Genomic DNA, 62,599 nt, shown 5'->3' with positions numbered 1-62,599 from the left:
CAAACATGATATTTTTGCAAAACCATAGTGACGGATGGCTTGAAGTTTTCCCCAAATGCCTTGTTACAAAGCCTTCAATTGTTTTTTAGCATTTTCTATATGGCATAAGTTAACTAGTGTCTAATTTTATGCAGTTTACCTCTTGGAATAAAGTTCACATTGGTTATTTCAGTAAAATGGGACTTTCCCTATTTGACCGACTACTGGAAATTTTTCAATTAAAGAGATCATCTCAAATTCCATCTCCATTTTAAAACCAAGTTGCATCCTGTATAATCCATCAAAACAAATGAAGAACCACTTATGACGAGACAAAATAATGTTTAAATGTTAGTTGTAGGAAGAATGTTGGTCACTTAATGCAAGTGGATTCTTGATGCTCATTTAAAGACCTCAGCTTTCACACTTGATGAATGCTACTTTCAACCAAGCACGGTGCATCACGTTATGGCAGCAATGATGGGTGGATTGAATAGAGTAGAAATTATATTCCTAGTTTGATATTTGTGTAAACCCTTGGAATGTAGACAGTACCGATTTTACTAACAGCAGAATTTACTCACCCAGTAGGTGGCCTTCAAAAGATTGAAGAACAATTTCACAATAGATTTGATCGGATCAGAAGAGCATGAAAGTTTTAAAAATAGGCAGCACTAAAGCACACGTTGAAAAGTATGAGATACACGGTTACCGTAACAGTTAGGGGAACACTCTTAAAGCATCAGGCACTGTCTTTTGTAAGTTTTCCTTGAGATCTGCATGGGTTTCTTCCCACGAAGGTTAATTTGGAGGCACAGGCTCATGGGCCAGAAGGGTGCTGTATGACTAAATTAAGTTTTAAATCAAACCAATATTTGTAACAGGAATTGAAGAAATGCCAACAATTGCCTCCAATTAACAGGTGCACTAATATGTCAGTGAACAACCTATTACTGACTGACAGCAACAATAAAAGACATTGCTATTTAGCCTCTCCAGACCATGCCGGCCAAGAGCAAGTGCAATCCAGCCACTCATACTCTCACCATAGCCTGCAATTTCCCCCTTTTAAGAGCTTCCCAATTTCTTTGTGAACATCATCATTGAATCTGCCTTAAATTCCATGGCAGTGCATTCCCGATGAAATTATTTACTGTATGATTTAGTCTTCATTCTTTCGATTTTATATCCTCTGGTTCTTGGCTCTTTTGCTGACAAGGAAGAGTCTTTCTTCATCTCCTGTGTAGGTCAAGGATGAAGAGCCTGGTTTTGATGGCAATAATATTAGCTTGGATTAAGAGTTTATTAAGATAGAAGACAGAAGGAACATGCAGGTAGTGTGTAGCATCTGTGGAAAGAATTTGTATCTTGGGTCTAAATGAGAAAAGATGGTGGAGGGCAAAGGTGTCAATCAAGGTGCAGGATTATTGCTCAACTGGATTCAGAAAACTGATGTCCTTGGAAAGTGACGGCAACGTAAAACTGGAATTGGGAAACAAGAAATATGCTGGGAGTCTGTCACCCACATTGACTATTCCTCTACAGATGACATGGCAGTAAGCAAAGAAATTTTAAAAAGTGCTGAAAGAACTCACCAGGTCAAAAAAGGTGCAAATTAAAATTTTAGTTCAAGACCCAGGAAAGATTATCAATATATTGCAGTATAAAGGAGAATGGGATAGACACTAGTAAGCAATGGGTTTTACTTTTGTCATTTACAGCTCTTTTTTATCTATAAAGGACTCATTTAATCATCCCTCCACCTTTTTAAAGACTTTTTCCCCCTCCATCCTCAACTTCCCAACCTCCGAACTTGTCTAAAATCTAACACAGCTGCAACTTTGCCAGTTGCAATCAAAATGAGCTTCAACAATTGGGTCTCTGTTTCTGCCTGTGTTTACAAGTTAACCAACATCTGGAACAAAACAGGTTTTATAATTTGGCATCCTTGCTCAAGTGATGGATGCCTATTATAGTGCAAGAGGCAAGGGAAACATTTAATATTTTTATATTCCCAGTGTAAATTTGACACATTACCTAGTTTGTGATCAGGCATTTATACCCTGCTGCTTTTGCACTATTGCTGAGTTCTGAAAGATGAATCACCAGGGCAGGTACAGATTATGTTCAAATATTTCATAATCTACAAAATATTAAATGAACAGAATAATTCTTTCTTCCAATAATCACATTATGCCAGTGAGTCTTCTACACTCAATTAAAAGTTGTCATCAAATAATGCTTTTATTTACTTCTGTCTTTAAGAAACTGTTTTATGTGTACCATACTTTTTTGCACACTTGCTTTTACAATAAGCTTTCTTAAATTAATTTGCAATAGCACAATTCCATGGATAGAGAAACAATTTCCAGTTTGGCAAACTGGAAAAACATACATATGCTGAAACTAACGTAAACTGAACCGTTGGTCTTCTGAATTAAATACTGGGTTTAATGCTCCCTGGAATCAAAGCATTCATTTACAAACCATAAACAAGCAAGAAAATAATGCTTTTAACGTATCATACCATGAAACAATAATCATATATACCAGAATTACTCATTCCTCTGATCGCTGCATTTTCTGTAACTGGTCAAGAGGTAGTTTAATTAAGAGGCAGTGGGCAAACATTTTGAAACTGCTTTAAAGAGTTCATTCATGAGGAAGCTTTACCAAATAGTGTAGCATTATCAAAACTCCAGCCCACATCAGGAAACGAACAAATGCACCAATATGATGGATAAAAGGGTGATACATGGTACAAGAAATTACGTGGGCAGCAGTCTCGCATCTAGAAGGGAAATTATTTAGTATTATCAAAAGAATCTAAACAAATTAGTAACAAAAGTAATAAATGAGGGTGCCTGCAGTTCATGAGCAGTTAGAGGCAGAGCAAGATTATTTTAAATATTCTCGGTGACGACATGGATACATGGATTAAAGGTGCATCAGGGCACTAACGTTGCAAAGAGTGATAAACATTTTCAGATACTTCCAGGCAGAGAGATGGAGTATCCAGTTTGAGCAGAGTGCACGAGGACCACACTGACTGACTATAATTTAAACTTTCCTTTTGCAGGTGGTAGAGTTATAACTTTCTGGTCGCATGCCTCTTGCATCAAAAATGCTATTATGCAGAAGAGAACGAAGAGAAAATATTGGCAACTTCATAATTGCTGTAATTTTGTAAGGTTAACCATTTGTAAGTCTAACTCCTTTGCAATGTGTAAATCAACTATAATTAATCTATTATAATATTGTTAATGAATGAAAAATATGAAAATTTCAAACTAAAATCCAATAAGCGGTTTGATTTTTATAGGCAGAAAGGTCAGAGATAATGTGGCATCCCTGGTATGCACTACATGTGTGTAAGTATTGATATCATTTTAATCAGTGATTCAAAATTAAAGTGGAAAAATACTGTCCCCATAAGTAAAAACCACCAAACCTAACCATTCAAAAGCTTTCTAGTACACAATAGTCTATAAGAAATTATCCTGTGCTGTCTGATATTAAGCCATAATGTCACAGGTTCGTGAGGTAAAGTTGATATGGTTTAAAACCTAAAGCCAACATTTTTTTTACTTAAACCTAGTTTAATTCTGTTCATGCAAATGCGATATTTATATTTTTATAAAGTTTCTTCTCAAAATTTGTAGTGGAATATCCACATTAGGCACAGAAGTACACCAGGTACATTACATACAAAAACATATGTTAAAGAACATATCAGTCTGCTAAAAAGACTGTTTATGGAAGCATCGTAATACAGGTAGAGAAGGAATTGGAGTCTAGATCCAAACAAGTAATTAAATTAAACATTGATCACAATTATCTGTGTTGCCATAACTTGGAATGCACATAATTTATATTCAATTTCAAAGCTTTGTTAAAGAATTTAATGATTTAGCAAACTTTACTACCACCAACTGGAAATAGTTTTTAAACTTTCCTCTTATTTACAGTTTGTTTAGTTAGACCATTACTTACTTCCGTATCGTTTAAGGGAACAATAGCATTGCTAGGCTTTTAGAACTGTAACAAAAATCACCCAAAATTTCACTGGGTTTACAAATTCTGACATCCATTTTCATAATCCACAAGTTCTCAAGCACATCGTGCAGGACCATTTCCTGAGAGTGCAGAAAAAGGCAAGATACTTCTCTTCCATAAAATAATATTCCTATGAGTTGTTACTGGCAAGCAGTTTCTTGCAGCTTGGAGATATTTTTCACTGGAATGGAGGAATATCCGTATTTGCACAAGCTTCTTGGACTTCCCTTATCATAAGGATTCTGGTTAACATTTGTTCCATGGCTTCATGACTGACAGGTTGGGTTGAATACCAAATTGGACTATTTGGTGCAACCACTGGTTCAGCACTCAAGTAAAAGGCATCATTGCGTCCTTTTGCACTCTGTGGACTACAATAAAAGGGGCAATCATATTGTGCAATTAACTTGAGGCATGAGAAAAATTAAAACCGATTTTCAGTGAAAGAGTTCCAATAGTGATTTGAAGAGAATTGGAAATGCAACATTACATCATGGAAAATTAAACATTAAGCTTGTGAATTAAAACAATTAATATACTGAACCAACAATAAACATCTGGAGAAGATCCAATTTTGGACCATGGTACATAGTTGGAGCAACCAAGTTCAAAATAGTGGAATGTGGAGAGAAATTGTGCATCATGGGTTGTTTTCTAACACAACTCACTTTTAAAAGAGGTTTAAATAAAAACACTTGGATTCTTGTGTTCATAAAGAGCAAGTAGGTCAAATCCAAAATCAGGCGAATTGTCACCTAATCTACTGTTCTAGATGGCAACTCCAATCAACAGTTGGTTACCCTTAAGCCGAAGCCCAGCCACAATCACATATCTGGAGACAAACATGGACTAAATAACTCATTTCCAGTAAGTCGGCAAGAGACACTGCACATGATATCAAGAAAGGATTTAATTATGGGGCTCAGGAACCCAAAAAAACTATAAAGAGGGAAACATACTCATAGCTGGAATCATTTCTCGAGCAAAGGAACATGTTGTGGCTGTTGAAGGTCAACCATTTCCATTCTCTGGATACTGCTTCGGGAATTCCATGGGAGTGTCAGCTCTTGACATTCCAAAGGCTTCCTAAGAATTAGGAGCATGACATTTTTTCATCTGCTTGGTGTTATAGTGCAAGAGCATTCGAAGCTCCACAGCCTGACAAAATAGCCCGTTTGACTGATATGGATCCCACAATTTAAATGCTCAATCTTTCCACCCATCGTCGCTACTGTTTACTACATACAAAATGTATTGCAATAACCAGCCTTCGATATTCTGACAGCAGGTCCCAAACCTGTCATCAAGAATAGGGGCAGCAGGTCCATGGAGCCACCATCTTATCTGTAACTTCCCTTTCCACTGACACACACCATCTGACTTAAAAATATATTCCTATTCCTTTATTGACCATGCATCCAAATCATCAGGAGAGATGTGTAAACTCCTCAAAGACAGCAACCGATCAAAAGTGGGATAATGAAGCTGTGACATGTTAGCATCAAACCCAATAACCCACCTTCTTGACAAGACAAAACCAACAAGTTCAAAAATGTTATTTCGCTGCATTATTCACATCCAGCATTGAGTAATTAGAACTATAGTCTCCAACACTGACACTTTAATAATCTTAAAGGCTAAGGATTTCATTCATGGTCAGTATGGACTTACGAGACATGAACAAAAATAAATCCTTCAAGTTCATATGACGAAAATCCAAGCCTCAACAGTGAACAATGCAAATTAAAACAAAAATCACAATTTCCAGTTAACTGGGCACAAAAGGAATCTGCCTTACCATTTAAAGAGGTAGAAGTCATAAAGTTTAATGGGGCACCTCAAGGGATTCTCAGAATTTTCAAGTTGCTCAACATACATATCTTCAGTAACTAAAAGAAAAATATCAAGTTCATTATTTGCTTTAATCTCAAGAAGACTTTAAGAGAACTATCAATCCCTGTAAATTTTAAAAAAATGTATTTGAATACAGGCTTGAAAAAGTTTTATCAGCAAGCCTCAAAACAAATCAATTCTGCACATGGTAAAAAGGTTCCATATCGAAGAGTGTCTGGTGTAATCAGTCTGAACTAAGCACACTTCAAGTTTCCATCAGAGCGGGTATGAATTTAAGTTATTAAGGTCACTAAACACTACAGCTGAAGAGATTCATCAGGAACAGGAGTGTTTAATCCATTGAATTACATAGTTAAGACCACAGAGGTAAAAAAAAATCTCGTGAAATGGTCCAAGAGTAACAACACAAGTCTCAATGTGAACAAAACGAAGGAGATGATCGTGGACTTCAGGAGGACTAGGAATGACCATCCTCCACTACACATCAACAACTCTAGTAGAGAGCATGGAGAGCACCAAGTTTCTTGAGTTCACTTAACTACTATTGTGGACACTCAACATCTCACTTGTCAGGAAGGTGCAACAGCACCTGCACTTCCTAAGACTGAAGTGGACAAAGCTACTGGCCACCATTATAGGAGCATCCAGGCCGGTTACGTCACAATGTGGTTGCTGCAGAGAAATGGATCATACATCAATCCACGGGACCATGAAAGTGGCAGAGAGGATCACTGGAGTCTCCCTCCACCCTATCAACGTGATCTACCTTGATTATTGTCTGAAGACAATGCGCAAAATCATTATAGATTCCTTCTCCCCTGTACACAGCATCTTTCAGCTACTCCCATTGGGAAACAGATACAGGTGTATCAGAGCCAGTACCACCAGGCAGTGAGTATGCTGAATGACCAAAGGAACTGCTCACACTAACCATCTGAGACTCTGAATGTACAAAACAATATTTACTTATTTGTTTGTTTTCATAGATGTAAAACTTGTCCTGCATACGTATTATTTGTGTGCATGTGTGTTATGATTGGTTGTGTCTGCATGTTTTTGCACTGAGGATTGGAGGACGCTGTTTCATTGGGTTGTTCTTGTACAAGGACTGCTTAAAGAAATCTCTTGGTGCCTGCCACATTGACCATCGCCAGTGGGCTGATCTCGCCTCCAACCGTGCATCTTGGCGCCTCACAGTTCGGCGGGCAGCAACCTCCTTTGAAGAAGACCGCAGAGCCCACCTCACTGACAAAAGACAAAGGAGGAAAAACCCAACACCCAACCCCAACCAACCAATTTTCCCTTGCAACCGCTGCCTGCCTGTCCCGCATTGGACTTGTCAGTCACCAACGAGCCTGCAGCAGACGTGGACCTAGCCCTCCATAAATCTTCATCCGCGAAGCCAAGCCAAAGAAGAAACTTGTACAATCAGATGACAATGAACTTGAAGCAAAAGGTGCAGAAATAGGCTATTCAGCCCATTCAAGTCTGAGCTGATCCATTTTCCCACTCAGCCCCACTGCCTGGCATTCTCCCCATAACCTTTGATGCACTGGCTAATTAAGAACCTATCAATCTCTGCCCAATGACTTGGCCTCCACAATCGCCTGTGGCAACAAATTCCACAGATTCACCACCCTCTTGCTAAAAAAAAATTCCTCTACACTTTGGTGCAGCAAGTATTCAGAATTGAGTCAAGATATAATCATACATATAAAGTAATACAAATATTTAACTTGTATTCGTAACAAAATACAAACTGAACACACTTGTGACAAGCAATAATAGATGCTTTGAATTCCTACTCGTGGAAAAGAAAGAAGGATTGAACATTTTTCAACCATGCTTCAATCAAGTACTCTAAGAGAGGGCTTGAGTTACAAGACGCTGGATGAAATAGAACTTTTCTCCTTTGAGCTCAAGAGGCTAAGGAGTGAATGCCCTGCATAAAGTAAATGGCCTTTTTCTCTAGGTAGGGGAATCCAAAATTAGAGGTATATATTTAACATGAGAAGGAAAAGATTTAAAAGAGATCCGAGACACAATGTTTTCCACACAAGATGGTGAGAATGTTCAGCAAGTTGCATGAGGAAATAGTAGTTGGGTACAAATGGAACATTCAGACATGTACATGAACAGAAAAGGTTTAGAGGATGTGAGCCAAAGGTCAAAGATACATTTGCTTATTGGACCATTACTCACAGCCACAAAGCCATTTATTAGTACATCTACATTCTGGCCTTCAAGTCACAATTATCAACTGCATACAAAATACGCAGTAGTTTAAAATGTACATCACCTTTCTGTCCAGCTTGGAGTTGCCCATATAATCGTAGATATCGTATACTGGAGCACTTATCCTTTGAATTACCCAAATTCTTCTTCATCTGCTTTAATACTTTGGAGAAAGCCAATTTGGAATGTTGCTCAACTGTCTTCAACATAAAATACCTGTCAAAACATTTCACAAAACACAAGTTTAAATGTAGGATTCACTGAACCAAAAGTCTTGCTCCTTTAAAAATAACATGCCTGGGTAAAAAAAGGCCCAAGTGTAGCACTCTGAAGAAATAAGAAAATTAGCATAATACCGGTTTCATTGCAACACCCAAAAGAGTAAGCTGCTATTTGAAAAAGGTAATATAATTTCTACAATAGATCAAATCTTTCAAATATACAATAATATCTGTGGTGTCTAGAATTTAAGCAGCCAAATAAATGAATTTGAATCGTTAATAGTTAAAAATTTAAATAAAAGTTTAAAATTGTAAAACTACGTTCTCCGAAGCACCACACAACCAGTTGGTGATGGAGCAAACATTCAGCCAGTGGAGTGCCCAGTCATGCCCCGTCCACAGCAGCTGTAAGAATAAAGTTTGAACAAAATTGTGTTTGAATAAATTGGCAGTGCCCAGGACAAAGCCAGTCGATGCCATTCACTGCTGTGGCAACTTCCAAAGTGTCACCCTATCCCTGCCTAGTAAGAGTCTTGATCTTTATTAGTATTAAATATACTAATATAAAGTAAGACTTTATCTGTAAATTTCGGGGGTGGGGGGTGTTGATTATGACACTGGCATGGTTAATGTAGTAGTTACCACAACACTGTTACAGCACAAGCAACTGGGGTTCAAATTTAAATTTTGTATGTTACAGGAATTACTGATTATATAAAGTAAACTTTATCTAATGATGGATTACAATAATGATTGTTTTTACAAATAATTACATTTTTCACTTTTTTTGTCTTTTAAACTGTTTATTCTTAATGCAGGTTATTAGAACATAGAACCCTACAGTGCAGTACAGGCCCTTTGGCCCTCCATGTTGTGCTAACCCATATATTCCTTAAAAAAAGTACTAAACTCTCCCGACCCATAACCCTCTATTTTTCTTCCATCCATGTACCTGTCCAAGAGTCTCTTAAATGCCCCTAATGTGTCAGCCTCCACCACCATCCCTGGCAAAGCATTCCAGGCACCCATAACTCGAAGTTAAAAAAAATCTTACCATTGATGTCTCCCCTAAACTTCCCTCACTTCACTTGTACATGTTCTCTGGTGTGTGCTATTCCTGCCCTTGGAAACAGGTATTGGCTGTCCACCCTATCTATGCTTCTCGATCTTGTAGCCTCTCATCCTTCTACACTCCAAAGAAAAAAGTCTCAATTCTGCTTTCCTTGCTTCATAAGGCTCATTTTCCAATACAGGAACCATCCTGGTAAATATCTTCTGCACCCTCTCCATAGCTTCCACATCCTTCCTATAATGAGGTGATCAAACTGAACAATACTACAAGTATGGTCTCATTAGAGTTTTGTAGAGTTGCAACATGATCTCTCTACTCTTGAACTCAATCCCCCTATTAATGAAGGCCAGTATGCCATAGGCCTTCTTAACTATCCTATCAAACTGTGCTATGACCTTGAGGGATGGATGGATTTGGACCCCTCTGTTCATCCACACTCTTAAGTAACTGACCATTAACCCTTTATTCATCCTTCTGGTTTGTCCCTCCAAAATGCATCATCTCACACTTATCTGGATTGAACTCCATCTGTCACTTCTCCACTGCATTGCATTGTCTATATCCTCTTATAACCTTTGACAACCTTCAGCTCGAATCACAACTCCTCCAACCTTCATATCATCTGCTAAATTACTGACCCATCCTTCCACCTCTTCATCCAGGTCATTTACAGAAATCACAAGGAGCAGGGGTCCCAGAACAGATCCTTGCAGTACTCCACTAGTCACTGACCTCCAGGAAAAATACTTTCATTCCACTACTACTCTCTGCTTTCTGCCTGCAGGCCAACTTCTTATCCACATAGCTAAGGTTCCATGGATCCCATGCCTCTTGACTTTCTGAACATCACTGCCTCACATCTACCGCCCTACCCTCATCAATTTATTTTTGTTACCTTCCCAAAAGACTCATGAGGCATGACCTTCCCTTCACAAAGCCTTGCTGACATCCGTGAGTAGACTACTTCTCCAAATGCTCATAGATCCTATCCTTAAGAATCTTCTCCAATAGTTTCCACGGCCCTGACGTAAGACTCACTAGTCTTTAATTCCCAGGATTCTCCCCACTACCTTTTTTTTTAATCAAGAGAACTACATTTGCCATTCTCCAATCCCCCCTGTGTGGTCTCAAAAATCATAGCTACTGCCCCAGCTATCTCTTCCCTCACTTCCCGCAGCCACTTGGGGTATAACGTGTCTGGCCCTCTTCCTTAATCTCAATATCGTCCAACACACAAGCCTGTTCTATTCCAACCTCACCCTGATCAAGGTCCTTTTCTCTTGAGAACACTGAAGTACTCGTTTAGGGCCTCCCCAACCTCCAGGCACAGATTGCCTCCTTTATCGGCCCCACCTTCATTCTCATCACTGTCTGTTCCTCACATATGCATAAAATGCCGTGGGGTTCTCCTTAATCCTCCATGGCAAGGCCTCCTGCTTCCTATATCTAATATATGCTTCCTTCATCCACTTGACAAGCTGCCTCAACCATGGTTCCCTTTTCATGCCATCTTTTATTTGTTAGGCATTGTAAGTGCCTCAGGCAACCAGAGAAATTCGCATTTCCAAGCATCTGCAATCCCCACAGGTGCTGGATACTGGAGATTTTACTGTACATTTCGCAAGTATAGAATTGCTGGAGGAACTCAGCAGGTCAAACAGCATCCATGGTCAATGTTTTAGCTCTGAAGCCTTTATCAAGACCAAGATAAATTAGGAAAAAAATGAAGGAAGAAAATTTGGGGGAGGAGCTCAGATCTCAGACAAGTTTCATGTTTCACAATTATTTCTCAAATCAGTTTCCAAATAAATAATATGAAAACAAACCATACTTGGTATTGAAATACATCAATGTGTATAACAGAGTAGCTGGAGAATGTGCTCCCAGTTGCTTACAATCCCATAGCATCTCCTCGGTAATACGACTGGGAATGACGTAACCTATCAAAGAAATACATTTTTTATTTTAAAAAAATTAAAATTTTACCAAAATTAAAATAAAGCTTTTTTTTTAAAAAAAGTGACTTCCTGTAAAAAGTAAACATTTTAAAATCTAAACTTGCAATAATAAAAATAAAGTATGGAATTCAATATACTAACTATACAGGCAAAGAAGTAATTTCCAGGTAGAAAGATCTGACAATCTGTAAATGCATGCTTTTATCCAATGGCACACCGAACCAAGAATCAGGAAGGTGTGAGATTTGATTTTGCATCTAACACAAAAATGACAAATTAACACTGAATCTAGTCATCCAAATCGGACTCTTTGTTTAACAGTGATAACCTCACAATTATAAAAGATGCACTGTTCAATACAGTAATTTGCAACTTACCAAGCAGACTTATTTTAGGATGCCATTCTTTAAGGACTTTGTGTAATCTTTCAGTAAATTTAGAATAATAAAGATCAGCAAAAATATTATCTATTCTTCCGTTCTCAAACATATGCTGCAAAATAAATGTTTATACAACAGTCTTTACTCCAATAGAAATTATATTCCATTCATTCAGTTCCAATATGCATTTAAAAAGAGACAAGCATGTTCTTCATTCACGACTCTCCCACCCACCAGAAAAAGGGAAACAAATGCAAAAACTACCTTCTGAATACAGAGAAAGAAATAATACAGCAAATCTGCCTCATAGGGAGCACCATCTGGATCTCTTGCTTCTTTCGTCATTAAACAAAGCCCATAATTGAGTTCTACTAATGTTGCACAAAGAGCATCTTCTCTAAATTTCATCGGATGGCGTCCTAACATGTAAATGGAAAGAAACCCTGTTAAAACTAAAAGAAAAATCAGTTCTTTCATTTATTCACATGGTCACATTTCTGAATCTAACAATAGGTAACCCCCCCCCCCCCACATTATGGCTGTTCAACCTGCAGGAAATCCGCTCTAACAGAAATCAGAAATCATGACCCGAAAAATTCAAGATATAGAATAAAAGTCAATCTCTCAGAATGGATAAGTAAAAGTTCTTTTTCATTCACACTTTTTGACACATGTGCAGATGAAACAGAATTCGCAAGACATGCCATTTACCAGGAACGCAACACTAACCTCCCACCACTTCAACCCCTGCCACACTGGGGTTACCTGTACAAGTTTTGAGCCTTTAACATGTGAACAACCGAATAAAGAATGTTAAAATTTTGTCAAAAGCTCTAGGTTCAAATATACAAATTGAAATTTTAAGACTTACGAGATACATTAGATTTTATACAAGCATTTTACATAAATTATACACATCTTTGGTTCTTATGTTTTGCAAAGATAGCTTTGCAAAGATAGCAAAGGATGCTGGCTAGAAATCACGCAAAGATATACAGCAGGGCCATTAATTGACAGGATAACTCAAAAATTCATTCACTCTTCCTCCCAGAAAGTCTCAATTGCAAGCCTTAAAGCAAAATATTCACAAAGTACGTCACATTAATATGCTTTGATTTCAAATCAACACAGCAACATCAGTCATTGAAAAACAAATACTTGTTCAAAATGAATACAGCTTGCTTGCAATTAACCACCACACAATTAGGTTTAGAGTTATTGTTTATAACAAAAAAAGTTGAAATCTTCACAATATTTATAATAATACTGCTGCCACAGCTTTCATAGATTCAATGAGTTACAATGGCCAAATGCTAAAACGCATCAACTTGCAAAGGAACAAGACAATGCCAGACCTAAGATTTTTTTTTTATACTATGTTCTTTTAAGATAGTTTATCACTATTAAACTAAAATCCACAAAGGATCAAGTATTTCCAAGTAGTTTCTGGACTTCAAAAATATTTCCACCAATATCCTTACAAAGATAAATACCTTGCCTTCAATACAAAATTTCTCATTTAAATCCTCTTCAATTCAGTTTTGATCCCCGTAATGGCTTTGCAATTTATGCAAGCCTGCAAGTTCTGATACTAAATCCCAGCATCCTTAATTGAGAATAATAGTAATTCTTAAATAATAGCATGCAAAACAGATCAAATTAATACAGTCGTTTTAAGGCAAAGTTAAGATACAAAGTAATTACTTCCTGGCAGAGGTGGTTTACTTTCAGCTTCTTTCATTATTTCTGCATTCTTAATTTGAGCCCAGTTCTGCCAGACACTGGCTCCTTCTTCTGGCTTCAGAGAATCAGGCAAAGTTAAATCGGCCTGCACTTCAATTTGGTGTTCTGTCGACTGGGGGTGCATCGCTTGAGTCTACAACGAAAAAGAACATTTCTGCAGGTTCCCAATTTTACAATGATTAGTAACAAAGGAATGAAACAGGAAAATCTACAGAACCACCATTCTTTAACTAGCTTTCCCTTAACTGCAACTCATTGCCTCAAATTCTCCATTTTCCATTTTCATACTACTTTATTGGTCACCAAATATATTCGGAACAATTTTTTTCTGTGATCCTCTTAGGTTTTGCTCTTTCACAGTGGAAGAAACATCAAGTCTTATCTATTAAACATAACTACATAATTAAAAAAACTTTTTTGTTTGTAACATAGACGAGAACTGTACATCAACTCCTACAGAATCCAACCAAGGTTCAATAATAGATTTAGCACACCTTCCTTTTGATTTTAAATTCTATTAATCTGGAAATAAGCTGAACTGCTTTCCCACTTTACATTCTTATTTGCTCGGTAGTACATGACCACTGTATCTTCCTTACTATAACATATTGTTACACATTTGCCAGTACAGTACGTTTCCCCTTAGCCGAAGTTCCGTTACCAAAACATTCCATTAAACAAACTTTTTTTGTGGCGCCGACATGATTTCACAAATTGAAAAAAAAAGGATCACCAGACTTGCCTATGTGGGACTCTGATGCTCTGTTAGTACCGGTTTGACAACAAGGCTCAAATTGTTTTAAGTTGCTGAAGAAGAGTTGGAATTGTTTTTGGAGAGATAAGAAGAAAGGGAGGAGAGAAAGAGAAAAAAAGTAGGTAAAAAGATTGAAACAATGGAACTGAATTGGGGAGAGGGGGCTACCTAAACTTGAGGAAAAAAATTAATGTTCATGCCGCTAGATTTGAGGTTGCTCAGGAGAAATATGATTTGTTACTCCTCAAATTTGTTTGTCCACAGTCGAGGACAGACGTCTCAGCATAGGAATGGTGAGAAGAGTTGAAATGATTGCCTAAAGAATGTAGCTCACACCTTCTGTCCTATACCCTCTTGTCCCCTCCCCCTTCAGAACAGATTATGGTAATGGCTGGAAATGGTCAGCACTGAGAAGTACTATAAAAGGTTGCATGAATAAGCTTGCAGAAGGAGCATGCAAAATACGTTTCCCCATATCTGAAAAGCTTGGGACTGGACAGTTTCGGTTATTGTTTTCTTTTGGTCATTGGGGGAAAAAATGGGGGGGAAAAAACCCTCAAAGCAGCACAGTAGCATCAGCTGCCGGACCTTGATGCCTCCCCACTACTCCTGTCCCTGCTCCTGTTTGGGAGGCCACTCTCCCTGGGACAAAGTATTCTTCCGACCACGCGGCTGGGAGACAGCGACATGCAGTTTGTAAACTAAGTACACCGGAGGGTAAAGAAGAAATGGAAAAAGAGAAAAAAGGAGCTACTTGAAACAAGGTCAATCGGCGTTCTAATTTCTGCCCATGCGCTGTTCGACCTGCTGACTTCCAGCCACTCACTGAGATGCTAGCTTGCTTCTCTGAGTTGACATGCAGGTGTTCAGCGTCTCTCTTATCAGCTGGTTCTGAGCCTTGTTGTCAAACCGGTACTAACAGAGCATCAGAGTCCCACATAGGCAAGTCTGGTGATACATTTTTTTTTCAATTTGTGAAGTCATGTCGGCACCACAAAAAAAGCTTGTTTAATGGAATGTTTTGGTAACGGAACTTCGGCTAAGGGGAAACGTGCTGTACTGGCAAATGTGCAACAATATATTCTAGTAAGATACAGTGGTCATGTACTACCTAGCAAATAAGAATGTAAAGTGGGAAAGCAGTTCAGCTTATTTCCAGATTAATAGAATTTAAAAACAAAAGGAAGGTGTGCTAAATCTATTATTGAACCTCTGGAAAGGACTTCTATTTCTCTACCATAAAGGGCGCACAAAATCAGTGAACCAGTGCAGACTCGAAAGGCCAACATGGTCTGTTTCCGCTCCGTAAATGGTCATATGGTTAATGGTTATATTTGCCAGAGCATCAAAGCCTAAAATTAAAGTTTGTTGCTTTGTCTCAACAAAACATACACCAGCACAAGAGGAAGTGAGAAATAACATCAAATATTCAATGTTGTAAGCCCATTCATCACAGCCTGGATTCAACTTTCAAGCCCATTTTGAAATTATCCTTGGTTTAAACATACACCCCTGAAATGCTGTACGTATGATTTAGAAGCAATATTAATAATCAAAGATAAAAACCAAGTCTCCAAAGTCATGGCGTGATACAGCCCACTTCTAAGATGACATTGGTCAAGTCAAGGTTCTTCACCTGAGACTGCAAGTACTTGTTGAAATGATCCCAATTTCATTGAGTGTTGCTTCTATGACCTGTCACTAAACTGGCCTGTTCATATACATGGGACAACGTTCATCTTTTTTTTTGTTTCCCAAGTCTACAAACCATCAACATCCTGAACCACAATCTAGATGCAAAATTGAATTAAGTACTTTGAAATCGAAGCAAGGAGAAAAAAAAGTGCATTACAATTAAGAAATAAATGGCTTGTCCTGATGCTCAACAAGTCTACACTTACCAAAACAGAGGAGGGGCTGCAGGGAAAAGCAAGGGAAAATAGCAAGGTCATCCACTTTGATTCAGAAAAAAGAAAGTTAGAACACCTTTTTGATGCCAAGGAGAGAATTGCTCAGGTGCTCATATTAACAAATCACTGAAACTTGGGTCATCAAATGAAAAAAAACAGACAACATTTATTTAAAACCAGCTAGCACCAAAAAATCAACGCTAGTTTTCAAAAGGGCTGAACCAGTTTACTGCATTTGGTTTTGAGCACCGACATGGCCAGCACTGTCAGAGAGGCTGAAATGCAGGGTCCTGCAACCCGGTCCCAATTCTAACAGCTCTATACAGCTTATTAATGGAGCCAGTGGTTTTTTTTTTAATCCTGGAACTGCAGGGTCTGTACCGAAGGAGTTGGTGCCTGTGCTGGATAAGAAACCACGAGGGGTTGCCGACACCAGAAACAGGGAGAACACCTCCTGTTGAGAGGCAGTGGAGAGGACCCTACAGGATGGTGACCACAGTAGCAGACCAGCAAGGGGCTCAGCAGTTGAAGGACCCACACAGGCTGCGGTCTGCTGACAACTAGTTCATGGAAACAGAGCATCGGAACCAGGATTTGAGAGAATATGGAGGGCAAGAAGGGCCTTGGCACTGAGGGTTTCTTAACTGTATTGGAAGTTTAGATCTGGATTTCGGCTTGCCAATGGATCGAACAGGGGCCTATGTGGCTGCCGAAGCTGCAGGAGCGTAGAGGCAAATAAATCCTCCATGTCTCTAAAGGGACTCTCTTTTGCTTCTCTTAGCAAAAATTAAATCAGAATTCCACCAAGATTTAAACAATTAAATAAAGATGAGATTAATACACTACTACTGCATTTTGACATCAAAAGACTAGTTTAACTTTGATCTTCCCAAAATGTTGGAATTGATCATTGTTTGCTTTGATACAAATAATTATTCTTTTTTGGAGGAAAATCCCAAAGGGTCAAGAGGTAGGGTCTTTGGATATCAGATGAGGCAGTATTGACAGAAAGAACAGTGGAAATCTGAAGTTCGGTTCCAAAAATGTCAAGTCATTCCATTTTTTCTTTTAAATGTGAAACAGTCTTGTAGTTTTGTTAAATTGATGCTACGATTCTATGATTCAACAAAAGAGATTAGCAGAGGCATTTCATGCAACCCCCAAATGACGTGATACCCTGGGTCCGACTCATTCCAGAGACAGAAACCACATCTGGAGATCAATCAAACCCTGGACTACCACAATCAAAGAATGGTCCAATGTTGTTGTGTTGATCAATTTTTTTGAAATTTATAAAACTCACTTCTTGGCATTAAAAACAATCCAGAAATAGTGCTCTGAGTGAAAATTTGAATCCAGTAATTGAACCTGGGCGCGTCATATGGTGGAACTAAAAGAGTCTGATGGGAGGAGAGTGAACAATGTTTTTGTTTCCAATACCTTACCATGCTTCACTGCAGTTTTTGTATTTTGAAACCTGAACAAAATACGTGGCAATTTGAGATTGCATGCTCTTAAGAGTTTTTTTGGTTTTATGGTTTCCTGTCATCACTTTGGCTCAATGTGCCAGCTTTTCAAGTCTCACGACAAAAAAAAAACTACCTGTAAAACAAAACTTTACACTGAAGGTAAAACTGAGATAGCTTACAGCTCTAATCTAGAAATTGAGGCATGAATGTACAAGTTTTGAATGTCAGATAAACCATTCTATTGTTAATCATCAACGGTCTCTTCAGCAAATCAATTCAACTCGCATAAATGCAGACTTTTTTTTTCCTTTTCAAACGAAAAGGCTTTTATGATGTCCCCTCAATCTGATGTGGAACCAAGTCAGCAGTATTTAAATCCCCTGACTGAAGTATAGACATTAAAAAAACAATTATTTAATTAAATACCTGTACTTGCTGTGGATCCCAGTATTTCAGAGACTGATAAGCTCTCCCACCAGCTTGTATCGTAACAGGTATATGAAGATTCCCATTGACATTTACAAACTGTGTTGAAAAGGCAGCAGTCGCAGATGGATGCACCAGTTTGTCCTGTTGGCTTTTTCCTGCATCTGAGAGGTCCAGAGTCTTGTCTTTGTCCTCTTCTATTTTGATTCCAGTCACGCTCATTGGGATTTCATCAATTTGGACAAGGTTATAGCCATCATGAGGAATTGTGGTATGGAGCACAGTTTGGCCTTCAGAGCAAGGAGCAGGAGTAGTGTATATAGTCCACGATTCAGGATTGGATATTGGGCCAGAAGTTGAAGTGGTAGTTGGAACAACACTATATAATTGACTGCTGTCCACTGTAAGCAGTTCCTGACGAACAGGAATATAACCTTGCTGTTGGACCTGAGAAGGTAAAGTAAGCACAGTGGTCACTGTATTTTGCACTAAAGGCTGGCTCATGGTATAGCTTTCTTCAATTGGGAAATCAACTTTCCTTTTCTTCACAGGCTGTGGAACACCTGAAGAGCTGGGTCTTCTTTCTTGTGCCAAGTTGTTGATTACCCGACTACCAGTCTGCGGCTCCTCCGTAGAACTTTGTGATTGAAATTGCGTTTGCATCTGCTTTGCTTGCAAGGTCTGATGATCTGTTTGCATATCCAGCTGGTGTGGTTGTTGTGTCTGTACAGGGTGAGATTGCATCTGTTGCCCTATTGGCGATCCCTGGGCTGTGAGTTGCTGAACTGGAGAACTAATTGGTCTGGATAACTCAAGCAACGATCCAGCGACATCAGCACTATCCATGTATATGTAGTGTCCTCTTTGTTGGTACATTGTAACAGGAGTTTGAACAAATTGTTGGACTTCTTCAGATCCTTTCCCATTCACTGAATCCAAAAATTCTTTCATACGAGGCTGTGGTATTGTCCGTGCTTTCATTCTTAAATACTCTTCATAGGGAATTGAATTCTCCAGTGAATTATTCATTTTGGTTTACTACAAAAAGAAAAAAGTCTCATCAAATACATTAGGAAAACATCAGATTTAAGCATTTCTATTAAACTAAAAACATAATGATGGAGAAATTTTACTTTATATAGGAAAGATAAAGATACGTAACCGTTTCAGGCTTGAGGCCTACATCAAGGTATGGAAAAAATGTCAGCGGGCATCCAAAAAAGGTGGGGAGGGGAGTGGAAGAGAGGAGCACGGTCCCAAATGCAGGTAGTATGTGGAGAAGGGAGGGAGGGCACAGCAGCAAGCAGGGGTTGGAGGGATGGCTCAGTGAATAGAAAGCAAAGAAGGTGAAGTGCTGAGGGAAAGATGATAAAGAGAATGGAGTGTTGATTTTCCATCTGGGCATTAACATCAACTTCTCCGGATTCTGCTACCTACTCTCCATCCCTTTGTCTTCTTTCCCTCAGCTCTCCACCCCCTTCCCTCTCTATTCACTAAGCCATCCCTCGTCCCCATGAATGCTGCTGTGACCTCCCTCCTTTCACCTATTACCTCCTGCCTTTTGGATGGTGGTGCTCCTCCACTCCTCCCCCTTACCATTTTGTTCAGATGCCTGCTGACATTTTTCCACACCTTGAAGAGTTCAAGCATGAAATGTTGGCTATGTATGTTTATCTTTGCTACATAAAGTACACTGTTTGACCTGATGATTTCTCCAGCATTAGGTTTTTACTGCAGCCATGGTGTTTGCAGATTTTTGTGTTTTACTTAAGTATTTACATTGTTCTACGCAGTGGGTTATACCATGAATAAACTATTCTAAAAAGAACAATTATTTATCAATGTGAAAACAAAAGAAAGTGAAAATAAATAAATTTGTATTGAAAACACAACTAAAATGAAATTTAAGGAAACTAAAAATAGTTAATTCCTGTGGAGGAAAAGGTACCCAAGAAAAATTTGTAAATAAAACAACATTGATCAAGTGGGAAGAGGAAACAGGAAATTACAATTACAGAAAAAGTTTAGAAGGAAGAGTTGAAAAGGAAATATGTCTAAAAGAACAAAAGTAAAATGTGACAGTGAAACAACTTTTTTTTTATATAAACGGTCAGATGTTCAACTATACGGCACACCTAAAATCCTACAAATTAGCGTTTCAATTTAGAAATATGTTGTGAAGATAAAAGTGGAGGAAATTATAAATATACCTTATAATTCAATGTTTTTAAAATAGAGGAGAATAAAGTTGGGAGAGTTTGGAAATGCAGAAGAAACAAAGTTCTTCAAAGTGGAATACAGTACATCAGAATTGGGGATCACCTAACCCATATTAAGTCAGTATATCAAAGAAACCGGTTTATGGGGCAATATAAATGAATTTGCTATTTTGAATGCTATTCAAGTTGAAAATTTAAAGGAAGAAATTTGATTGATATACCAATGCATAGTGTGAAAGGTGCCTTTGGGTCATATTGACCCATAATTAAGCAAAAGGTTTCTTTTACATTGGGATTTATCCAAGCATACATGCAGTTTTCACATTTCCCAAATGACAGCAGATGTTGTACTAGTAAACTTTTCACAGAAGTCAACAGACATCAGGATTTTTAAAGCTTCCTCCATACCCGTTTACTTATGGTCCCCAATGAAATGAAGGTTGCATGAAATTAACTTGCAATTAAAAAAAAATCAATGTTTTTAATTTATTTATTAACAACAGTCATTAGCCAGATAACTTTGCCAACCCACAAGCATGGGAACAGGGTCTCACCAGTTCCCAATATCATTCTGCAAGCTCAGCCAGTTGACATCTGATAAAAGTCCGTACCTGGGATCATGCTAAAATAAATAGTGTGGCCCAAAGTCAGGAGGTCAGTGATTTTTGGGACAAAGACAAAACTATTGCTCACAGGATGAAGAAGTAGCTACAAAAATGAAGTAATCATTGCAAAATCTATCAAACCTGAAGATAAATCAAAACTAAAGTCAAGACCTTCAGTAAGCAACAAAACAAAACGGATGGAACAATATAGGCGCAATTTTATGAAGCGGTCTTAACAAGACTATGAAGGCTATGTAGCACCATGCCCTACCAATCAAGGGTAACCACCAGCAAAATTAACCTCATGTTATAAAGCCAAAACAAAACCAAAACCAAAGTCCACTAATCAGTTTGCACCTGAAATAGTGCATCTGCATCTAGGTCCAAGATATTCAATTCTGGATCCAATAAGTCACGGTCACGAGGTATTATAAATGAATTTGCCAAGAATGATTCACAAGAGGGCAAAGATTCACTAAAACAGGAAAAGACGGAGGTACTGGATATGCAGGAGCGAGAAAGAAATGCTCTTGGAATTCAGTGCGTTGAGGCAAAGGGACAAGATTATATTTGGGTTGAGACCCTGTATTATATACTTGCATCAACCATCCCTTTACCTCCAAAGATGCTGCATCACCTGCTAATTCCTCCAGATTACAACCTCTACAGTTTCTTATGTCACATTAGATATGCAGGACCCAGATTTGGCTGAAACTTGGAGGGAGGGAGGTAGAGACATGACTGGTGTTTTCTAGAGCAGAATATAAACAAATTATATCAAGAGATTTTTTTTTTATATAAACTCAATTTAAACAGACTCAACATAAACAGGGATTTCATTCAGGGATGAGGATTAACAAGATTTCATACCTCCTGTCTTGGTCTGAATGCGCATCTATGGAGTTTCACTGGTATTAACATAAGCATTTAAATCTCACTGAAAGAAAAAAAAGAAAGCATTGTTTTTCCAACATAAATTCACCAGGAGTGTCAATCAAATTAACTCAGTTCAACCAGTGGAGTCAAGTTCTGTGTCCAACAAATTAATTGCACTCAGATGCTGCTATGATCATTGTGGCTAAACTCAAATTCTAGTCAGATACAGCACGATTTCCTTTGCTTTGGTCTTGCTTGTTGGAAGAGAGTGCTTCCCCAACTTCAACGTAGACTGAGGAACATTTACAAGCAACCATACGCTATAATGAGAACTTTCCAAAATTTACTAGGTGGGTTGGTTGTTCTTCTTTGGCTTGGCTTCGCGGACGAAGATTTATGGAGTGGGTAAATGTCCACGTCAGCTGCAGGCTCGTTTGTGGCTGACAAGTCCGATGCGGGACAGGCAGACACGGTTGCAAGGGAAAATTGGTTGGTTGGGGTTGGGTGTTGGGTTTTAGATGGGTTGGTTGTAATTATGAGAAGAATACAGTGGCGATTTGATTAAAATTTTTTTTTGGAGTGGTGACCTTTGAAGAAAATTTATTTGGGCAGGGATAGTTCATGTCCGCCACACGATCTTTAGCAAAGCCTTTGACAAGTTCCCGCATATTAAGCTGGTCTGGGATATCAGGATCGCATGAAGCCAAATAGGTACAGAATTAGTTCCAGGGATGGCAGGGTTGACATATGCTAAAAGGCTAGAAAAACTGGACTTGTATCCGATGGAGTTTAGAAGGATGAGGGGGGACATGATTGAGGTATACAAAATTATCAGGTATACAAAATCATCAAGTCTGATTACTTGTTCCCAATGATGGGGGAGACGAGGACTAGAGGGCATAGTTTAAGAATACAGGGTAGGCCCTTTAGGACGGAGATGAGAAAACATTTTTTGACCCAGAGAAGTGTGAATCTGTGGAATGCTCTGCCACAGAGGGTGGTAGAGGCGGATTCGCTGACTATGTTCAAAAGAGAGTTAGATAAGACTCTTGTGGGTAACGGAGTTAAGGGTTATGGGGATAAGGCTGGAAAGGGGTACTGATGGTAATGATCAGCCATGATCTAAAATGGAGGTGCTGGCCCGACAGGCCAAATGGCCTACTCCAGCTCCTATTGTCAGAGACAGAGGTGGTGAAAGATTGGGCGAATGACCAGGTGTGCCACAGGAATTGGTGCTGGGTCCACTGTCATCTAACATTAACAACTTGGATGACAATGTAGTTGGGATGGTGGACAGCGAAGACTAAGATTACAATAGGATATAGATGAACTGGGAAAGTTGTCAAGGAATGGTAGATTGAATTTAACTTGGACAAGTGTGAGGAGTTGTACTTTGGTAGGTTAAAACACGGTGAATGGTTAGGCCCTCGGTTTGTTGTTGAACAAAGAAACTTGAGGGTACAGGTGCATATACAAGATAGGCAAAAATAAATTTAGGCAGTCAAATACTTGATTGAATTTGTAGGTTTTAAGCAGAATCTTAAATTAGGCAAGATCATGTTCAAGACTAAAACATTTAAGGAGGAGAACAGCAAAGTACAGGATCCAATCAAAGTCGTGGCGGGCAATGATAGATAATTGAAACCATGAGTTTACAAAAGGTTTGAATTGTATTATCGCAACAACTTTAAATGAGGCAAGAGTGGAGGAGCTTACAAATATAGGAATATGCATCTCACAATTCCTTTAAAGTACAAAATCAAACTCTGTCTCAAGTGTCATCAAAACTGAGCTGCCATATTTATGTATAGAATTCCACAGACTCAAAGCTCTGGATGAAAATCCCTTTTCATTGATTTGCTCCAGATTCCAGCATTGCAGTCTCTTGTGACAACCAGGATCAAGTTGCACATGACTTGGATATGCATCAGGAATTCACACTGCAACAAGTGTACGATTCTGGAGATTTCTTTGAGACAGTCATTGTGCAAAGGCAGGCCTCGGTTTAACATCTTGTCGAGTCGCTGACACTTCCAAAACAACTGTAAACCTCTTTATTGAATAAGCATAGAACTCGAGATGTTGTGGTAAACCTCGCAAAAGCATCATCTAAATTAAAATAAAAATGCTGTAAAACTGAAATAAAATCTGGAAAAAGTAACAAAAAGAAAATACTGGAAACATTCAGCAGGTTAGGCAGCCTCTGATTAGAAGCAGAAAACAGTTTCAGGTGGAGAACCTTTGTCACTACCAATGGGAGCAATATCACAATGTTCTGCCTTCTTTTCTAGCACACAGTCATCAATCCTAACCTCCTACCCACCCCTCTCACTTAAATTAAGATCAAAGTTGAGGAGAAAAGCTGAAACATCAATGAAGTGTGGAAGAACAGAGGGACCTTGGGGTCCAAGTCAATTTATCTCTCAAGATCACAACACAGGTTGATAGGATAGTTAAGAAGGCCGAATGGACGCTGGGCTTTATTAGTTAGAGGATTTAGTTCAAGAGTCGAGAGGTCGTGTCGCAACTCTACAAATCTCTGAGACCACAATTGGAGTATTGTGTTCAATTCTAGCCACCTCATTATAGGAAGGATGTGCAGAGGAGTTTTGCCAGGATGTTCCTTGGATTGGAAAATAAGTCATGAGGAAAGGTTAACAGAGCTAGGACTTTTCTCTTTGGGGCAAGAAGGAAGAGAGATGACAATATAGGTCTACAAGATTATGAGGCATACGTAAGGGGTCGGCCAGCGCCTGTTTCCCAGGGCAGGAATAGCAAACATCAGAGGACATCTGTACAAAGTGAAGGGAGGAAAGTTTAAGAGAGACATCAGGGGTAAGGTTTTTTGTTTATTTTTCAGAGTTGTGGGTGCCTGAAATGCCTTGTCAGGTTGGCGGTGGAGGCTGAAACATTAGGACATTTAACAGACTTCGATGAAATATAGAGTTGTGAGGTAGGAAGGATTTAGTATTTTTTTGGTAGGAATATATAAATCGACACATCGAGGGCCGAAGGGCCTGTACTGTGCTGTGGTTTTCTATGTCCTTTATGGAAAACTCTTCAGTTTCTAGACATCCCAACTAGGGGAAAGATCATCATGGCAACTGGCCTACCAAGCTCCATAAGAATATTTTCTTTTAATGAGATCTCACCTCATCCATCCATGACATCTGAAATGTCCTCTTTTCAGGAATTCTGATTCCCCTCAACTGTGGTTAATGGAGCCATCTCCTGCATTTCTTCCATTTGATAGTTTTTCTCCAACCCTTGCCTCCAAATAAAACAGGGATGGGGTTCCACTTGTCCTCTTCACCCCACCACCCTCTGCATTCAGCATATCATCCTGTATTTTCACCATTTGCAACTAGACCCCACCACCAACCACATCTATCCCTCTCACCCAAAGAAGAAATCTCACCCTCCAGAACCCTTGTTCACTCATCCCTCCCTATCCATCTGTGTGACCCCTGGCACTATTCCTTGCAAATGCAACACTTCCTCTTGCATCTTCTTCCTTGTCACCTTTCAGGGTCCAAAACAATCCTTCCAGAAGAGCCACAGATTCACAAACACTTCTTCTAACTTCATCAACTGCATTCAGTGTTCCTGATGTGGCATCCCCAAAATCAGTGAGACCAAGACTTGACATTTCTCAGCATCTGGGCTCTGTATGTAACTGCCATCCCAAGTTGTCAGTTGCATGACATTTACACTCCCCTTCCCATACCAACCTGACCACCTTTACCGTTCCCAACTGCCAGAGTGAGGCCCAATGCATACAAAAGGAACACAACCTCATATTCCACCTGGGCAATCTACAGATCAATGATAGGAACATTGAATGTACCAATTTCACGTCACAAGTCCCCCTCTCTTCTGAAGAATTTCAGTTCTTTCCTCTTCCCTTCCCGCACCTGTTTTTATCCCCATCCACCACTTTGTTCCATCTTCTTCCATTCACATTTCACACAAAGGACTCCACACACACACGCCTCCCCCACCAACCTTTGTTCCATCTTGTCCAATGTTTCCTTCTCCCTCTCTATAATTCCATTATATCACCGTTATCATCTTCTCTAGCTATCAGATTCTAGCACTGGTAGCCCTCATTTCCACTTATCACATACTCTTGCCATCTCCAGCTTCACCTTGTACGTTCCACTAATCCTCTTTAACTAACCTCTTGCTTCCCTCTCTCCAGCATGTTAATCAATTGCCTCTGCTCCCCCCAACATTATCCATCATTCTTCAGTACTGCCAAGATCACCAATCCCCTACTTGCCCCCGAGCAAGCTCTCCCAATTTATACTATCTCAATGTCTCAAATAAAAGGTGCTGACCCTTCAAGAGTCCTGAAGGGTTGGTTCCGGTCTGAAACCTTAACTATTCTTTTCCTCCCACTGATGCTTCTCAACCCGATTTCCTCCAGTAGATAGTTTCATTTTTTTTTCCCCAATACAATATATATTATACTTAATTTCAAATGATGAAAGATTCCTCCCAAAGCATCAATCTGATGAAATAAGAACAGAAAACACTCTGCTCTGAGCAGGTCTGACAATATCTATGAAGAAACAGAGTTAATATTTCTAGATCATCATTAGAACCAGTGAGGAAGCTGAAACATTAATAGTTCTCTGCAGATGCCAGGAATAGTCAAAGTTAAATCTTCCTGGCATTTTATTTAGATTTTTCAGTATCTGCATTTTTCCCCTGTTCAATTTTGTGAACTTTTAACTTTTTCTGTGGTAGTCTTGTCTTGATCCAATATAAAATTTTAATGAGATAGCCTTGCTCCTGCATGCAAATCCTCTTGCAATAAAGACTAATGCAGAATTTGCCGTACCTGCGTATCAACCCTCAGAGATTCGTCTACCTCTGGATGCCAATACCTTTCAATGACCTCACTTTAAAGTATTTTTCCACAAGCCTCAGCATCTTTCTCACAATGCCATCTTTATGTGCGTCACCAACAGGAATGGATGCATTATTACCCTAAGCTCTTTTTAATTTTTTTTAATTTAGACATACAACATGGTAACAGGCCCTAACAGGCCATGAGCCCGTGCCACTCAAATACACCAACTTACAAACCCCGTATGTTTTTGAAGGATGGGAGAAATCTGGAGGCACCGGAGGAAATGCACTTGGTCACAGGCACTTAAGACAGTGACAGATTCATAACCCGGTCATTAGAACAGTAACAGCGTTGCACTAACTGCTACCCCAACCATGCCATCCACTGTGAAGATTCATAACAAGCTCATAGACTGAGAAGAGTCTAGTTTTTTTTTTAAATTAATCTTCCTTACATTTTCCCCTGTGACAGCCATTCATTCCAATAGGTCTAAGGAGGCTCTTAACATTCCTGTTTCCCCCAGTTACCTCCCTATAAACTGTTCATTCATGTTGTAAACCCAACAACAGCCACCCACCCTCTGCCAAATTCACATATCAGCACGTGGGAAGAAACCATCCCTGTCAGAATAAATTCCACACAGACATCTCTGAGGGTCAGGATTAAACCCAGACTGCTGGAGCTTTGAGGCAGCAGCACTGCAACCTTTCTATTGGGCATGATACAAAGTTTGCCTGCAGGGTCAGTAAGTTATTAGGAAGCTGGAAGATGACATTTATTTTAACAAATATCATGCTACAAATTGTACCGGACTTGTTGTGAACACTTACTTCAGGAGAGATGTACATCATTTCATTCAAGTTATTGCTATATTTGGAGAAAACTAAAATCCCACCTCCAAACCCTGCAGCAATCACACCCCACTCTCTCCAACCAACAATTATCTATTTATTTCTATCAATGTCCTCTGCACATCCCATTGAAGGGTTTCAGGGAAGTGAAAACACACCATTATAGTTGTCCTTCATCCATTCTTCAAGTTCCAACTTTAAAAACTAATAAATGTTAACCATTATTTCCCTTCATACAATATATCATATCTTATTATCTCAGTAACCTTGTTACCAATTTCCATAATAATAAAATCTAGCCTATCAGAGGCAAATAATAAATGGCAATTGAAAATGCATGACTTTTCAAAACAGCAGATTTGATGATCAGCTGCCAAAACTGTTACATGTATTAGCAGCTTCAATTCAAGATCCAATGCATGTCTTCTTAGCAGCTAAATTCCATTTGGAATAATAGTAACAATTGTGAAAGATTCATAGCAAACTCATGAGTGAAGAAAAGTTCAAAGAATAACATACAATTGATCAAAAACACTGTTTGTATAATTGTTAAGTTATGTTGCTCATAATCTGGATTGTGTTATACAAATAATTTTTCAATTAACATATAAAGAACTATGATATTTATTAGTACTAAAGGACATAATAGCTCCCAACATTTTAGATATTCAGATGTGAGACGAAAGCAAATATTCCTATTTGCCAGGCTACTAAAATGTCATAGAGAACATAACTATTTGGTGTTTTACAGCACAATGAGAATTCTTCAGTAAAAGGATAAAAAATTCTTAGAGGTCACATCAGACACAATCGGATCTCCATACTAGCTGTAAGCACCAATTGCTATCAACAAGCAGATTTTTTTAAAAAAATAGACTTGTGAAGTTAATGTTTAAAGGAAAACATGATCAATCACACCTCCAACATGATATTTAATGGTGCAAAATAACAAGTACCAACTGTACTGGCTGACCGGATGAGTAGGACCTGCTTTGAAAGACACCTTTCAGAGAATATGCAAAATAATTTTGCTCAATAGCCGAGCATTTCCTCAGAAATGAAACTATGAATCACTTAAAATACATGATGCATTTAACAGGTCGCTTCCCAACAGTCCATAAACCTGCCGCGTTTGCTAAGAACCCCAACCGAGATTGGAGGAGAGAGAGGGGAGGGGAGGTGGGGGAAGAAATGTTTGACTGGGACAACTATATTGTCATTCAAACGGTCAAACTTGCCGGATGCAGAAAAGGATCCCTGCAAGGGAGTGACATTAAGAGGCCTCACGCTTTTCCCCGAGAAAATTAAAAGGTGTTATTTACAAAAAAGACGGGCTCTCCATTAGAAAAATCCATCCTGCTGCCTGCACGAACGGCACTTTCAGGGCAGTGCCAGGAATTCTGGCGACTCCTGAGCAACCGCTCTAACTTCACCCTCCATTTCTGCAGTTTTGTAGATTTTTTTGCGTTTGTTGCGGGTGGGTGTGTGTATGTTTCCCCTCCCTTCCCCTCCCCCCTGCCCCTCCTCCCTTCCCTTCCCCCTCTGCCCCTTCCCCTACCCCCCCGCCCCTCCCCCTACCCCCTTCCCCCCCGGTCCCCCTCCCCCCTTCCCCCTCCCCTCCCCTTCCCTCTCCCCTTCCCCTCCCCCTCCCACCCTTCCCCTCCCCCCTTCCCCCCGTTTCCCTTCCCCCGTTTCCTCCTTCCCCCGTTTCCTCCTTCCCCCGTTTCCTCCTTCCCCCGTTTCCTCCTTCCCCCGTTCCCCTCCCCCCCTTCCGCTCTCTACCTTTCTCCGGTCGTCTCCACGGTTCCTGCCTCGGCCGGACGGCGGCAGGAGGCGAGGTGGTGGGGGGGGGGGGGCAGACCCCGAAGCGGATCAGTTCGCCGCCTTTGCAAGCCCCGGCGGATCTCCAATGCTTTCAAGAAAACGGGGGAGGGGGGTGGTGGGGTGCGGTTTCTCTTTTAAATTGGGATTCGCCACCCCCTCCCCGAGGAAAAAAAACAGGACCGACCAAAGTGCGAGCCCAGCAACAGAGTCGCCCCACGGCGCGCGCGCATGCGCAGTGTCCGCCAGCGCCCCGGGGCTTGCGCGCACGCGTGCGGCGCCTGCGCCGTGGCGCCACGACCCTTGACAGGCGCGGGCTGGGCAGCCAATCGAAGAGCCGGAGCGAGCGCGCCGGCGCAGTAGCCCGGTGCGGGCGAGGTATGGATGCGGTTCGTTTGGATCGGGACGTGGTGCTGAGCGACTGACGCCACTGCGAACTCGGATCATTGAGGGCACCAGTAGCCGTGAGCGTAAAACCCTGCAAAGGGGAGTGGGCGCAGCCCAGGTCCCTAGAATCCCACAGATGTGTGGTGGAAGGTGTGGGGGCACCAATACCCCCGATCATAAAACCCTGCAAAGGGGAGTGGGCGCAGCCCAGGACATCACAGACAAAACTCTCGCCACCAGCGTGACCATCTACAGGGAACGCTGCCGTCGGAGAGCAGCAGCAATCATCAGGGATCCACATGCTCTGTTCTCACTGCTGCCATCAGGAAAGAGGTATAGGTGCCACAAGAGAAGACTCACACCACCAGCAGGGTCATAGCCAGGTTTTAACATTTGGGGAGCGAGAGCAGATAAAAAAGGCGCCACGACCATGGCTGTGCATGTTTTGCAACCAACACACACGGACACAATCTTAGATGGGGAGCCGCAGCCAGGCAACCTTTGCTTCTGCTGACCACGAAGCAGAAAAGGAAGCTCTGCGCTGCTGGTGTGTGTTGTCTGATCTCTCCCGACTTTTGCTTGGTGCTTGTGCAGACAAGATGAGGTTCGCAGCACAGACTGGTACTGCTTCAACCTACACCCTCCCACGCCCCCACCCCCAACTTCAATTTTGTCTCTCTTTCTCCCTGCCCTTCCAGCAAGCTCGGAGACCATCTCCTTATTAGCATTTTCCACCTCCCATCTTCCTCCCCACATTCACCAGCACCATCACCTCAAGTGGGATGACAGAGTAACAGGACAGAGAGGGAAGGGGCATACAGTCACTCCTTGCACACAGTCAGGCTTCATTCAATTCCATTTGAATGGAATAATTTCAATTATTGAAGTGATGACTGCATTTAAAATTAGCTATTATTTAATAAAATCTCTGATTTACACTGTTATAGATAGAGAATTTAGGTTAAAAAGGGCTTAAGTTAAAATGTGATGATTAATCATAAAAGGGGAAGCCAGAATAGACAGGGAGCTTACCATAAAAGTTCAGCTGGACAATGTTATAACAAACAGAGATCTTTCATGGTCACAAAGAGACATGTAGGAGCCAAAGATTGATAAAAGAGTGAAAAACAGAATTTATGTGTGCAGAGTTCGTAGTGTACGTAACTAACATGATAATTACAAATGCAAGTGTACTTAGAATGATTTTGCAAAAACTAACCAATTAAAACAGTGTTAAAGAGGAGGGGAAGGACAAGTAAAAAAGGTATAAAAATCAATGCACTGTATGTATCGGGGCTTGACTTGGCGAGAAGCCAGACAAATGAGGACCCCCCCCCCCCCCCCGTTCGGGACCCTACTCCCTTTCATCCCGGACGATCCCCCATTTGTCAGAAGTACAAATTCTCACACATGAGTCTCTTTAAAGTCGGTGACACGACAAGCTTTATTAACAAGTCTGCAGAGTTGGACTCAACTGGCTTGACTTGGCGAGAAGCCAGTTGAGTCCAACTCTGCAGACTTGTTAATAAAGCTTGTCGTGTCACCGACTTTAAAGAGACTCATGTGTGAGAATTTGTACTTCTGACATACACCATTTGTTTACATTCATTATCTTTTTACAGTTCTTTGTTTGCATATGTATATTGTGTATTGTGTACAGTTTTTTGTGCACTACCAATAAGTGGTAATTCTGCCTTGCCCACAGGAAAAAAATCTCAGGGTTGTATGTGATGTCATGCATGTACTCTGACAATAAATCTGAAATCTGCCCCTGAGGAGAGTTTGAGTCATCTGGGATTGTGCTCCCTTGAATTTAGAAGAATAAAAGGGGATCTTATGGAAAGATACACAATTATGAAAGGCACAGGTAAGGTAAAGGTAGGTAAGTTGTTTCCATTGGTGGGGGAAGCTAGAACTAGGGGACATAGCCTCAAGATTCATGGTGGTAGATTTAGGAGGAACTGCTTTTCCCAGAGGATGGTGAATCTGGGAATTCGCTGCCCATTGAATCAGTAGAGGCAGTCAGTAAATATATTTAAGACAAGGTTGGATAGATTTTTACATAGGGTAATTAAGGTATATGGGGGTGAGGGGGAAGCAGATAGGTGAAGATGAACCTATTATCAAATCAGCCATGATTTCATTGAATGGCGGAGCAGGTTCAATGGGCCAGATGGCTTACTCCTGCTCTTATTTTGTATGTACTTAATTTGTTTTCTACACAAGATTCTCTGATGCCATTGGAAGTACTGTTTGACAAGAATACTTCCAATGGCATCATTGGGTGGCACCGTTGGTATAGTGGGTAGTGCAACACTGTTACAGCACTAGAGATTGGGACTAGGGTTTGAATCCCATGCTATCTCTAAGAAGTTTGTACATTCTTCCTGTGTCTGTGTGGGTTTTCCCCAGAGGTTCCGGTTTCCTCACACCGTTCAAAATGTACCAGGTGTAGGTTAATTGGGTGCAAATTGGGCGGCACAGACACATGGGCCGAAATAGCCTGTTACCGTGATGTATATCTAAATTAAATTGAATTTAATTCCTTCTAATGTAGATTGCAATATTAATCAGGATGCAATTGATCAATTCTCCCACCAAGGGAAAGCTCTTAATGCTATGACTCCACCATCCAAATGACCTCATGGTATAAACTTCAAGTGCAGGCACTGTCACTCAATTTGTTTAATATTTAGACCTGTGTGGCCAAGCACTTTGGTCACATTACACAGGGAGAGTGCAAATGAGATTGATGACAATGTCACCAGACCTGGAGTATTTTAATTACAAGATTGGATTAGTTAGCACTTAAAATGTCAGATCAGCTAAGGTTTAATAGAAGAATAAGATTTTAAGGGGGTCATGTAAAAGAGAAAGTAAAGATCTGTTTTCCTCCATAGAACCAGGCCCTCTAGTCTGCCAAATTATTATTCTGCCTAGTCACATTGGCCTGCATCCAGTCCATAGCACTCCCTACCCATCCTATTCATGTTAGTGTCCAAATTCTTATTGAATATTAAAATTGAGTTCACATTTACCACTTCATCTGGCAGCTCATTCCATACTCCCACCACTATGTGAATATCCTCCCAATGTTCCTACTAAACATTTCCCCTTTCACCCTTAACCCATGTCAATTTCTTAATCCAGAGGCATTGGTATCGCAGAATTGGTAGAAGGAGGATGTGGATTTCATTTTTCAACTCAGAGCATATTGAAAATTGCCTAAAATACAGACTCCTCTCTCATATCCAATTAATTCATGAAATCAAGGGGCAATTTTACCCTCAGATCTTTGATCTTGTGCAGTAAAATCAGACACCTCTACGAAATTGTCTGTAGATTATCTACTGTCTGTAGATATGGAAAATTATGATTTATATACAATACCTAGTTTATTGAACGAGTTCACACCAGATTTTTAGAGCAAGTTGAAAGTTCACCTACATGCTCATTTTCCATGTTTTTTTCATGAACATCTTAAAATGCAAGAAATAGAAGGAGAAAATAATTATTAGGTCCCTCATGTCGAATCAGTAAGATAATGGCTTATTTTTTTACCTCAGCCACTTACCTGCACTAAATTCCTGTGCCTTCATTCTTTTGACAGCTTGCTCCATGTACACACAACCCCTGCTGTGAAAATGTAATCCCTCAGGTTCCTTTTAAAACTTTCCCCTCTCACCTTAAATCTCTGTAATAGACTCCTCTACCCTTGGAAAAAGACAATGACTAATTACCTTATCCATTTCCCTCATGACTTTATACGGTCACCCATCTGGCTCCCACACTCCAGGGAAAAAAGACCCAGTCGATTCAACCTCTCCTTGTAACTCAATCTATCCACTCCTGATCACATCCTTGTAAATCTTTTCTGAACACTTTCCAGCTTAATTACATCTTTCCTCTAGCTGGGTGACCACAGGTACAAACAATACTCCAGGTGAAACCTAATCAATCATTTGTACAACTGTAATATGACATTTCAACTCCAATACTCAATACCTTGGCCAATGAAGACAAGCATATCTTGTACCATCTTTCCCATCCTAACTACCTATGAGGTCACTTTCAGAAAACTGTACCTGTTCCTCAATGTCAATGGATCTCAACCAGTGGATCAAAGTGGGTTTCCGTGTGGGTCTTTAAAAATGTTAAATAAAATACTTTAGATGAGACAAAGATGTGTTTCTTACAGAGTTGCCTTTGACTTGAAAATATTACGTAGTCACTGCCACTGGTGGGCCATGGCATGTTAGGCTGGAAGCCAAAGTGGGCCAAAGACCAAAAAAGGTTGAGAACCACTGCCCCAGGTCTTTCTGTTCAACAGGACCCTGCCATTCACTGTGTAAGTGGTGCCTTGGTTTAACCTCCCAAACTACAACATCTTGTACTTGTTCAAGTTCATGACCTTCTGCAATTCAATAGCCCACTTTCCTACAAACTTAAAACAAGATCCCACTACCAGACACATCTTCCCCTCTCTGCCTTCCATAGGGACTGCTCCCTCCTTGACTCCATCATCCATTCATCCCTCCCCACCACTCACACCTTCCCCGGCACCTTTCCCTGTGGCTGCAGGAGGTGCCACACTTGGACCCACATCACCTCGCTCACCCCAGTCCCGGGCCCCAAATAGACCTTTAGAGAATTGAATTACTGCAATAAGGTGCTCCCTTTGTGGCCTTCTCTATATCAGAGAGACTGGAAGCAGTCTGGGAGATCACTTCACTGACCACTTTCACTCTGACCACACCAGTGACAGAGATCTCCCAGTGGCCAACCATTTCAATTCTGCGTCACACTCCCGTACTCACGTGTCTGTCCATGGCATCGTTAACTATGGCCCTGTTAAATTTGAGAAACAACACCAGATTTTCCGTCTGGGCACTTTCCCAGCCAGATAGCAACAACATTGCCTTTTTTTGGTTTCTATTAACTTGCTTTCCTTTCCCCCTCCCTTCCCTTTCTATTCACCCAGCCATCCTGCCTCCACTTGCTTGCTGCTTCACCCTCCTTCCTTTCTCCACCTATTACCCCCTGCCTTTGCAACTATGCCTCCTCCTTACCCTTTTATTTGGACACCTGTCAATATTATACCATAGGTTGATGAAGGGCTCAAGCCTGATGTGTTGGTTATGTATTTTTATCTTTGCTATATAAAAAAAAGTTGGACCTACTGAGTTTCTCCAGCATTGTATTTTAACTTCAACCATGATGACTTCAGATTATTGTGATTTACAACTTACTAACCATGTCTTGGATACTTACCATATTGTCATCCAAGTCATTAATAGAGATGACAGACAACAGTGAACCCAACAACAATCTCTGTGGCACTCTGCTAATCTCTAATCTGAACAACGACCCTCTTCTACCATCATTTTCTCTCCTTTGTTACTTTTTAGCTCTTAAAATAATTATAGAATTTCTTAGCATTCCCCTTTACCTTATCAATCATGCCATATGATTTTCTTTTTTGCCTTCCCCCCGAATCTCTTTTACTCCTTAAAGAATTTGCTTAAATCCAGCAGTCTCAACCTGGCATAGGCCTCCCTTTTCCTAAACAGAGCCTCAATATTGCACATCAAGCAGGGTTCAATGAAAAAAAAACACTAAACCAGTGGTTCTCAACCTTTTCCTTCCCACTCACATACCACTTTAAGTATTCCTGCCATAGGTGCTTTTTGATTAATAAGGGATTGTTTAAGGTGGTGTGTGGGTGGAAAGAAAAAGGTTTGAAAAACCACTGTTTTAATCATACCTCATTGACTCATTATGTGCACAGTTTCATAACTCCAAAGGAAATGGGCCAATGACAATTTTTCTCAAGCAAAAACATTTCAGTAACAATTGGGTCTAGAGCAGTGATGCTCAACCTGACCTTCCCACTCACATCCCACCTTAAGCAATCCCTTACTAATCACAGAACTGATGGCATAGGGATTACTTAAAGTGGGATGTGAGTGGAAAGAAAAAGGTTGAGAACCACTGCACTAAACAGTTAAAATAATATTGTTCAATAATCAAAAAGCACATTAATTGCCTGGAATACAAGGTCTTTGTCTGCTAATTCGCCAAAAATAATAACATATTTCACTTCCATTAAAATGTAAATGAGGGTGTTTTAATATGAGTTTATTTTGCAGCTCTTGATTTCCAGCGTAAGGTAAATTAAGAACAAACAAAAAAATGTTTCTGTTGAAGACTTCTATAATGGTATTTTCTCAGGTTTTGGTCAGATTGTAGAAAAAAAACAGAAAATGCTAAATGATGCAGGCTTCAACCATGCTCTACTCAATTGCTGATCAATTTCCAAAGGGACTATTAAATGGCCAATGGACCCCTCATTAGCATAAACAATTAGAATGAACCAATTTCATCCCACATAACAAGGTTAGTTCATTCCTCAAGTATTACAAGATGCATAAGAAGTGTTTCATCCTGAGGAAACCAAATCAGATTGTTAGCAGTTAAAATAAATTTATGTTAAATCCTGTCTGCTAAATTGTGGGGGTAAAAAAATTAGACCTTCAAAACAGCAGTGTTTTTTATTTAAATTTGAATAAGATAAATATTTGAAATGACCCAAATTGTCTCTTGTCATTTTTTTGTCTCGCTTGTGTAACGTACTCCTGTGGCACCAATTTCATAGGCTTACAAACTGGGACAATTCTCTTTTTTTTTCATTAAATTGGAAATGAATTCAAATTTACCATTAAATTTTAAATTTAGACATACAGCACGATAACAGGCCATTTAGGCCCACGGGTCTGTGCCTCTCCATTAACCTACATCCCCGGTATGTTTTTTGAATGATGGGAGGAAACTGGAGCCGCAGGAGAAAACCCATGCAGACACGGGGACAACGTGCAAACTCCCTCCAGACAGCACAGAATTCAAACCCTGGTCCAGTCTCGATCGCTGGCACTATAGAGGCATTGCACTGACCACTGCGCCAACCATGCTGCCCGTAAGATTGATTGGAAGATAAGGTATGAGGAGCGCTTGCTGCAATGCTGGGGAATGCATTCAGCTGATCTATCAATTCTGGGCTCCAGGGCAAAGAGAAGAAGAAAATTCTCACTATCATCATACCAGCCTTCACTTCTTTCATCATCTGATCTGCAGAAAAATATGATTTGCAGCATTCCCCCCCTTCTGCTAAAAAGATCAAAACCACATGGTGGCAAAAGGGTTCAGACAGAAGATCATTATGACAGAATTGGAATTTTTTTAAAAATTATACAAAATTCATCGAAAACTTGGATCCCATCTTAAAAAGCTGATCATGATCACAGGTGATCACATCATTGTCAAACTATCAGATGTGGAATGTGACCGATTTAGTTATTATACATTGTAAACCAGGCTTTCTCAGCAAGATCTGTTTATACTTCTACAAATGTCCTAAAGGGAATCGAATGTCAGACAGTAGCAGGATGCACGTTGATCTATCTGTTTTGATCCATGGCTATGAGGCTCTGTGCCCTGAGCAAATGCTGATAAAATGGTCTGTCTGTTGACAACTATTTATTATTCCAACAATTATTATATTGTTATCCATCTGTTGATTAACATCATCCCCTGGTAGTTGTTTGGAATTGGTAGGCAGTGAAGTGCGGGGGGGGGGGGGTGGGGTGGGAGTCTAACATTAGACCATGAACTGAACAGTCCAGCTTATTGTGCAATAAAGAAGAAACATTTTCTTCATAGCTTTAAGTTCCATGTTCAGAGATCTACAGTATATGAAACAATGTTCGCCTTCATTTCTGCATATTTAAATGAAGATTACTTGAAAGTTTCAATTGATTCTGGAGATTTTTTTTTATTCGCAGTCTTTTGACCAACTTATTTTTGAAGATGTCGTTAGTGCTAAAAAGGATGAATGAAAGTTACATTCACAAGAGTCAAACTATCCACAGAGGCTTTTGAACAATAAATTGAAATTCCTTTATTTTAATTCTGGTGGGTGAATACTTGATAGATATAGCATATTCATCAATTCAAGTTTTAAATATATGAAATTAATAATTCATCCATCTCAAACACTGCAAGTACTTACGGAGGCTCAATGTTATGACATTATTACAGTACACTCTGCACTCCAGTTTAGAGAACAAATTCCCCTTGTTACTAAAAGAGGTTATAACATACGATAAGTTAAACAAGTAAAAGGAGAAATATCATAGGTTAAACTTTTATCCAGTAACAATACCAACAAAGATTTCCAGCCTTACATTGTAGAAAATCCTTCAAGGATCTTTCATAAGATGACAAAAGCATTAGCCAGAATGGAATGGGTGTAACCTCAATCCCCACACAATTTTTTTTGATTCTGAAATCAAGGGAGTTCTGAGAATATCCTTCAGTTAAAAGAGAACTATAATTTCTCAAAGCAGTAATGATTAAAACAATGATTTATTCCCGCTGTAGCCATCCAAACCTGATCATTAAAACTGTTATAAGCATCTGCTCAGTTTTGAGAAAATTCTGTGGAACTTGATGCACCTCCAACATGGGAAGACTCAGTCATGGCATGTGGCAGCCCAAGTTCAAATGCCCAAAAAGAAAAGCATACGATGATCTATTTTGTTGAGAAAATTGAGAATATACAGAGCTTGTCAAAATGGTACTATTTTAAATAGATTAAAAGGACAAAACAATATGGGGGGTATTTGTTTATCAACTATTAGCTGAATACCGTGCATGTACTAAAGCAAAATACTGCAGACACTAAAAACCTGAAATAAAAATTGAATGTGCACAAAATTCTCAATTGTTCTGAGAGCACCTGTGGAGAGAGCAGGAAAAAAAAGATATAACATTTAAGTTCAATGAACTTGTATGATAAATTCTGATGAATGATTACTAACCTTGAAGGATAACAGCAAATAGTGACTCAGAGCAGGATTCTACTGGAAAGGCCTTCAGATTATATCGTTAATTAAGGAGATTCCTACGTGGACCTTTAGGTACATGCCAGCTAATACTGACTATTCTATCATATGTCTAAAACATCAATACCAGGATCCAGTCTGGAAACATCCATAACAGTGCTCAGTTGCTATGCAAATGATTTTCATTAACACCTACAGCAGGAATCAACTATGGAAAATAAAGTTTCATTCTCAATTTACTTTTGCAGTTGTTCTTCACTTTGATGAAATCTGTGAGTTGCTGACATGAACTGCACTCTCTGTTAACTGATCTTATTTTCGGAAATCCATTGGGGCATCCATAACATAAAAGAAATGAATGGAAGCATCTTTGATGAAAGGAACCTCTAATTGTTATGAAGATTACAATGTCTGTAGCATCAAGCCATTAACTGAGAAAGCTTATAAATTTGAGAGCTCACATTCAGTTGCGCGGTGCTTTGGCCAAGAGATCTTATACCACTTTATTAATGTAAGTTCTTTCTTTGTGTCTAAACGCATTTGGATTTAATTCTCTGTGAGTATTCAAGCTGACATGCACACTGTTTGCCAAGTGGTACTAATATTTTGGCATTATTAGCTGAATTAACAATAGCTTTCACCAATCTGCGTACATATTTCTATGCACAGATCAGCTATTCATGTGGGGTTTTGGTTGTTATCTACTTATTAAGCAGGAAACATATTGAAACCTGCACTGTTATCTCTTCAAACTTTAGTAGATCAAAATACCTGTCAAGTACAAGCTACCCTCTCGATATAGTAGTTCAGGAAATGGAAATCCACCCTTACAGAATTCATAAATCACTACCAAAAAATGGGATAGAGAATAAAAACTTGCTGTCATTTTTTTTTACTCACATTTCTAGATGGCGTGGCTTTGCATTACGGAAAATGCATGCAGGTGTGGGAACACACCACCACCTCCCCTTCAAGGAACATGAGTTGTTAGTGCAACTCTGTTACAGCACCAGCGACACTGGTTCAAATCTGGCACTGCAAGGAGTTTGTACGTTCTCCCTTTGTTTACATGGGTTTCCTCCAGGTGCTCCAATTTCCTTCCACCCTTAAAAATGTACGGGAATTGTTGGTCAATTGGGTGTAATTAAGTGGCATGGGCTTAGGGGCTGGAAGGGCCTGTTACCATACTGTATGTATGTCCAAATGTCTTGCTTCCTTCCATCGACAGTATTAGCAGTTCATGGTTCCCAGTGAAAGGTTTTACTTGCAAAGAACAGTATGCTTTATTTGAATAGTGATTTCGTGCAGAAACACTGCAAACAATTCAACGTTGCTGGACTAGTGCAGTAGCAAGAGGTCCAAATCCTCCGGTAATTAAAATATAAATAAAAATAATATGTTTGTGTTCTCGGTCCCACTCCAACAACACAAATTTGTGTGGTTGTTTAGCTACCTATTGTAGATAATCCACAGCATTTAAAACATTTGTTTTTTCTCAGAGAAGTAACTTTTGAAAAATTGGCTCAAAAAGCAGAGGGAAAAAAAAGGTTAGTAAAAAGACCCATAAATCTGGCACAACCTCGCAGAACTCTTTTCGTGGTCACATAACAGCTGATGCGGTTGAAGATTATTTCATTTTGATGTTGGGTTGGTTAGATTGCCAAATGCTGCAGTTGATGACATTCCTTCTTTCTTCTTTTCTTCTTTGGCTTGGCTTCGCGGACGAAGATTTATGGAGGGGTAATGTCCACGTCAGCTGCAGGCTCGTTTGTGGCTGACCAGTCCGATGCGGGACAGGCAGACACGGTTGCAGCGGTTGCAAGGGAAAATTGGTGGGTTGGGGTTGGGTGTTGGGTTTTTCCTCCTTTGTCTTTTGTCAGTGAGGTGGGCTCTGCGGTCTTCTTCCAAGGAGGTTGCTGCCCGCCGAACTGTGAGGCGCCAAGATGCACGGTTTGAGGCAATATCAGCCCACTGGCGGTGGTCAATGTGGCAGGCACCAAAAGATTTCTTTAGGCAGTCCTTGTGCCTCTTCTTTGGTGCACCTCTGTCACGGTGGCCAGTGGAGAGCTCGCCATAGAACACCATCTTGGGAAGGCGATGGACCTCCATTCCACACTGCTGAGAAACCAACCAAAGCCAAAGACCCCAAAATTTGCTCAGTTTAACTGGTATCATCACCAGTTGAGAGCAATCCATCTCAGGTCATGTCACCTTTATTTGTTGTTCATACCATGCAGTGCACGGTAAAGATAACATAGCATTTCTCCAGGATCATGGAATAGATATACATAATTTTGAGTTAAAATAGAAGTTAAAATATTAAGACAGATAACATAAAAGTCCATGGCACACTATCCACAAATGTCCTGTGATTTCAGGAACATGATGACTTGGGGGGAAAAAACTGTTGCCTAATCTGGACACAAGGCCCTGAGTGCTACAGTATCTCCTACTGGCAGAAGGAGAAAAGTTTACATGAGGGGTGTGTGAAGTCCTTCATAATGTTTATTGCTTTCTTCATGCATCGTATGTTGTAGGTGTCTTTTCCACTGACTTCACTATCGTCTGCAGGGTTTTATGATCTGAGGTGGTACTGCTTCCAAACCAAGTGGTGATGCAATTGCTCAGAATGCTTTCAATACATCCTCATTAGAATGTAGTAGGATGAAGGGTGGGAGATGAACTTCCCTCACCCTTCGCAGGAAGTAGAGGTGCTGCTGGGCTTTCTTGGCTATGGAGCCGGTGTTAAGGGACCAGGTGAGATTCTCCACCAAGTGCCCTCCAAGGAACTTGATACTCAACGGTAGAGCTGTCAATGTTCAGAGGCAAATGATTTGCCCTGGGCCCTCCTGAAGTCGACAACCATCTCTTTTGTTTTATTAACGTTCAGATACCGGTTGTTGGCTCTGCACCTGTCCGTTAGTGACTGCACCTCATCTCTGTACACTGACTCATCATTCTTACTAATAAGGCCCACCACGGCTGTGTGTTCAGTGAACTTGATGTGGTTCAAGCTGTGTTTGCTGCACAACCATGCGTCAGCAGAGTGGACTAAGCACACAGTCCGGGGACCCCCCTCCCCCGTGCTCAATGTGACGGTTTTGGAGGTGCTGTTTCCGATCCGGACTGCCTGAGGTCTCCCCAACAGAAAGTCAAGAATATCAATTTTTAGACCCAGCAGGCTCAACTTCCCTGTCAGGTACTGAGGTATTATTGTGTTAAATGCCAAACTGAAGTTAATAAGCAGCATTTGAACATATGTGTCCAATCTGTAATCCTACATATATCTGCACCAGAACTCAGAAAAATACAAAATCAATGACGAGGACATTTGTGATTTGATAACCACTGATAGAGCTTCTGCTATTACATGCTCCGACTTTTCACTTTATTTTCAATTGAGTGGGACTGTCACTTTAAGAGAACAAATCAAGCTGCAAGCTTGGGAGTTAGCAGGCCGAAGATAACATGTCCTTAAATTGGATACATCTTGAAGAGAGAGGGAACCTAGGAGCAAAGACCACGTGACCAGCATGTTGAAGACACAGTGCACTGTTTGCTCAGAGGCCATTTTGAAAAGAGAGTGCTGTAGAGCAGAGCTCTTGGAAGTATCACAAGACTGAAGTGGCCTCATGTGTGGTTATAGACAACTTGTCTGATTCCTCCAGATTATGGTGCACTGAGGTAGCAGCAAGCACAAATCTCCAAAGACTGTACAACGGCCTTTATTCCAGTCAAAGTCTGAACACCAGTTAAAGCCTTGATGGCTCCACTTGTGACTGGCTCAGAAGGGGCCGGCTCAGGTTTATATTCAGGTAGGCTGATTGACAGCTGGCCAACTGGAGTCAGCCCCTTAGGTGGTCTCCCTACAGGTACAAAGATCGCCCCCTGCAGTAGGCTGGTGGTCGTAACACCACACAGAAAGGGTTCTGAAAGCAGAAGAAACACTGTGTTTAGATGATGGCTAGTGTGAGGAACACTTGAGTTCGTCTGACTCATGAAAAGGGTCTTGGAAGCTTTGAGAGCATCACTCGCTTGTGTCCCCTATGCCAGAGAAGAGATGGTTGCTTGCCAAAAAAGGACGTTTTGCTAGAAACAACTCAAGGAGGGTTTCGTGAGTTAATAAGCAATCTATCACCCTGGTCTCTCTCACCTACTTGGTAAATTGCTTCGCATCCATCTAAAATTCGTGTGTCTCATCCATCTAAAGCCTGCGTGTCGCATCGATTAAAAATCTGGGTGTCAACATTGGGATTTTCTGATACCTATACTGCCTTTCGAGAATTGGGCCTCGAGAAGTAGTGGCTTGGGTATCCCACACACACTCGAGTATATTCATGCATAGTTAAATTTAGATAAGTTAATTAAGGTGTTATATTATTATAAATATAATACTATCTGGGCTAATTTCTGTTGCTGCTGTCTGGTACGTAACACTGTTCCCTCCCCACGGTTCTCTTTCCTCCTCTGCTGCTCCCCTCTTCCACAGCACAGTTCTTCTCTGTTCTGTACTTAACAGTACTGTAACCTCCTGTATCCTCCCTGCTCCTCCTTTCCACACTAGCTCCTGTCTCTGCTCCCTCTATGCTGCTGTGCCATCTGCTACCCCTTTGCCACTCGCCATCTACTACACTCTGCTCTCCTTTTTGCTACTTCCTCTCTGGTGCACTCCTCTGCTGCCCTACCTGCTTCTTTCTCTGATGTTTCCCTCTTTTCTGCATCCCTTCCGCTTCTATTGCTGCTTCCATCTGCTGTACCCTTACCTTCCTTGTTGCTGCTCTTTCCTCTTGTGTTGTATAATTCTCCACAAAGATAATAGGAGCAAACCCATTCCCATTTGCAGATGGAAAACCAACTGTAATTGTTGAATACTTACTGCCATGTTTTCTTAAGGTAACAATTCCCTTTAATTGCCATAATGTTCTCACTTATGAAGCCAGCAAGAAAAAATGGCCACTCAGCCCATCATATTTACACCAATCATTGCTGTATTATCCCATCTTCCAGCATTGGGCCTATCACCTTTCATGCCTGGCCAATACTAGTGCTCATCTAGACTTCTTAGATATTGACATTAAATTCATAAGCCTGCATTAGCGGCACTTTCGTTGACCAATTAACATACATCAATTAATCTGCCCTCTCCCCAGAGAGTTGCATGCAAGTACCCGAACAGTGGAGTGAAAACCAGGAATTTCCTATCCTTCATTAGTTTTCAAACGACACCCTCATCCAAATACATTTGCTCTATCAAGTTAAAATTCCCCACACAGAGGTTTCTGCATTCTAACTGTACTCACTCGGCCTCCCACACAGATTTCTCTCAGTGGGCGCTGTGTTGGATAACATAAATAAAGTGCTAAGGAAAAGTCCGCAGAGATCTCTTTGACAAATAGCTGGCTGAAAAACCAGAGCTATTTTATTGGGGCATCTTGCCACATTTTGCCACAGTACAAACTCACTGTAAATGTAATTTTTATTGATTTAAATACATTAAACTATAGAGGTTGCTCCACTTTCCTTTTTCTTGCTTTCTTCCAAGCCGCAGTCATTCAGCATGGACCAGGTAGATCAGCCCAACCTGTCTATGCTGAACAAGGTATTATGGGCTAGAATTTGGTCCATAACTAGCACAGCCTGGTTGGCATAGAAGTTAGCGCAATGCCTTTACATTAAAAAAAATGTACCAGGATGTAGGTTAATGGGCAGGCACAGTCTTGTAGGACTGTTACAGTGCTGTATGTCTAAATTTTTAACAATTTAAATCCTTACTATCCATTCATGTGTCCAAATGTCTTTTAAATGTTCTAATTGTACCCACTACATTAGCTTCCCCTGGCAGACTATCTTCAGGTTCCTCTTAAATCTCTCCTTTTGTCAACCTATATCCTTTCATTCTTAGAAAAATGACTATGTGAATTCACTTTATCCCTGCCCTTCATAATTTTATAAACCTTTATCACGTCACCCTTTTCAGCCTCCAACACTCCAGTCCCACCAACATCCTGGAAAATCTCCTCTGCAACTTATCTTTCTTATAGCTGGGTAGCTTGAAATGAACACAAAATTCTAAGCATGGCCTCATCAATGTCTTGTGCAGCTCCAGGTACTCAATTCCACATGCAATGATGGCAAAACTGCCAAATGCTTTCTTCACCCCGCTCCCCACCCCCACCCCCCACCCCCCCCCCCCCACCCCCCATCTACTGAGTCACTACTTTCAGGTCTCTTTTCCAACACTCCTGCAGTTTACTGTATATGTCCTACCAAAGTTTTACTTACCAAAGTGCAACACCTCACACTCGTCAGATTTAAATTCCATTTACCTCTTCTTGTTTCATCTTCCTAATTGACCTACATCCTGTTGTAACTGGGATATCTTTCCTCAGTGTCCACATCATCACCAATTCGACATCTGCAAATTTACTAATGATATTAACTACATTGCCATCCAAATCATTAATATAGATAACAAGCAACAATGGACCAAACACCAACCCCTATGACATACCACTCACCAAGGTCTCCAAAGAGAAAAGCGTCCCTCCTCCTGATTCCTTGCCCGAAGTCAGTTTTGACCTTGTCAAAGGCTATGCTGGTCTATATAAACAATGTCCACTGCCCTGCCCTCACAAACTCTGTTGGTAACCTCTTCAAAACATGAGATTAGCAAGACACAATCCTCCCATACACATGGTGACTACCTCTAATTAGTCTATGCCTATTCAAGTGCTGGTAAATCCCGTTCCTCAGAATCCCCTCCAGCGACCTGTACTGTCCTTGCTCCCCTTAATAAACATTGGCGCAACATGAGCACCCTTCAATCTCCCAGCTCTTCACCTGAGGACAAAACTATCTCAGCAAGAGCTTCCACAATTTCTTCCCGAGCTTTCCATAGTCATCTCCACAGAATATTCATTTCTTTCTTCCTGTAGTAAATCACAAAAAATGTAGACACTGTGGTTGAAGTAAAAACACAAAATGCCAGAGAAGCTCAGAAAGTCAAACAGTGTCCTTTATGCAGCAAAAGGTAAAGATACAGAACTGACGTTTGTGGTTAATCTGGGTTATGATGGTTTAGCTTGGAAATGATGGACAGCTACCTTTCAGAAGCATACCGTATTATGTGAGACAAAGCATTATCAGACACGAGATCTGCTTGTTACACGAATCAAATACAGTATGTGAGTTTAGACATTATATATTTTTTGAATGCATTGTAGCAGGGAACGAAATGTGGTATTTTCGTGTCTGAATATAGCGCGTTAAAATTGAGCTCTTGTTCAAATGATGCAAAATATTCCAATATATATTCTGTATATTGAAGAAATGTGAGCATTCAATTTATATCCAATTAATTTTTAGATAGGATGGTTAAAGGATCTAACACCATACAACTTAGCTGTAGTATAAATATGCTAAAGTAGGACATTAAAGTTAAAATGAATGCTAATACATGAAATTGTTGCATAAATGGGGTTTGAATGCATGAAACTCTTATCTGTTGTTATGTTTGAATTGTTTAAGCAACTGTGATATTTGGAACTCAGTAATGGTCATCCATAGGCCATTGGTTCATATTAGCTATTTGAAATTTAAAGCAACAATGAGATTAGAGAAGTAACTTAAATATAAATCCAAGGGTCATTTTGCCGTTGATTTATATTGTGCATTTCTGAATGAAGGACCAGCAATTAAAATTAGGAAGATCAAAGAGTAAAGGCAAAAAAAAAGAGAGAGAGAATAGGTTAAAAATGATCAAGCCTCACACATTTGAAATATTCTGAGAAGTGCATTGATAGAACACTGGAACCACTGCAGTGTAGTAGTGAGACTGAATGTCCCTCATTGTTTAAGACAATAGACAATAGGAGCTGGAGTAGGCCCTTCGGCCCGTCGAGCCAGCACCACCATTTTACAGATCATGGCTGATCACTGCCATCAGTACCCCTTTCCAGCCTTATCCCCATAACCCTGAAAAACTGCACCTTACCTTTCAGGATTGCAGCTTTATTTTATTTCCATTTCCTGCAAAAATATAAATTAGAAATTATGCCATGCAATACAAAAGCTATGCCAGAACATTGTGTGTGAAACTCGTTTGAATCAAGTGAAATGCAAAATAAGAGGTTAGATGAATAGTAATCCAGGAAATTCATAACGTTGTAGAATTGAAGTCTAAAAATTAAATGGTTCAAAGCCTTTATTAAAATAACAAAAGAATAAAATTGGTAACTGCCTGCTGTGAGCAATCCATTAGTTACTTGGCCATGTTTGTAAATATTTTTCAAATATCATCTTGTAAACTAAAAATCACATAAAATTTCATACTTCACCTTTTTTTTAATTAAAATGAACCTATGTATAGAGCTGAAAAATATTTGCATCTCTGTGTATAAATTGTAGAAAAAGTATTCGGCTCCAACGGCACAAATCAAAACACAGAATTTAATTATTCACTATAAAATACACTGAATACCATAGAGTAAGCCTTAACCTGCATATAACAAGGGTTAAATACTGCAACAAGTCCATACTTTATGGAACATATTTCATTGTCCAGTGTGATTTTTAGCTGGATATAGTTAAATAGATTGTGCTTTACATATATGGTCACAGTCCTGTTATTTACTGAGTCGTATGACTTGAATGGTGAGCTGGAAGGTGGACAGTGGAATAATAGGCAAGAAGCCTGGAAATACAGAATTATATTTCCTTGGCTAAGCTTCTCCAGATTTTAAGATAAATAAGCATAGTATTCTTCCCGGGAGGTGGGGTGGGGGTGGAGCATGAAAAACCAGAGGGCAGTGATTTAAGATGAGAGGAGATTGATTTTAAAGGGAAGGTAAAATACAAAAGTCTGCAGACACCATGGTTGAAGTTGAAACACAATGCTGGATTTTTACTTGATTTTAAAGGGAACCTTTTTTTTGCGAAGAAGGTGGTAGGTAAAACCACACAGAAATGCTGCTTTTTAACCACAAACACAGTATCTGCAGACTTTTGTGTTTGGAAAGATCTTTTTTTTTAACTAAACAAAAACAGACATAATTGCCATTCTTTTATTGATTCCATGTATTCTTTAAAAAAAAATATATCCATGTACTTGCCCTTCCCTTCTTCTTCCATTTCTCTGTGTTCTTCCTCTTCTTCTTCCTCTGGGTTGGTCATCTGTTGTTTCTTTGATTTCCTTTTACTCTCTTCTTTCTTGCTCTCGTTATTTTCTGTGTTTTCCTCTTGTTGTTGTGTTGTGGCTGTCATTCTCAGCTGTGGAGATCGATTCCTCAGCTGATCCCCCCCTCCCGTCAGTGTTTTTTTTTTGTCTTGCGCGGTTGCGCACTTTTGCTTGGCTCCGCGAGCCATTTTTGTAGTCCCGAGCTCGGGACTTCGACTGACCTGAGGGAGCGGGCTTCTCTCTCCACAGCGGGCCTCCTCGGACAGGTAAGGCCTTCACCTTCTTCTTCCGATGTCTTTTCTTCTTCTCTTCTTCCCGTTGCTTTCGACTTTTCTTTCTTCATTGCCATTTTCTTCCCACCTTTACTTTCACTTTATTTCAATTTTCGTGTTTGTGCCTTTGCGTTTTCTCTGGTTTTTTTAAACTTTTCCGGAGTGGGCTGGAGTTCCCCAACCGGCCACTACTCCATCACGTGACTCCTCCAAAAACAGACATAACTCACAATAAATTATTTACAAAGAGAAAACCGTTCAAAGTCTCTACGCATCCTCAGTGTTGTACCCATACATTTCCATTGTTACCTTCATTTTCGATTTAGCACCATTGCCACCACTGTTGAACCTCATCGTCAGCAGAAGTGATGGAAGCAGATACAATGTTTAAGAGGCTTCTAGAAAGATGTGGAATATGCAGCAAATAGAGGGATAGGTATTATAAGCAAAACAGCAGAATTTTATTATGATCTGGGCATTATGTTCGGCGCAGACGAACAGCACACCAACCATTGTGAATTCTATTTATCTTACTGCAGGATGGAGTGAATCAACAACACGTGTCTTTTAACAGCAAATTTTCTCTTTCTCGTAATTCTTTTCTGCATGGTAGAAAAGCTTGATGAAGATGGCTGCTTTTGAATGTTTACATGCCTCTATTTTACATGTGGGCTTCAACACATTTGTCCGTCTACATTGGCAAGTTTCAAAAAGCTGTGACTTAAGACAGCACTCATAGGTTGAACTTAATGCAAGTTGAAAATGAAACTAAAGCTCATTTGGGCAGTGTTGACATACCATGTGTATCAAAGAATATGGTATATTAAATGGAAAAATGAGATATTTAAGAGAAATAAGTCACAAATATTGTCTTGTTCTAAAATGGACAAAAGTATACCAGCAGAACAATTTAATATCTGGAAGGTGGTAAGCTTTCTGAGGTTTGGTAGCCTGATTCTTTCCTTCCAGAGAATTTGGCTGTATTTTTTTTAGAATTACAGCACAGTAACAGACCCTTCCAGCCCACAAGCCTCCGTGTGCCGCTCAAATATACCATTTAACCCACAAACTCCATATGCTTTTGGAGGGTGTGAAGAAACCAGAGCAGCTGAGAAAACCCTCATAGGTTACGGGGGGGGGGGGGGGGGGGGGGGGGAAGAACATACAAACTCCTTACAGCCAGCGCTGGATTCAACCCGGGGCTGTAACAGCGTACCGCTGACCCCTACGCTAACTGTGCTACCCTATTGTTCATGGTTCGGCTGATGTATACTCCATCTGGCTGCTATAGGCAAGAAAGTCCTCAACTTTAAGAAGTGGGCAAGTCCTGAATTTTAGGAGTCTATCAGTGGGTGGATAGAAAGGAAGGATGGTAGAAAAAGGGAAGAGAGAAGACTTTCTTGTTTAACTGCAAAGCCTCATGCTGACCTTGCTGCAGTGATGCGACCAGGCTTCAGGCGACTGGAAAAAAGCAACAAAATCCCATTGCCAAATGTCCTAAGAACAATTAGAGCATTTCTCATTAATGTTTATGTTGTTACTGTTGGGACTTTGGGAACAAATGTTTCTTTATCAGATTGAAGATGCAGAGTGAATCAGCTGGAGACAGTCATTGCAGGGAGATTTATTTTTCTCATTGGTGCCCCAGAAGTCTGCTCCCCTAATTAATCTGCCAAGGGAGTGCAAAGCAGCAGCTGTGTGGCAGGTAAAGCCATAAATGATGCTGCTCTTCTTCAGGGCACTGGTACATTTACAAAAGGTAGATTCTGATTTCAATGGCATTAAATTGATCATCGGGTAGCCACCATTGAATTGGACTTGATACAGCTGGTTACAGATACACACAAACTGAAAATACAAGTATGTAAAATCAGACAAATCGCTGTTTCCCATTCACCTCATTCTGCCTTACCTAGGAGACCAGTCAAAGATATCTTCCTCATCTTTACCATTGTTTTTCAGTGGCAAGTATCAGAGGGAATTCATTGTGATAAATGCATGAGGGAACACAAAGTACATTGTCTGCCATTTACATCTACATTTAAGAGGCATTACAATCAGTTCCTTTATGAGCTGTGCACTCCTTCAAGCCTAATTTTCACCTCTGCAGGTCACCTGTAAGATCTAAGCTTAAGCCTGTTTTTAAAATGAAAGTTCAGTGGCTTATTACTGGGAATAGTTCACTTGTCCTCTGAAATCTCACTGTAAAGTGGCTACTTATAATGCCTAAACCTTGGCAGTCTGTGAGACGGAAACTTGGCCAGAACATGTGCTGCTCTCATATTCACATTCATGTATTGATTTCTGCATTTAGACTGCTACAATAGGTTATGGAAACCCGAGTTCAATTCACCCCTCCCTAAACTCATTTGTTAAATAGGAATATCAACATATATCCCTTCCTTATTCCTATTCTCCTAATTATGTTTGCATTAGCTATCTTTTAATTCTAAGACAATCAAATACAAAGAGACAGATTTGAAACTTCCCAAGTAACTATGTGCAAATTCTGTCCCTACATCAATTAAATTTGGGTGCCATTCTAAAATAAAGCTTTTATTAATTTTTTGTTAAAAAAATACATCTGATACAATTATGCAATTTTAATTTAATCATGATTGATTTTATTTTGTAAATTTTTTGATACATTTAAAATGATTGTTCACCATAAAAATAAGCATGTGAATTTTACTAACAGTCATGCAGAGACCATTCATTTCAAGAAAATATTCAGGAGGCATTTTAAAAAGGAGCTTTTAAATTGGGCCAGAGTTGGGCGCAGCACTTGAATCATCTGTACTGAAGCACTTAACACTACCAGGCCACGCTATTCATAAATAGAGAGAGCCGATAAACTCCAGCCAAGGCAGGAGGTCAGTCAGGCATCCACTTTTTCAAAGTAGCTCGCACTAATATTCCCATGTAGGGAAAGTATAGTATATCCCTCCACCTACACTACCTTCCATTCTCTCCCATCTGCTGTGTATTTCTCCAACAGCTATCATTGGAGAACCTGATAAAGATTTTCTTTCCCCACAGATGACAGAAGGTGTGATAATATGAAGCCCAGTGTGCTATCAGGGGGCCCAGAAATGACAGGAGATACAAATCCAATGTAGGAATTGTAGAATCTTCAATGAGGGAGGGACAAGTCAAAACCAATGTAAAAATTAAAGACTGCAGGAAATAAATACATGCAAAGGACTGCAGATATTCAACCTTATTGGGTTGTATGTAGTTTTGCTGAGCTGCAAAGATAACCAGGCCAGTCCTTTACAATATATAAACATGGCAGATGAAATCCAAAAGAGTTTTCCAAGAACTCAGTGAACCAAAATGCTAAAGGGAGGCAAATACAGCCAGATCAGGTTTACCCATCCAATCCAGTTCCACTTCTCTCCCAGCGCTCAATCGAACACTCCCCATCTCTCTTGACCACACCCCCTCCCCTTTCCTCCTTCCCTGTGATGACCTGACCTTCATCCCATCATTTCCTAATTTTGCTCTCTCTTTTTCATGAACATAATAAATAGGACCGTGAATAGACCATCTGGCCCCTTGAGCCAAGATCTGGACATGGACTCAGCTCCACCCACCTGCTTTTTGTTTATAACCTTTAATTCCCCTATGATGCAAATATCTAAATAACTTGGGAAAGATGTGTCATTCAAATGCATGAGAATATTAAATTGGACTATGGAGAGAGACTGCATTAACTAGATTTATATTCCCTGTAATTTAGCAAGTTAAAATTTGTGTTTGCAAGGATTCAAAAAGGTATTTATGGGGGAAAGAGAAATCAAAAACTTTTCCAACATTTTGGGGTCTCGGACAAATGGGCATGATCATAACATTGTAGCCAACCAATTCAAAACAAAGTTAGTGGAACAATTAACGTGTCCTGCAAAAATCACTGCAAGTTAATTCAACATAAAATCTGAGGCCAACAGACCTTTTATCTTGGAGTGTAAAAGGATTGGGAGGCAAGGAGAGTGGATGGGGTTAAGATACATAAAATAGCTTAAAGGCTATCTGTTCCTGATTCCCTCTGTTGAACTGAATGCATGAGCGTGGGCTGGTTTGGTGACCCTTCTGTTTTTAATTAATATTTATGTATGTTATTTACAAAAGCTAATTAAAATGCACTCAGTGTGAACACAAATTTCAAAGACATAATTTAAATCAACTGTAACAATTGTGGAATTGCTTCATTGCTTACTGCTTAAATAGGCTCCAAAATAATGGAATCTTAAAGGGGAATGGAACTACAGAAATAACCCATGTTCAAAATCCATTGGTGTTTTCAGCAAATTTATATCCTCAGAAAAGTTCAGAAATGTTAAGGCTATGTCCAATGATAGAGATGTCTCAAATTGTATTGATGGGAGATTAGGTAAAAATGGTTACACCTTTGTTTCTATCTCAGAAACTTCTTGATAATTCCAAAAAATAAGTATAGTCATGGTTTTCCCTCTCTTTCAAAATCCACGGGAACCCCTCAGAGATGTTATCCTCCCCAAAGTAGCACAGGTAGGTTACGATCACTGTCAGAGAGGCCTGGTCATTAATTCAGGAACAAATCAAAAGCTCAAAACGGAGCAAATCCAAAGATTTCCTGAATCAATCCTGGGTTTAGTACAGTTGTGAAGATTAGAGTAAACGTTAAGAACAAGGAAAAGTGTATGGTGCAGAAAATTTACCTGGGACAGATTTCTGTTTGAAAACAATCTGCCAGGAGGACCAACCACAGAAAAGGTTTCACCTTTCAAACCTGTGTCTCTGCGGCAAATTTTGGTGCATCTGTACACTGAAGTTCGATGCACGGAACACTGCACTTGCACTTACGACAAAGATACTGATACTTTATCCCACTTGAAAAATAGAAATACCTCACATTGAAAAACTTTTTATGTTCAATGTTCTTGGAATGCCATGAATCAAAATCTTAAATGACGTGGAGGTGTTTATGGACTGAACAGCAACACCTTGTAGCGACTGAGATTACTACGGGATGAGTGGTTGATGAACGGAGCAGGGGGGGGGGGTTTGTTTTTCGAACGTTAACAAGTTAGTTCGGTTGTTTCAAAAAAATCCTTTTTGCCTGAGCAGTTTTCTTTTTGTTTCTGAACCCAATCACATGAAAGAGAAGACTCAGGCATGTTGTTTCCTGGAGACCAATCTGGTGGCGTCTGCCTATGTGAAACCAGTAGTCATGTAGATTGCAGGCGAAATCTCAGCGAGCCTTCCATGCGAATGGATGGAACGATTTACTGGAGGGCGCGCAGTTCCCGGTGAGCCTTGACATGCGGATGATTTACGAGCTGATGTGATTGGACACAGCCCGGTGCTGGGTAGAGAGGTCCCGTCCAGCTGCGGGAATGGCAGCCTCGCTGCAATTTCACGTGTTTACCTCGCGATCCGCGATCAATGGACAGCACCCCCTCCGATAGCGCTGGCTATGGTGCTGAACCCAGTTTATTCTGCGGCAGCCTTGCCACTGCTGCATTTGTTCTTCTCGCTCCGTCGACGCCTGTGAAAATAAAACCACGAATTCCAACCGGCTTGCTGAAAGTTGTCAGGAGGGGATTACACCACAAAAGGAAAATAATACACGCTGCAGTTATGGGAAATTGGTGAAGACCCGTTTCTTCTGATCTCCTCGCTGGGAAATTGAAATAACCGATTTCATCGCAATTGATCTTTCCAACTGGGTGAGTGAAGGATATTTTCCATTCCTCTGTTCATTCAAAGTTCGATTCATAGCAGTTTTGTGATTTTTTTTCCTCCCCCCCCCCCCCTGGATAATGCGTCCGCTTGAAGGAGCAGGGAGAGCCGGGGTTTCTTCTTCCCTTACTTTAGCTTGGACTTGCAGTCAGTAAGCCGATGGTTTCGAGTGGGGCCATCGAGCGGGGTCGTGTTGTCCTGTAGCTCAACGTGCTGGGATATGGATTGGTGCAATAATGATGTAGTGTTTTCCGCGAGTTGGCGGATCAGCTAGTGCTTCGGTTATTTCCCCCCCCCCCCCCCCCCCCCCCCCCGCCCCTGTTGTTTAGCGTGTGTGCCAGTCTGCATATATGAACATGATGCCTTTTGTTTTAATATGTTAACAGAAAGCGATCTTTTGGGATTTCAGTCGCTTTCCCGCAAAGGAAGATCGAGCGCAGGCCGGTTCTAGGGATCATATCTGCACTCAGTGACGAATGCACAACATCATAGAGCACCATCCAGACATGGCTACTGCGCTATTAGCTGGAGAAAAGCTCAAGGAGCTGATCCTTCCGGGGCAACAAGACGAGAAAGGCTCGCCCTTTGCAGCTTTCATGGTTCAACTCAAACTAGAACTCCCGTTCGACAGAGTAGTCTCCATCGGGACCGTCATTATCCCCATTCTCTTAGTCACATTGGTATTTACTAAAAATTTTGCAGGTAAGAAGATCGAGAGGTGTACAACCCAAAATCACGACTGTTCTTTTCACGGACCAGGGCGGCTCTCCTGGTTGTAACATTGAGACAGGTTATGCATGGCAGAAGTTGCAATGGGGCCGCTGCAGGCACTGACATTCCATGTCCCGACGGGACACTTTGCTCTGCCGCGCGCCTGTTCCTTTGAACTTCCATTGGGACTTTTTCTTGTTGACATCTGACCTTCAAAATGAACGGGTTGTGGCAGTTCTTTCGGGGCCCTCCATAAGCTCACCCTCTCTTCAAGTGAAATTCAGACTTGTAGTTGAGTTGACACCGCGCTGGGGAAATGCACAATCCATCAAAAAATACTGTTCGAGTTCTCTTTTGGCATTCACATCGAAAGGGGGGAGGTTTTCCGATTCAAACCAAACATTTGCCACGCCTGAATTTGTTTCAGAAAGAAGTGGAGGAAGGTGCAGCGGGGATCTTGCTGTGATTAAATCTTGCATGAGTGGCGTACTTCCGTGCAATCGACATCAACTTTGAGTTGTTTGGAAACTGGTGCAAGACGTTCATGCCATTGACGCAAATACCCTTTCTTAAAATTTCATTCGGGATCTAACTGAAATTTGTAAACAAAAATCTATTAAAGCCCCACACTCAAAAGTATGTTATGATTTTTTTTAATATATGATCATTTAGAAGAAAATAGTTTTCTGGTCAGATATGCCACTCAAAAAAATGCACGGACGTTATTCAGCATTTGCGACTTGTGACTTAACCCGCCCAGTGCATTCTTTGAACAGATTCGGGAAAGAAAATTTAACATCACTAAATATTAAAAGTCTATTCCCTCATAGAAACTTCGATATTTAAGTCTTCAGTGCTCTTACAATTTAAAAAAAAACAATTCTTCTATTTATTTTGGTTATTATGTTATTTTGTAGTTTAATGTTTTAAAGCCAATTTGTAAGTCTTTTAACAAGAAAAAAAAATCCAGTTCTAAGTGTAAAAATGGAAGGACGATTACCTGCTGAATTACACTGTAAGGTTGTTTTGGAACAACTTTTCAGCCTGCCATTACAAGACAGTATATTGATCGTAATTTTTTATATATTTATATTAGTTTTTTTTTACAGCTTGCTGGGTTACTGCCTTGAAATGTTAATGAAATGCATTTTCTGTCCAGGGGAAGTACTGGTTCACTTTATTCTGTGAAACTGGTACAGGGAAGGCATACCAGAGGAAAGGGACACCTATCCGCCACTAATTTGTCCCAGGATACCACATGTCCCTTTCACACTTGGCTAACCGGCACTCAGGCGTCAGATCGCCCCGCTGATTATGCACCCTCCTTAGGCAGGTGATCTGACGCCTGTGTGCCAATTCACAAGCATTCACACTGGCACGTTAACTGGTAGATTGTCAGTTAATTAGTGGGATAAAATACCAGGAGCTGAGGGCTTGTTTCCCCAGTAATAAATATGCTTCATCGCCATAGCTTCTTACCTATCAGGCGCCAAATTGGGCATTGAGGATACCAAAAGGTAGTGAAGGGTCTGCTTTCATCTGCTGAGTATGGCAGCACTATTCCAAAAGGCTAAACAATCTCTAGATGTCTCCTTGGTTGGTTATGATAATGTGGCAATTGTCATCCAGCACTGTGTCCAAGTCTTTTACAGAGTCAATACAAGGTCCTGATTTTGACTGGCTGTGATCCCCTTTTACACTTGCATCCTGTAGAAACTTTGGTTTTATTTTCGAACTGAAATTTTTAACTATAAGTGATGAAATTCCTCATCTTTGAAGTGTTACTCTATCTATTTTTAAATCTGGTGCATTTTATGTTCAGCAATACACTGTTGTTTTTCATGATTGATGTGCAGTGGATATTATCCATTGAAGGACTGAGCTTATTCTGTGGTGATCCAAATGCTTAAGTGCTTTCTGGAACAGTATTCATATCTTAGGATAACATTATTGAAGTAAATGGAAGATTCCTGATCAAAAAGTCCAAGGTCTAAATGAAATCTATTGAAGAATAATACTGAATCCAGGAATTCATTTGGAAACTAGAAAAGTAGTTGCTAAGTAGCTGAGGACAATTTCTACTGCTAAAAGAAGGCATTATGTTGTTTGGAAAGGCTTAATGATGTGAACAAACAGAAAATTGTGCTCCCTCATCAACCAAGCAGAAGCCTGACCAGAGAAGAAGTGGCACCAGTAGAGGGTGAGTTACTCAGTCTCGATACCTTGAAATGGACTGGAAGGTTTGAGGAGGAAACACCTTAGCTGGCTCTGGTAAGTGTCCTTCCTAAAAGCATATGCTTCTTTCTAGATGAATGCTTTCTGATTTTTTTTTATTATATGAATACATCAACCTTTGTTTGATATAGCAGAGCCCTACTATAACTGTGACTATTCCAATTACGAGATATTTATCATGGCTTTATTGCTTCCACAGATGAAATTAATCAATTGGAATGGTGCAACATTTCTCTTTCCATCGTGTGAAGTGCTGCAAAAATTGAACACCCTCAGGGGCACCTGTACTACAAGCACTAGCACAGATACTGTTGTAATTACAGTGATATGACTAAATACAGAACATCCATCTGAGCGCTTAGCAGGGACAGAGAATGGAAGAGCTCCTTCCTTCGAGGAAGTTCAATATGTGCAATTTGCTGTTGGACACAGGCCTACATAATTGTGTTACAGGTAGAGCTGTACTCCAGAAGACTACCACCTCGTTACGTTAATTGACATTATGACTGGACCAAAAACTGTGGCACCTAGATTACAAATGCTCTATGTTTGAATTCTGGATGTAACTGTCAGTTTTAAGAGCTACTTTGGGGATGTAGGAGAGGAATTCCAGTCCACTCACGAAGCCAGCTGGGAGCAACATTAAATAAAAATGATCACCCGCTAGTCATTAATTTGCAGTCGAAGCGTAAAATCCCTGCAAGATCTATTGTAAATGTTTGATGAGGTGAGATGAAATCTCTCCTTCCCTGATGAAGATACATCACCGATGTTGCATGCCCCCTTCCCCTTCTCTGTGCCCACTCGTCTGGATTGCTTTATTGAGGCAGGTCCAACTGCTGCTCTCATTCATCACGGAGGTCAGCAACAAATAACGATTTAGTTCCTTAAGGGCATATCTCAAGCAAAAATATACAGCTGCATTTCTAATGTAACTTCAATAAATAAACATATTTTGTAATATTCTGCTATTGTTCCACTTATTGAATGGAAATTGATTTCTAGATAAGTTGTAGTTATCACTTTGGTCCTTTCCATATTTCATACAGTAGAAGTCCAAAAATCCACCTGAGAAATCAGACTTCTCAAAATCTCTCAAACTTTTTACATTTTGCAGGCGTTTATGCACGTGCACGCATAAGCGCCACATATGCACAGCAGCAATGAGCGACCACGCGGTCACCATTTTGAAATGAGCAATCAAATTGTGAAAATACTATAATTGTGAAATTGCTAGAATAGAGAGCATATAGATTTACAAACCCATAGTGATGGATGTCGGGCACCGAGGTAGCAGCAAACAAAACACAAACTCAGAAAAGTCTGTACAGCAGGCTTTATTCCAGTAAAAGTCTGAACACCAGTTCATGACTTGATGGCTCCCCCTGTGACTGGCTCAGGTTTATATTCAGGTCGATTGATTGACAGCCGGCCAGATGGAGTCAGCCTCTTAGGTGGTCTTCCTGCAGGTACAGAGATCGCCCCCCCCTGCAGTAGGCTGGTGGTCATATCACCACATTCACCCCCTTCTTTAAATTAAGTCCAGGGGGGAGGGGGTGTAAAAACGATCCCGTTTGGTATTTACAAATTCAGGCGGGTCGGTGGCCGTTGGAGTCTCTGGGACCGTCGCAGGGTTGGCTCCTGGTCAAAGATTGGCGAGGGCGTGGTTGCTGCCTGAGAGTTGGCTGGGACCTGCGTAGCTGTAGTGGGCAGCGTGGTGTCTATCTGTCTATCCACTGTGCGGTGTCTGGATGGGTCTGGCCCGCTAGGAGTGGGGCCCTCTGGTGGGGGCGGAGGGAGGAGGTTGGCCCCTGAATCCTGGGTGGGCCAAGGGTACCCATGGTGGGGAGGTTGGGTCGGGTAGTCGTGATCTTGTGGGGGGGGGGGGCGCCTGCTGGTGCCAGATCCCTAGTCAAGACGGTATCCTCACGGCAGTTGGAGTACCATTATGTAGGCATAATTCTGGTTGGCATGGAGGAGGAGCACCTGCTTAACCAGTGGGTCGGGCTTGTGGGCCCACACTTGATTGTGAAAGAGCACTGGTTCCGGAGATGTGAGCCAAGTTGGAAGAGAGTTGCCAATTTCCTGGGAACAAGAAAAGGTGCTCAAGAGGGGTCTGATTAGTAGCCATGCACAAGAGAAACCTAATAATTTGGAGTGCCTCGGGGAGGGCCTCTTGCCAGTAGTCAATGGATCAGCCTTTGGATCTCAGGGCCAGAGGACTACCTTCCAAGATCACCCCGTTTTCACGCTCCACCTGTCCATTGTCCCTCGGGTTGTAGCTAGTCGTGTGACTAGCCGCAATGCCTCGCGCTACCAGGTACTGGCACAGCTCCTCCCTCTTGAAGCCAGACCCCCGATGACTGTGGATGAATGCCGAGTATCTGAACAGTTTATGGTCTGGCTATCGCTGACCAACCTCGGTTTGCTATCCCCTTTTACCACTAGGACTGAGGCTCTCCAGGGACTGGTGCTGGCCTCTATGATACCTTCCACCAGAAGCTGCCTCACTTTTGCCTTAATGAAGGCCACGTCAGCCGCACAAATAGCTCCTGCTCCTGGCAGTCATGGACTTGCACTCTGACGTAAGGTCATTGAAAAGAACAGGAGTTGTTACTGTAGCATGGAGAGGCTGCAGGTGGACTGGGGGCAGTCACTGGGCTGTGTTCTGTGGAGTGAGAGCAGGGGAAGGGGGCCGCCGAAGGTGAGGGTAAGGCTTTGGATGTGGCACTGGAAGACCAACCCTAAGATGACAGGGGCACAGAGCTGGGGCATGACCAGGAGCTTTAACCCTTGATATGTTCCCCACCCCCCCCCCACTGTCAGTTCCATTGAGCAGGGCCCGAGGACAGCAAAGGCAATGGAAAAGTTCACGGGCTAGATTTTGAATTTTTGTGTCTGGGCCACGTTCGGGCGCACGAAGCTCTCAGTACTACCACTATCGAACAGGCATTTTGTTACCTTCCCATTGACTGCAATGTCCATCATTGAGCGCCCGAGTCCATGGGGAATGCCCCTTTTGAAAGTGGTGGACACTAGGACCATCTCGGTGTCTGAGTCACTGCTCCCCGATGGATGTGGCAAGAAGCGGCCAGCGGCTTCCATCTGGAGCATCGGATGGACAATTGGGTATGCACCCATGTTGACCACATTGTCCCAATGATGTGGTATGCACGTTGCGGCAGTCAGGGGCCAGCTGGCCCAAGATGACAGTGCCTGGTGGACGCCTATGGTGTTGGTGCAGTCAGGTGACCTGACCAGTAGTGAAGCCGTGGGGATGGAAGTGACATCTTCAACGCGGGCAGAAGTTGGCCAGAAGAAGATGGTGGCACCCAGGTGAGCACACTGCAGTGGTGTGGGTCAGTGTCTGGGCCGGCCAGAAGTGAAGTCGGCAGTGAGGGCAAAAGTGGCGAGATGAGTAATAGTGTCGCCTGGTCCTCGCACGTAGCAGCATTCGGGAGAGCTCCCAGCTGGTCACGGAGGGCCACAGTGCTCCCGATGGGCTTGGAAAGGCACACTTTGTCGAAGTGGCCTTTCTTCCCGCATTGGGAGCCATACGAGTTCCTAGCCAGGCGGACAGCCTTTGCGGGATCGCCTGCCTGACCTACACTGAGACCCGCAGTACTTACAGGGGTTAGCTGCACCGGTCTCCTCCATGTAGGGCCCTTCAGTGATGGCAGTCATTTTCATCTGCCAGGCAGGCAGTTGGGGGAGTTGGGCATCGAAGATCTCAGCATGATGAGCTGCTGCCTCCAGGGAGCAGACCACCTCCATTGTCCTGGTGAGGCAATGTTTTCCTCCAGCTGCTTCTGTCAGGCCCTCCTCGAGTGCAGTCCTCGCACGGTCCTCGAGCGCAGTCCTTGCACGCAGGCGTCCCGGATCAGTCGCTCCATTTCCTCTTCGGTGTTTCCAGTCTCAGTTCGGCATGGACGGGCTAGCTCATGCAGGGCCCCTAGATAGGCATCTGCCATCTCACCTGGCTGCTGGACCCTGATGCTGAGCAGGTACCGGGTGTAGACCACGTTTGTCGGGGGCTTATCATGCTCTTCAGGATGGCCATTGCAGGTTCGTAGTCTGTGCAGTCCTTGATGGCCTGGAAAGCTCGTGAGCTCAGCTTGGTGTGAGCACCATGAGCCATTTATTGTTGATGTTGATCACCTCAGCCTGTGTTCAGGTGATGGCCTCAATCGCGTGCTTCCAGATCTTGAAGTGTGCCTGGGCATCTGGGTGTTGGGGGTCGATCTCCAGGCTCCTTATTATCAGAAACTATTCCATGGTCTCTCTTTAAATTTTTACTGGAATAAATTGTGGTGTGCTGAGGTGGCAGCGAGCACAAACTCAGAAAAGACGGTACAACAGACTTTATTCCAGTAAAAGTCTGAACACCAGTTCATTCCTTGGTGGCTCCCCATGTGACTGGCTCAGGAGGGGCTGGTTCAGGTTTCAGATCGACAGCCAGCCAGGTGGAGTCAGCCTCTCAGGTGGTCTTCCTGCAAGTACAGAGATCATTTCCACCACCCGCCCCCCACCACTGCAGTAGGCTGGTGGTGGTATCACCTCAATGGATCCTAAAGTAGATAAACCTTGTGGTGTGAAGATGAAGAAGAACAGTGGAAATTGAGTGACAAACTTGAAATAATTAAGAAATTAGAGCATAGTGTGAGCAATACTGTTCTAATAATTTCAAGCAGAACATGCTCTTTTGTAGTGTACATTTTTATCAAGTCTTGACTTTACTTTTCTTTAAAACTACTTGTTTTTACAAAAGAAGCATTTGCTAATGAATAAACTATCAACATTTACCTGTTCATCTTTATTCCTCCTTAAATTTCAATTTTAAAAGTACTGCCCAAGAATCCAGAAAATCCAAAAATCCAGACCTACCCAATCCCCAAGTAGTCTGGATTTTCAGACTTCTACTGTATGTAAATAGGATGTGTCTATAGATATATTTCTGTTTGTTTGTTTTCCGTCCTTATTTCATTGCATATGTTTAAGCAATCAAGAAAGTTAGTTGCTTGAAAAGGATGAGGCCATTCACATGCTGGGGAACAGTTGTAAATTGGGTAAAACATTGGTCAATGGGATGGGTGACAATTTACTGATTGCTGCTAAAGTCCACTGGCCAAGTGATTGTCCTGATTGGCCCCCTACCCAGAAAGCTTTAGCTGCCTTTTCACAAGTGATGAAGGAACCCTTTCCCACATTGTATGCATGGCCATTCTTCACCAGCCTGGAATATTTTTATTTTTTTTTATTTTATTTTTCAATATTTCCAAAACAAACATAGTTATCACATCTGAAAAAAAAATCCTTTTTAATGTATTTTACACTTCCTTTTAGTATAATTCACTTCTCAGATACAGGGAATGTTTTTGTTGGCGAAGCTGACAAACAGATTGTATTTGGAAAGTTGAAAGAGAAAGTTGCATGAAGATGTTTTAGCTGGTTGGTTGTTTTCTGCTTTTGCTTGGTGGGGTTGGAGGGTGATGGAGATGGCTGTGAGCATTAATTTGCCTTTCAAGGGGCCTCAACCTGTGATTGTTGGTGTCGGTGACAACAATATCTTAGTTTGAAGGATGTGGTTATAAAATAGCATTATAGCTAACTCTACTAATGGGGCTGGAGAAGGTGGAGAAAGGGATGTGACAGCTGTAAGGAATGAGAGAGAACAACACACAACCACTGGTAGTAAGAGCTTAGGAGGTCTTATATCAGGTGGGTCTTTCATCACAAGAAGATGTGTATCAAAATCACGGGAGGACCAGTGTGCCCCAGCAACTTTCCATTCCAGGGAAGGTGGAATTATTTCTGGAAATTACTAGGAATTGGGAACACACAATACTACCTTTGCTCTAAAGATCATGCGAATATGAATTTTCTAGAGCTCATGGTTGAACTGCCTGCT

At 41.0% G+C, this 62,599-nt stretch overlaps 2 protein-coding genes across 5 annotated transcripts in view; one reads left to right on the top strand and one right to left on the bottom strand.

The window, feature by feature from the left end:
• Positions 1–2,197: 2,197 nt before the first annotated feature.
• Positions 2,198–46,587, bottom strand: LOC138747878 (transcriptional regulator QRICH1-like). Of its 4 annotated transcripts, XM_069907475.1 has the most exons (11): positions 29,249–29,528; positions 21,752–21,818; positions 21,499–21,632; positions 18,058–19,095; positions 13,460–13,631; positions 12,020–12,174; positions 11,753–11,867; positions 11,249–11,357; positions 8,189–8,340; positions 5,834–5,924; positions 2,198–4,406 (listed from the first exon to the last, which is right to left on the bottom strand). In XM_069907475.1, exons 4-11 carry the CDS (start codon positions 19,084–19,086, stop codon positions 4,214–4,216), a joined length of 2,016 nt encoding a protein of 671 aa, XP_069763576.1. In that variant the 5' UTR covers positions 19,087–19,095; positions 21,499–21,632; positions 21,752–21,818; positions 29,249–29,528; the 3' UTR covers positions 2,198–4,213. The 4 variants fall into 4 exon arrangements, with proteins under 4 accessions (XP_069763576.1, XP_069763577.1, XP_069763575.1 ...); XM_069907476.1 differs by lacking the exons at positions 21,499–21,632; positions 29,249–29,528 and adding an exon at positions 46,568–46,587; XM_069907474.1 differs by lacking the exon at positions 21,499–21,632.
• Positions 46,588–53,257: 6,670 nt separating this feature from the next.
• panx2 (pannexin 2) overlaps positions 53,258–62,599 on the top strand; it is a 26,545-nt gene continuing 17,203 nt past the window's right edge. Inside the window, exons 1-2 of the mRNA XM_069909780.1 lie at positions 53,258–53,732; positions 54,132–54,447. Coding sequence (XP_069765881.1) covers positions 54,222–54,447 — 226 coding nt within the window. The 5' untranslated portion in view covers positions 53,258–53,732; positions 54,132–54,221. The remainder of the gene's footprint in view (positions 53,733–54,131; positions 54,448–62,599) is intronic.

Source organism: Narcine bancroftii, chromosome 13 (genome assembly GCF_036971445.1).
Source record: "Narcine bancroftii isolate sNarBan1 chromosome 13, sNarBan1.hap1, whole genome shotgun sequence".
NCBI classification, from domain to species: domain Eukaryota; kingdom Metazoa; phylum Chordata; class Chondrichthyes; order Torpediniformes; family Narcinidae; genus Narcine; species Narcine bancroftii.
The sequence above is the reverse complement of the archived record's forward strand: the minus strand, read 5'-3'. Positions and strand labels throughout refer to the sequence as shown.

Bases quoted from the DNA above. Each gene is read 5' to 3' on its own strand.
- LOC138747878 (XM_069907476.1), bottom strand. From the start codon at position 19,086: ATGAATAATTCACTGGAGAATTCAATTCCCTATGAAGAGTATTTAAGA. The intron at 13,632-18,057 runs GTATTTAATTAA...TTTTCGTTGTAG, and splicing joins GGGATCCACAGCAAGTACAG to ACTCAAGCGATGCACCCCCA. The intron at 11,868-12,019 runs GTAGTTTTTGCA...TTTATTTTGCAG, and splicing joins TCTTTCTCTGTATTCAGAAG to CATATGTTTGAGAACGGAAG.